The sequence below is a fragment of the Trichosurus vulpecula genome, chromosome 7 (genome assembly GCF_011100635.1).
Source record: "Trichosurus vulpecula isolate mTriVul1 chromosome 7, mTriVul1.pri, whole genome shotgun sequence".
In the NCBI taxonomy this organism is placed as follows: domain Eukaryota; kingdom Metazoa; phylum Chordata; class Mammalia; order Diprotodontia; family Phalangeridae; genus Trichosurus; species Trichosurus vulpecula.
In genome coordinates this window covers 102954266-103026354 of record NC_050579.1, presented here as the reverse complement: position 1 = coordinate 103026354, position 72089 = coordinate 102954266, and the positions used below count along the sequence as shown (strand labels likewise).

The window sequence follows — 72089 nt, the reverse complement described above, 5'->3', positions numbered from 1 at the left end:
CTTGATGTTTTTAATATTTTATCCTTGAGCTGGGGGTTTTGGAACTTGACTGTGATATTCCTATGAGTTTTCCTCATAGGATCTCTTTTAAGTGGTGTTCGATGAATTTTTTCTATTTCTACTTCCCTGCCTTGTTCTAAAGCTTCAGGACAATTTTCTTGAATTATTTCTTGTATTATTGTATCAAGATTTTTTTTGATCATAACTTTCAGTTGCTCCAATTATTTTGTACTTTCTCTTCTTGATCTATTCTTATGTTTTTCTTTCTCTTCTATTTTTTCATTATTCATGTTTTGTTTAATTATTTCTTGATCTCTTATAATTTCATTGGCTTTGCTTTGTCCAATTCTAATTTTCAAGGTGTCATTTTCCTCCTTGAGATTCTGGATCTCCTTTTTTAATTGGTTGACTTTCCTTTCATAACTTTTTTGTTTTTCTTGGATTATTTTTATTTTTTAGTTTTTTAGTTTTTCCTCCATCTCTGTCATTTGATTTTTAAAGTCTTTTTTTTTTTAAAAGATCTTCTATAAATTCTTTTTGGGCAAGTGACCATTTGACGTTGCTTTTGGGGGGTTTCTTTACTTCAATATCCTCCTCTGAAGATGAACACCAGTCATCTCTATTCCCATAATAGGTTTTTATGGTTGGATTCTTTCTCCTTTGCTGTGCATTTTTTGTGGTAATAACTTGATTTTTGTAATCACCTCTAGCCCTACGGTATGGGAAGTGGTGCCTCTTGCCTCAGATCTTCAGTTCTAGCCTGGAACCAAAGCCAAACCTCCAACCTCCTGTAAGTGCCCACAGCCATGGGCTTTCTGCCCCACTCTTTCTGCATTCACCCGGCATGTGCTGGTTCCTTCTCACCCCCACCACTCTTCCCAGCACAGCTGGGTCTGGCGTTCCTCATCAGTAGAGGTTTCTACATTCTTCACAGGCTCAAACGCATGACTCCCCTCACTATCCTAGGGTGCAAAGTTCCAGTGGCTGGGGCTGAGGCAGCCTCTCAAACCAACTAACCCCATGGCTTGCCGCTAGTTGTTTAAGGAGGCTGCCTGCTTGTTGTTAAAATGGAACCTAGCCTGGAGGTGTTTACTCTTTGAGCGACCAAACCTGGTCCTGGGATTTTTCTTCAGATCTTCTCAAACTGTCCCAGGAAGATCTTAAGGTGCTATTTTAACTCTTTTTTGGAGGAAAATCTTGAGAGCTTGGAATTTTCTGACATACTCTGCCATCTTCCCAGAATCCTCTCTGTCCTTTGTTTTTGAAGAGGATCAAGGACATCAGAGAGTGATGACTTGACTTGCAGGTGAACTGGATATAGGTGAGGCAGATTTGCATAAAGTCATCAGCCTCACTGCCTCTTCCAGAGTCATCAAAGTTCAGTGGCAAGACAAAAGTCCGGCTGAATGGTGATGGCCTGGAATGCAGTGGATGGCCTTGGTATCTTTGATGTCTGACCAAGCTCTAAGCACTTCACAGCACATGCTTCAGCTATTCTTTGTGGCCTTTGGAACAAATTGTTCTCATCTTCCCATCCTGCAGGAAGAAGTCTTTACATGCTTGGGGTAGACATCCCCCTGACTCACCAACAGGTCTCATGCCTGTTAGTTATCCCCAATCTGGTATAGCCCATCTGCCAAGAAAGATTACCGTTGTGTGGCTGTTTTGCATTCTACAGCTTCTTGGGGCCACAAGTGAGAGTTGGGTGAATGAGGTAGACACCGAAGGTGGATGAGCATCCCTGAAAAGGGCTTGGCAAGCCCTCACACCAGGGGTGCTAGTCCTCCTGAACAGCCTAATAGGAAAACAAAGGATTTAATTTTGCCCTCTTGGGACCATGGTGACCTGCTTCTATGGAATTATGCTTATCACTATCACATTAATTATCAAAAATCAAAGTGCCAAAGCCCAGAAAGATTTGAATGGGATTGTCAAAGAATTAACTTTCTTCTCAATTAATGAATGAATGAATGAAAGTACCCTGACATTACAGGGTTTTCATTTTTCTAATCAGAAGGAGGCAACTTTGGCCCACCAGGATTTAGTTTTGGAACCTTTATTTCTTCCTAGCAAATAGTCTTTGGGAAGCCTTTTACTAAAAGTTACTCATATTTACTTTTCACTAAAAGTTACTTGGTTAATTAATTTCAACTAAAAGTTAATTTCCTGGGAAGTAAGTTGCAATGCTGACTGGAAATCCTCTATAATATAATCTATTTGATTAAGTAAGTTGGCAAAGGAGACTCTAAAATTTTAATTTAGTTTGTCTTTTCAGAACAGACATTACCATAAGCAGCTGCATCTCCTATAAAGTTTATAGGGCCATGTTCTAATAAGTTTCTAGTATACTTTCTTTTATTACAAGGTGTTTTTTTCTATTTCAGACTTTTAAATGCTACTCAAACATGAAATTGATGCAAAATACCTCATTGATGTACAGGCTAGTCATAAGACTTTATAATAATCAATAGAAAGCTAAGAAACCGTAGACTCTATAATGTGTTTGATTAACTAAAGCAAGGATTTTTTTTACATAGGAAATCTATGATTAGGTTTCAGGAGATGTATGAACTTGGATGGGAAAAAAAATCATTTTTCCATCACTAATCTCTAACTGAAATTTAACATTTGCTTCAATCATGAATGTAGGCAAAAAATATTATTCTGAGAAGAGGTCCATAGGCTTTGACAGAATGCTAAAGGAATCTACAACACACACAAAAGGTTTAAAACATTGGCAGTACAAGAGTGTACCTTTCAAACAAACTTCACTTTTCACCTATATGAGCAAGAATATGTCCTAATATAGTTCTACCACTCTAGCTGAGTGGATAAGGGGATATAACTGTGATTTCATTGGTTTAAGGAACTCCTACAGGGGGAAACTCCCTCAACTAATTCAGTTAGGCATCTCTTCTGCGACTTATACCCTTAGTGATTTGCCTAGAGCACTGAGAAATTATGACTTGCTGAGGGCAATATAGCCAGTTGTTGTCAGATGTGGAACTAACCCACATCTTCCTGGTTTCCAGACTGTCTCTCTAATCATTATACCACAGTGCCTTGCTTTAGGAAGTAATTTTACCACATACAGTGGAATACCATCACTAAACTTATCAGCTTTTCCCCAAAATGCTTCCTTCTTCTTAACTTCCCTGTTAAAGTTGAAGATATCACCATCCTCTTGGTCACCCAGGATCATAATCTAAGTGGCATCTATTCACTCTGTCACTACTCACTTCTCTCCCCCATATCTATTGCCATGATCTGTCAATTTTACCTTCATAACATCTCTTTTATACTCTCCTTGTCTTCTCTGACACTGCCACTAACCTGATGCAGGCCCTTATCCCTGGACTATTGCAAAAGCCTGATGGTTCCTCTCCAGGCCTCAAGTCTCTTCCCACTGCATTCCATCTTCCCATCAACAATTATGTCAATCTTCTTAAAGCACGGGTCTGACCATTTCATCCTTATGGTCAATAAATTCCAATGACTCCCTACCACCCCCAGAATTGAAGGTAACGTGCCCCCTCATGCCTTTCTAATCTTCTCACATTTTACACATTCTCAATCCAGCAATCTCCTTGCTATTCCCAGCACAAGACACTCCATCTGTCTACTTCGAGTATTTTCTCTGACAGGTCCCAATATCTGACAGTCTCTTCTTTCTCATCTCTGCCTCTTGTTTTCTCTGGCTTCTTTCAAATCCCAACTAAAATCTCATCATTTCTAAGAAACCTGTTTTCCCAATCCCTTTTATTTCTGGTGTCTTCCCTTCTTTGACTATTTCCAACATGTCCTTTCTATAGTTTGGTTGGAATAAGTTGTTTGCATTTTGTTTTCTCCATTAGTCTGATCTCCTTGAGAACAGGAACTGTCTTTCACCTTTCTTTTTATCTCTACCTTTAGCACAATGTCTGACACATAGTAGGTGCTTAATAAATGCTTAATGACTGACTGACTGGTGTACTACTTTAAGCAGGAAAATTACTTTACAAATTGTTTAATCTTGTTATATTTTTATATCAAAGCCTCACAGAATAATTTCTAGCAAAGTGTTTTATAAATCTTAAAGCACTATATTGTTTGTGATTGTTATGATTTGATCCTTACAACAAGACAGTGAAGAAGATATTATTAATCACATTTTATGTATAAGAAAACATATTCATTAAGGGTAATTTCCTTAGAGTCACACAGCTACCAGTGCTGGGACTTAAAGAGAAGTCTTTTGACTCTGATAATAAAAACTTGATACACATAGCATTTGAATTTTGCCAAGCACTTGGCATAAGTATCTCATTTGACCTTCTCAATAACCCCATGAGGTTGCTACTATAGGTATTATTATTTTTCATTTTTTAATGAGGAAATAGCAGCTCAAGGAAACTACATGCCTTGCCCTTGGTTACAGAGTTGCTAAGTGTCTGAAGAAGAATAGGAATGCAGATTGGACAATTTCTGACTTCAAGTCCACCATTCTATACTGCCTCTAGCATATTCAAAGGGCATGATGTCATAAATCCTGTAGAGAAACCCTTAGCAAATTTCAATTGGGGTGGGAGAATCTGCATTCCCTTATAAACCAAGGGGTTGATGGTGGATTTTCCTTAATTGTGCATTGTTGGAAATTATATTGTTCTGGAATTAAAACAAACAGACCAAAAAACCCCCCAACCCAACAGGTATTCCTCCCTACTCCACCTGTAAACTTTATGATAAACAAATATTTCAATACACAGAGAACAAGAAACAGGATTGTATGTGAAACAACTGTGAATTGTTAATCCATTTTTTCCCCAGGGGTGGTCTGTGATATGAGAAAGGCTCCAAAACTGGAAGGGACCTCTGAGGCCATCTAGTCTAATACTTTGTTTTCCACATAAGGGGAAGATGACTGACTTGCCAAAGATCACTCAGGCAGTTAGGATTAGAGGAACTATAGGAACCCAAATCCTTTGACTACAGCCAGATAAATATATAAATAGAGAGATAGATAACTAGGCAGAGACAGCATTATATCTATTTTCTACAAAGCTTTGTGTGTGGATGTTATTCAACATATTTTAATGTTATTCAATGTGTTATTCAACATATTTTAATGAACAAGGTCAGGTTCATGTGTTACCTTCCCAGTGATCCTTTCTTCAACCTCTTCTCCAAACCTCTTCTCTTTCTGGCAGCTTTCTCCAATTCTTATATTACATTTTGCCTCATGTACATGTCTTATGCTTGTACTAAACACCTTGAGGTCAGGAGCTGTGCATTTCTTTTATAAAATTTGGGTTCTAATTGACTAGCACAGTCTCTTTAAGAATCTTAGAATCTGTTAGTTAGAATGGACCTTGGAGACCATCTTACACCTGAATAATATCCCCCTCCACAATATACCTAACAAGTGCTTTTCCAGGCTTTGCTTAATATCTTCAGGTGTGTGAGTGTGAGTATGTTTGTGTTAGGGTAGGAAGACTTAATATGTCCATTTCACTTCTGGAAACCATTTTTCTTCACACCAAATCTAAACTTCATTCTGCCTCTTCTACCCATAATTCCAAGTTCTGTCCTCTGAGGCTAAGCTGAGCAAGGTTTATCTGGTATGATGTACTTGTATTTACATGGCAGCTTAATAAACATTTGTGAAACTGAATAATACTTTAAAAACTTTAAAAAGCATGGCAACATTGACACACTATATGCTGACAACCATAGCTATTATTTTTAAAAAGATAAAATGAAATAATTTTTTTAAAAAGGTTGCTTCTTTCCTTTTCAGTATTGAAAGTAAAGTTGCCATAGCACCACTGAAAAATGTTATTCTTTACAATATATTGGGCAAGAAAAATGCACAAGTCTGAACTAGTGTATTGTGTTGTATCCTATTCATTATAGAACATCCTTAAGCCAAGATCATCATAAGGCTGTTAATATCTCTCTTGTCCCTTTCACCTCTACCTCTTGGAACCCCTACCTCTCATCAAATATAAGCTCAAGAGCTATTTCTTTCAAGTAGTTTGTACTAATTTCCCAGTTGTCAGCTCTCCCCTTGCTTGAAAATTATTTTGTATTTATTTTGAATATTTGCTTACCTATGTACATATTGTATCTGCCTGGTTAAATTTCAGCTACTCCATGTCAGGAAATCTCTCACTTTTGTATCTGTGCGCTCAGCACTTCCCACAGTGCCTGGAGTATAAGAGGTGCTTAAGAAATATTTGGTTAATCAATCACTTAAGCAGTTAGCAATTTTCCAATATGGCTGTTTCAGGATTTTCCAAAAGGTGAAGTTTTGTAAGTTTGTGGATTCAGTTAGGAGCCTGAATTGCAGGAATGTATCCAGTCTGCCTTGTGGAGCTTATTTAAGTTTATCCCTTGGTATCAATAATGTTTTTGGTACCGTGAGGGTCAAAGTCAAGTCGATAAGCATTTATTAGGCACCTGCTATAGACCAGGCACTATAATACCAAAGATAATAAGAAAGACAAAAACAGTCTTTGCTCTCAAGGAGTATAAATATTTGATGATAAATAGTTGATGATAGTTGTGTGTGTGTGTGTGTGTGTGTGTGTGTGTGTGTGTGTACGCACAATAGAATATGCAAGTCATTCAAACTGTATAAATTTGCCATTGCATGGAACATGACTTTCTTTGTTTACAAGGTTCACAGAGAAGAGGGTACCTTTTATTTTTCCAAAGATAGGATATAGTGGATAAACTAGAACATAATATGCAAGATGCATGATGTAAGTGATTCCTCGTAAGAGGTGTGATTCCCTAAAATCAAATTCCAGGCAATGAAGCAAAGAAATGATTATTAATGACAGTAATTTCTTGGTTGTTTTTCTTATGAGAAGTACTTTGCAACAGACATTAAATAACTATCATCATGCCTCTGCATTTTAGGCATTTATTAATATTCCTGTTTGAGAGCTAGGGAAACAGACAGACTAAATGACATCCTTAATTAGGTTGATTATGCTTAGTAAGTCATAAGACTTTTAGTTTTCTCTCTGTACTGAAGCAGCCTACAAGCTAATTAATGAAAGCTTTATGTGTCAGGCTCTACAGAAAGATTTCTAGTGGAGGTGGTAGGGTAGGGGGTAGAGTTTAAGGTTGTGTTTCAATTCATCACATGTCGATCTCATTTCTCCAAGTCAGACTGATATGGATGATGCCAAAGCATGCCTAGTGAATTCGTGTCACAATTTACAACAATGTGAATCAGGTTAATTTAATCTATTATCCTTGTGATGTGGGTGCTGTTTGGAACACTATTTGCACGGTCTGATATGGATAACACTGATGTTAGCCTATCAATATTGCAACCAACTCCTTTATAGTCTCATCTAGCAGCCTGTGAACCTAATATTAGGTTTGCATTTCACTTGGAAGTTCTTTCATATGTAAGCAAAAGCATTTCCTCCCCCAATTTTGCAATTGATCTTCTAAGCATTTTTTATATTGCATATGGGTGCTACCTATGTCTCTGTCTTACAGTATCTCTTATAGTTTTCTTGGTTATAATATATATTTTTAAAGCTTAGATTTAGTACATCTAAAGGAGTATAGGAATGAAGAAAATCAAAGGATATTAGCTAAGGTGACTTTTCCCCTTCCTTTATGAAATATTAACTTCCCTTACTCTTTATTTTCATTAGTCCTAAGTCATAATGCTAGAGGAATAACTCTGCTTTTGCTACCACCACTGGGAGCAGGCTAAGATGGTATCAATATCTATACGTACATATATATGTATATACACATTTTCCTCATACATGAATCAATGAATATTTGTTACATTCTTACTATATGCTTAGCATCTTGCCAGAGAATGCATTTAGTGATCATTCAGTACTGTTCTGCAAAAGGTGAATTTAATCAGAGGGAGATGTTACTTGTATCAGGCTGTGAAACATCATTCCAGCCCTAGTTTTTGGCCATGGTGCTTTTTGACTCTGAAAATGTGTCATATTTACTGGAAATATATTTGCACCCTTGCTTTTCTTTTAATACATGCACAAACACAGACATATACATATATTTATTTAATATACTTTTGTCAATTAGTAAGACCCTACCTACTCTGGTTCCCAAACCAGAATGAAATACAAAATCTCTGTTACAAATCTGTGTATGTGCATACATACACATAAATAAACATACATATATACATATGAATTCTGCACTCTGAGTCTTTCACCTCTATCTCAGGACATGGATAGCATATTTTTTCATTAGTTATCTGGAATCTTGGTTATTCATTATGTAGATCATAGTTCTTAAATCTTTCAAAGTTGTTTGCCTTCACCATATTGTCATTGTATCAGTTATTCTCCTGGTTTTGTTCACTTCTTTCTGAATCAATTCATACAAGTCTTCCCAAGTTTCTCTCAAACAATCACCTTCATCACTTCTTACTACACAATAATATTTCATCACATTTATATACCACAACTTGTTCAGCCATTCCACAATTTATAGGTACCACCTCAAGTTCCCATTCTTTGCTACATCAAAAGTTATAAATACTTTTGTGCATCCTTAGTTGGATTTTTTTTTTTGCGTAGGACAATTTTTTCCTCTATATACTCTTCTTCATATTCAATAATAAATAATAAAAATAACAAAACCTAGCAATTTTATTATACATCAGCCGCTATGCTAAGCACTATGTTAAGCACATACATTATCTCATTTGATCCTCACAACAACACTTGGAGATGTATGCTGCTATTATCCGAATTTTATAGTTGAGGAAACTGAGGCAAAAAGAAACTAGGTGATTCACCCAGGGCCACACAGCTACTAAATGTCTAAGGTTGGATTTGAACTCAGGTTTTCCTAGCTCTTTTTGTTTTGGGAAGGTTGGGGGAGGAATGTCATGGCATTCAGGTAGTGCAATGATTCTTTAATTTTTTCCTCAATTTTTATTCTAGGTCAGTAATTTTTGCTGTGAAATAGCTTACGTTTTCTTCTATTTTGCAGTCTTTTGATTTGTGTTTAATATATCTTCTTGTCTCATGAAGTTTATATCATCTATTTTGGTCTATTCTGATGATTTATCAATTGGAAAATGACTTCTATTCTTATAAATTTGACTCAATTCTCTGTATATTTGAGAAATAAGGCCTTTATCAGAGAAACTCTGTGTAAAACTTGATGTAAAAATTGTCCACAGTTATGATTACTGTTTATTTTCCTCCATCCTATTTTTCTGTTTATCTTTTTCTCTCTCCTTTTACCCTGTCTCTCCTCATCTGTCCTCCTCCTTGTCTTATCCTCTCTCCCTTCTACTTTCCTGTAGGGTAAGATAGATTTCTATACCCAACTGAGTATGTATGGTATTTCCTCTTTGAGCCAGTTCCGATGAGAGTAATATTCAAGTGTTGTCCACTACATAGCCCATCGTCTCTTCTGCTATAAAAGCTCTTTCACTCCTTTTTTGATGTAAAATAATTTCCCCCATTCTCTCTTCTCCCTTCTTATAGTGCATCCCTTTTTCTCCCCCCTTGATTTTATTTTTTTAGGTATTATCCCATCATAGCCAACACACACTCATGCCCTCTGTCTATGTATATTACTTCTAATTTCCCTAATAGTGATAAAATTCTTAGGAGTTATAAGTATCATCTTCTTATGTAGGAATCCAAACAGTTTAACTTTATTGAATTCCTTATGATCTCTCTTTCCTGTTTGCCTTTATATACCTTTCTTTAGTCTTGTATTTGTAAGTCAGATTTTCTTTTCAGCTCCTATTTTTTTCATCAGGAATGGTGAAAGTCCTCTATTTCATTAAATGTTTATCTATCCCCACCCTGATGGATTATACACAGTTTTGCTGGGTAGGTTGGTTGTAATCCAAGCTCCTTTGCCTTCTGGAATATCATATTCCAAGCCCTGTGATATTTTAATGTAGAAGCTGCTAAATCTTGTGTTATTCTTATTGTGGCTCCATAATATTTGAATTGTTTCTTTCTGACTATTTGCAATATTTTATCCTTGACCTGGGAGCTCTGAATTTAGCTATAATATTCTGGGGCATTTTCATTTTGAGATTTCTTTCAGAGGGTGATTAGTGGATTCTTTCCATTTTTATTTTACTTTCTGGCTCTAGGACATCAGTTTTCTTGATAATTTCTTGAAATATGATATCTGGGCTCTTTTTTATCCATGGCCTTCAGGTTATCCAATAATTCTACAATTATCTCTCCTGGATTTATTATTTTTTCCAGTTCTTTTTTTTCATGTTTGATAATGTTTGATTTATTTTTTAAATTTATTTATTTAACATATTTAGTTTTCAGCATTGATTTTCACAAGAGTTTGAATTACCAATTTTCTCCCCATTTCCTACCCTGCACTCCAAGATGGCGTATATTCTGGTTGCCCTGTTCCCCAGTCAGCCCTCCCTTCTGTCACCCCACTCCCCTGCCATCCCTTTTCCCTTCCTTTCTTGTAGGGCAAGATAAATTTCTATACCCCATTGCCTGTGTATCTTGTTTTCTAGTTGCATGCAAAAACTTTTTTTTTGTTTTTGAACATCTGTTTTTAAAACTTTGAGTTCCAAATTCTCTCCCCTCTTCCCTTCCCACCCACCCTCCCTAAGAAGTCAAGCAATTCAACATAGGCCACATGTGTATCATTATGTATAACCCTTCCACAATACTCATGTTGTGAAAGACTAACTATATTTTGCCCCTTCCCAACCCATCCCCCTTTATTGAATTTTCTCCCTTGACCCTGTCCCCTTTCCAAAGTGTTTGTTTTCTATTACCTCCACCCCCATCTGCCCTCCCCTCCATCATCCCCCCCCCCTTTTTTATCTTCTTCCCTGTTCTTTCCTGTGGGGTAAGATACCCAATTGAGTATGTATGGTATTCCCTCCTCAGGCCAAATTTGATGAGAGCAAGATTCACTCATTCCCCCCTCACCTGCCCTCTCCCCTCCTCCCACAGAACTGCTTCCTCTTGCCACCTTTATGCAAGATTATGCAAGATAATCCACCCATTCTATCTCTCCCTATCTCCCTCTCTCAATATATTCCTCTCTCATCCCTTAAGTTGATTTTATTTCTTTTAGATATCTTCCCTTCATCTTCAACTCACCCTGTGCTCCCCTCCCCCCTCTCTTTATATGTATATATACACATACATATATATATATATATACGAACATTCGCTTATATATATTATATATACATAAACATATATATATATATATGTATATATATATATATATATGCATATTCCTTTCAGCTACTATGCTATTGAGGTCTCATGAATCATACACATCATCTTTCTATGTAGGAATGTAAACAAAACAGTTCAACTTTAGTAAGTCCCTTATGATTTCTCTTTCTTGTTTACCTTTTCATGCTTCTCTTGATTCTTGTGTTTGAAAGTCAAATTTTCTATTCAGCTCTGGTCTTTTCACTGAGAAAGTCTTGAAAGCCCTCTGTTTTATTGAAAATCCATATTTTGCCTTGGAGCATGCATGATAGTTTTGCTGGGTAGGTGATTCTAGGTTTCAGTCCTAGCTCCATTGACCTCCGGAATATTGTATTCCAAGCCCTTCAGTCTCTTAATGTAGAAGCTGCCAGATCTTGGGTTATTCTGATTATGTTTCCACAATACTGGAATTGTTTCTTTCTGGCTGTTTGCAGTATTTTCTCCTTGATCTGGGGGCTCTGGAATTTGGTGACAACATTCCCAGGAGATTTCTTTTTGGGATCTATTTCAGTAGGTGACCGGTGGATTCTTTCAATTTCTATTTTGCCCTGTGGCTCTAGAATATCAGGGCAGTTCTCCTTGATAATGTCTTGTAAGATGATATCTAGGCTCTTTTTTTGATCATGGCTTTCAGGTAGTCCAATAATTTTTAAATTATCTCTCCTGGATCTACTTTCCAGGTCAGTGGTTTTTCCAAGGAGATATTTCACATTGTCTTCCATTTTTTCATTTCTTTGGTTCTGTTTTATAATATCTTGATTTCTCATCGAGCCACTAGCTTCCACTTGCTCCAATGTAATTTTTAAGGTAGTATTTTCTTCAATGGTCCATTGGCTCCTTTTCCATTTGGCTAATTCTGCCTTTCAAGGCATTCTTCTCCTCATTCGCTTTTTGCAGCTCTTTTGCCGTTTGAGTTAGTCTATTTTTTAAGGTGTTGTTTTCTTCAGTGTATTTTTCAGTATTTTTTTGGGTCTCCTTTAGCAAATCATTGACTTGTTTTTCATGGTTTTCTTGCATCCTTCTCATTTCTCTTCCCAATTTTTCCTCTACTTCTCTAACCTGCTTCTCCAACTCCTTTTTGAGCTCTTCCATGGCCTGGGACCAGTTCATGTTTTTTCTTGGAGGTTTCTGTTGTAGGCTCTTTGACTTTGTTAACTTCTTCTGTCTGTATGTTTTGGTCTTCTTTGTCACCAAAGAAAGAATGAAAAGTCTGAGACTGAATCTGGGTGCATTTTCACTGCCTGGCCATATTCCCAACCAACTAACTTGACCCTTGAGTTTTTCAGTGGGGTATGACTGCTTGTAGACTACAGAGTTCTATGTTCCACGTTTGGTGGGGAGGTGCCAGCTCTGCCACACCAGCACTGCTCCTTCCCCAAGAACCCCCAACCCGGACTGGGCTTAGATCTTCAGCAGCCTGTGCACTCCTTTTCTGATCTGCCACTTAATTCCTCCCACCAGGTGGGCCTGGGGCCAGAAGCAGCAGCAGCTGTAGCTGCCCCACCTCCGCTGCCCCCTGGGGCTGGAAGCGGAACCGGGGACTCCTTCCACTCCTGCAGCTTTTCCCACTAACCTTCTCTCTTGTCTTTGGTGTTTGTGGGTTGAGAAGTCTGGTAACTGCCGCAGCTCACTCATTCAGGGCGCTAGGGCCTGCTTCGCCCGGCTCCTGGTCTGATTGGTCCAAGCTGCTCACACTGGGCTCTGCTCTGCTCCCAGCTCCCAGTTCCATGTGGGATAGACCTCACCCAGAGACCATCCAGGCTGTCCTGGGCTGGAGCCCTGCTTCCCTTTGCTGTTTTGTGGGTTCTGCAGTTCTAGAATTGGTTCAGAGCCATTTTTCATAGGTTTTTGGAGGGACTCGGCAGGGACCTCACTGCTTTCCAGCCGCCATCTTGGCTCCACCCCCCTCTCCTGGATTTATTTTCCAGTTCAGTTGTTCTTTCTAATGAGATATTTCACATTTTCATCTATTTTTTCATTCATTTGACTTTGTTTTATTGTTTCTTGATGCTTCATGGTGTAATTAGCTTCCACTTGTCCAATTCTAATTTTTAAGGCGTTATTTTCTTTAGTGAGCTTTTCCTTTTCAATTTAGCCAATTCTGCTTAAAAGGACTTCTTTTCTTCAGTGAATTTTTGACCTAGTAGCATTTATAAGTAATTCAATAGAGTCCTGTATTCAGTGCCAGCGAAAGGTTCCCTGTGATCTCCTTCTGACCACTTGGGCAATTGTCTTACCTTCTATGGTCTGAGAATTCTACATGCTGCCACCATTGCTGATTCAGTCACCACCAAGATCTGTTGCAGGCATGTTTTGATGTGGCCTGTGCTGACATGGCCTGCACGAGATTACCGTGTTCTACTTTTGCCTCAGTGAGATATACCCTCTAAGTTGTCTTAGGCTGGAAAATTGTTTTGCCCCACCTGTTTGTTGGTTCTGCTGCTCCAGGATTTGCTTTGAGGCATTATTTTGTTTGGAGGGGAATTTGAGAGAGTTCAGGTGATTCCCTGCTTTTACTCTGCCATCCTTGCTGTGTCCCCCACAACTAATTTTTAAAACAAAACAAAACATTTGCTTCTTTTCTTCCAGGAGTTTTAGTTGATTTTATGCCCAAATTGTGTTTTTATCTAAGGCTTTGCTTGTGGATATTTTTGAGTCATTCTCTTCTTCTAGGTTTGTGTCTTGAGTGTCCTTGTCACTTTGATGTCCATATCACCTAGGGCAGCCAAGTGGCATAGTGGATGGAATGTTAGGCCTAGACTTAGAAAGATTCATCTTCCTGAGTTCAAATCTGGCCTGAGACACTTACTATGTGACCCTGGGCAAGTCACTTAACCCTGTTTGCCTCAGTTTCCTCTTCTGTAAAATGAGCTGGAGAAGAACATAACAAGTCACTCTAGTATCTTTGCCAAGAAAACCCCCAATAGGGTCATGAAGTCAGACACAACTAAACAACTAAGCTTTTTATGTTGGGATTGAAAAATTTTGTTGCTCTTTCAGTCTACTTCATGACCCCATACTTAATGTTAGGTGTGGGTTCATAGCACTTCTGGAGGGAAGTCTGGGCTAGTCCAATTGTTGCTTTCTTGGGATATTGAGTGTTGTGTGATTCCAGGATCTCAGGGACAACTTAGGCTAATGACCTATAAGGTATCTGTCATCCAAAAGTGACTTGATCTATGGCAAAGTCTAAATGTTGCCCTCCTTATCTGAACTCTGCAAGTTCCTGATCTGGGTTTGGGTCTGCAAAAGAGTAGATTGTTGCTGGACTCAATTACTCTTAGTTAACTGGAGAACACTGCTGGTTCAGAGTGACAAAACTCTAAGCTTCCCTTTGGTCTGAGATTCTAGCTCTTCTTATTCCTCTGTGGGTCAATGAACTAGGCTAGGAGCAGGAATTGAGACCCCACTCTGCTCTTGGGGGTATCAGCCATACCTCTTCTTGCTTCTGAATTTAATTTTTTCTCACTACACTGTCTGACCCTATGACCTCTCCATGCCTTTGGGCACAGGTTCCATCAATCCCACCCCCCCCCCAGATTTGTGACTTATGACTGGATAGTGGGCAATGAAGCTGCCAGATGGCACCTTTTTATCCTTGTGGGACCCCAGTCTGGGTCTGAGACCTCTTTTTTGCCCTGGTGCTTATCCTCTGTTTTATGCTGAAGTACTCCACAAGAACATTTCTGTCTAGACCCCATTAGTAGTGTCCACAGACAAGTCAGCCAATAAACATTTATTAAACACTTACTATGTACTGGGTACTGGGGATTCAAATGAGAAAAAGAAAGACAGTTCTTGCTCTCTAGGAGCTTATATTCTTATGGTGGAAGACAGCACACAATAGGAAACTGACAAGTGGGGAATAGTAGGGCTAAGGTTGGGGAAGAAGTCTTGGCACGGGGGGATGATGGAGTCTAGGCCAAGGAGTAAAGCTGATGGGAAAGGAAGAGTTAAATTGCCTCAGAGTCCTCTTTAAATAGAAACTTTGGGAAAAATTTATTTGTTCCACCTTCACAATGATGATGCTGATGTATTGCTTACGTACTGGTGATGCAGAGGTACCGATGATGGGTACTAAAGCTGATCAATTCTTGTAGGAAGATGAGTTTCCTGGTGATGAGGATTCCTGGGAACATGATCATGAAGTAGTTCAATCCAAGGAATGCAGCTGATGAGAGATGTATCCACATTGTCCACACACCTCTTTCTCCCTATTCCAACGTGGGCTGGAAAAATAACTCACTGTGATTTTTTCATGAATTTCTTTATCAGAATTGAGTCTGGTATATTATCTAGATTTCTTTGAAGTTTTTTTTTGGGGGGGGAAGAAGAGGAGTTACTTGTACTTTCTGTTATTTTACCATCTTGGCTTCCTGGAGGTTCGTTTTTAAATGAACCCATAACTCCTTCATGCCTGCAGGGTCTCAGTAGAAAATCATTTCTTCTAGTGAATTAAATGATTCCCTGATGCCATTCTCTGGTCCTCACCCAAAGTGAACAATTGTGCCTCATTACCTGCATGACCAAGATAATTTCACTGCAGTGATTAACGTATTTTGTACTAAATACTCCTCTAAGGGTAAAAGATCTGTCCTGGAAACAATCATGGTATAGACATTTGAAATGACTTCCTGGATTAAGTGGGGCAAAACAATCTAAGTTACTATATTTCACTTATGCTTATTCTTATGAAAATTAAATAGGTATGGGATTTGTAAAGTGAGCAAGCTCTATAAAATAAGCATATTGTTAATTTTCATTTTGCACAGATCTAATTTACTCACTGTGGGATACTTGACTGCTGCATGTTGGTGGTCAGTAACATAGATTTGTTTCTTGGGGTATTTAAAGGTTAACAGATTTATAATGGTCACACAGCTAGTATGTCAGTAGAATGATTTGAACCCAGATTTTCCTGATTCCAAGGCTGGCAATCTCCACTATGGGATGCTGTCTCTTTAGTATGGTCACTTTAATTATTAGCAATTAATTTAAGTCCCAAAATTACACTGCATGTTTAATTTGTCTCATCAATTATAGTACTTAATCACATTTTTCAGCTGGTTCTCTTAGACAATTCTTGTCATATGGTGAGAATCAGAATTAGGCATTTAGAAGAAAAGGAGTCACACACCTGCTGTTCTTCAAATAATCCCATGATCACTGCAACTAACTAGGCTGAAGGATAAACAAAGAAGTGAAAATGAGATGTTATAAACTTGTCCTGATGTGAAAACAGCTGGCTCTGTGTATCCTTTGCACAATGAAACTAAATTCTAAACACCTAGAATAAAAAAAATTAGATACTAGTTATGCGTGAAAAGAATATTTATATCACTGATCCACAAGAAGGACCTTCAGTACCAGAGAACATTAATAACTTTTACTTCTTTTTTTTAAACTTAAGGGGAGGATTAATATGATGTATGCCATTTTTTCTGCCTATTTTCCTTCTACATTTCTTATTAGAATCATACCCTCTAGCTCCAGGGTAGGTGGATGGAAATTTATTATCTTTATGTCTCATCAAATTACTTATTTTTGTAGACATTTACCTCCTTCCCTACTTCCACCCCCAACATGTTTTTCACCTAGAATTTCATTCTGAGTTCACTTTACAGGCCAGATATGCCAGATATCTTTCTTTACTTGACAGGGAAGGAAAACTATCATGGGAACAGAAAACTAGTAAAGTACAATTTTAAAAAGTGGCATGTGATATATGTAACATTTTCCAATTTTCTATATTTATTGATGAAACTGATAGAAAACACAAGCTTATAAATCTAACTAGTATTTGAAATAATGACAATTTTCCCTAATATCCCTAACTGTCCATCTCCTGCATCTACTGCATTGGTCTTGCCTCTGTCATGACCTTTGCTTGAAAATGTTTCAAATATTTATGTTGTTTTTAGGGTTATCTGCCTTTTTTCTTGACAGTATTTGATAAAGTGTTCTTTACATTATATAATCTGGGCCATATGTTTGTGAGCTTCACACTCTAATGTGAACTAAGAGTGGGGCCCGGAGGGAATCGAAAAGGCTAAAAGTAAATGCATGACCTCTCAGCTTGATCTGTCTTCTAACTCTCTGCGTGGTCTTATGACGTGATTCATTCTCTGACTACATTCACCACCACTTCCAAAGCCCAGGGACTTCCAAACATATCTTATGCCTCATAATTAGAAAACCACTAATCAAGAGAGTTTGACTAATCTAAAGGATGTTAGTAGAGAAGGACAAAAAGCACTTAAGCATTCAAAGGACGTGTAATGTCTTGTGTCTCAGAATTTTCAGGGACCAAAATATGCGCACAAAATCTCTAATAATCTGAATTGGACTTTGAAAGTTCTGTGATTTTATTGGTGTGTGCACCTTCTATGCAACCTATGATCAGAACCCCTTAGTGATTTAGAAAGAAATCTTCATGTCCTGTTGAGTAAAAAAAGAAAAAAAAATTTTTGACTAGATACTTGGTGAGGAGCCTCTCCAAATTTAACTTGTCTGGTCCTCACACCAGCATAGTGTATACCTAGGCTGACTGAAAGCTTTTCTAATAGTCTATGGAAACCCAGGGTCACCTCCATTTTAGTGTACAGCACTGAAGAAAGACTTTACTGGAATAATAATCCATGATATACCTTCCTCTCCCTCTGCCCCTCCCCCCATTGAATATAATGACTCTATTGACGGTACAAAACATAGGGCTCTCTGTTTCTCCTCCTTCTTCCCCTACTACAGGGTTGCCTTGGATAAGGATTCTGTGTGGTTTGTGAGATCATCCAACGTAGAGAAATAGATTCAGTATGTGGGCTTCCAATAGTGGAAGCCTTCTTTTGGCTAGGGTTGAAGATCCATGGCTTTCTCTTTCCTCGGAGGCCACATATACCATAAATTCTGCTACATAGTGGCTATAATCATACATATTGTCATACCAGGAAATGAGCTTGACAAAATGGTCATTAAGGGCAATGCCAGTGCCAGCATAAAAAGTAGAAGAGTAGCTGTCACTCTTAAAGTCATAGGATATAACCTGGTACTCTGTGAAACCCAGTATGTCTTCTTTTCTTTTCCTGGAGGCAATGGCGGTTCAGTGACTTGTCCAGGGTCACACGGCTGGACAAGTATCTGAGGTTGGATTTGAACTCAGGTCCTCTGGTCTCTAGGGCCAGTCCTTCATTCACTAGCTGCCCCCATATGTCTTTTAAGGGCCCTCCTATTTGCTTCATATCATCATATTTGGTAAGTTTCTCTGGTGTATTGGAAGTAGGATAATAGAAAACCATACTTGTAAGCTTCCCAATCAGCTCAGGAATGACCTTGTCCTCAGTAAGAGCAGTACTAATAGAATCAGGGATGATATTTTGGGTAATACCATCACCCCACAACTTACCAGAGGGGCCAACTACTACTTTCTAGATAGCAGTAATGACATAAACTGTGGTCATGAGTCCTTCCACAGTGCTAAAGTTGGCATGAATAACCTTGCCTAGGAGTGCCAAGCAGTTGGTATTGCAGTAGGTATTATTGACAATTGTGAGGGAGTTATAGTTTTGCTCATGGCTTACTCCCACCATGAACACAAGGGCATTAGCAGAAGGGGCTGAGATAATTACACACTCAGCTCCATCTTTCAAGTGTGTCCCAGCCTTTTCCAAGGTAGTAAAGACATCAGTAGACTCCACTGTATATTTGTTCCCATCATATCCCTATTCAATATTTGTGGAATCACAATTCTAGGAGATAGTATTTGTTTTCCATATGTCAGCTTTCTCTTCTTGGGCTTGAGAGTGCCCTTGAATTTGCCATGGGAGGATTTATATTGAACATGAAAACCATATAAATCATTTAGTTGGAGTCAATGAAAGGGTCATTGATGGGCACTCTTCCTGAGGTAAATAAATCTCTGGTTACCAGATTTCCAATATGGCCCAATTCATTGACTCTGACCTTCACCGTGTTGTCTCATGGATGCAACTATAGCAGCAGATACTGAGATCAGGCTTGGAAGAAAAGCTGAGCTGGCATTGGTATTAATCACAAATATGTTGCTACAAATCAATAAACAATAACAAAAAAGTCTATGTTATTGCATTAACTTCCCACAAGGTAGCATGTGGTAGAAAGAAACCTGTGTTTGCATCCTGGCTCTTTCCTTTGTGATCTATGTGACCTTGGACAAATTGCTCTGCCTCTCCAGTCCTCTGCCTTCTCATCTGCAATACAGTAGTATTGGATTATATGATTTCTGTCTCTTCCAGTTATATGATCTTGTGATCCTTTGAACAAATGAGGTTTCTGAACACCTCTCAGTCCTGGTCTTTCTGTGACATCTTTAGATGATTAGTAAGTTATGGCAAGTTGAAGGATTGAAACTTTATATCTCTTGGTGCCAGGTTCATTTTAGAATTTAATTTGCTCTAGGTTCTCCCTCTTCTAAAATGGAAAACATAGAAGATTTAGTTCCATTGGAAAGAAAGAAGCAATAAACCTCCCCAGGCAAAATCAGAGACAAAACATCCATCTAAATTAAAAGTAGGGTTGGGGAGATGCCCAAGGCTAAACGAGAGTCAGCTCAGAATTTTGGAATATTGACCATTCCTATTTTCCGGCTCTCTAGTTAGAACAATCTCAGAAAGGATGTGATGCCAGTGGAGTCCTATTTTCTATACCTAAATTCCAAAAACATTCCTTTTCTATCATTTTTCTATCTGTTCTAGAGTTTGATTAGCCCTTACTTACCAGACTCTTGAAGAGAAGGAAAAAATGAAAGTTGATTATTTAAATTAGGAAATTGGCAATGGAATATATTGACCATAATTTTATTAAGAAAAGTTTTGTGACATAGTCTATAAGTTAGGTATTTAAGATAGGAAGACATAGCATAGCATTTTAGAAAGAACACTGATTCTAAAATCAGAGGAACTGAGTTCAAAGTCCTGCATCAGAAATTTATCTGTGACTTGGCCAAGTAACTTAAACTTCCTGGGCCCAAGTTTCCTTAGAATAATTAAAATTAATAATAATAAGTAGTATTTATATACTCGAAGTTTATAAAATGCTTTTACAAATGAGAAAGTTGGACTGTATGACCTCTGAATATGATTCTATGACATCTTTTTGAGATACAAGTACAAAAGAGCATGGAGAGGTCACTTTATCCTCTTAAGCCTCAGATTCCATGTGTGTGTATGTGTGTGTGTGTGTGTACATGTTTATTTATGTATATATGTATGTATATAAACATTTTATATATATACACATATATACTCACACAAATATGCAGTATATACATATACATACATATGCATGTACATATTTATATTTATATAGACACACACAAGTAAAAGGAAAGAGTTAGGCTGGATGATCATTAATATACCTTCCAGCTCAAATCCTCTGGTCCTATGACAAACCTGTATCTCTGTGCCCCTTGATATCAAATTGACAGATTGGTCTGTGCTGAGGGGATAATGACACTTTCTGAAGGCTAACAATTAGCCTCCTTTTCAATACTGTTTAATGAGGATTACTTAGGTCATTAAACTAACCAATAAATGAGCCACATTCAAGGGACCATCTTATTGATAATTTTGCTCCACTAATATAAGGGAGTTGAAAGCCTGGAAAAGGTTTTAGGGATTTGTTGTTCACCCACCTATAGTAAAAGCAGTGGGGTGGAGGAAATGACAACCTGGATCTGTGCTTAATTTTTTTTTCCTTTATGTGATTTTTCTGGCTTAGATATCACTCTATTTTGTATCCACTAATGTGTATGGGTAAAGAGTGGAGGATTTGTAATTGAAAAACTGAAAATCCTGAACCCAAGAGCTCTTGGCAGTTCCTTTGGAGAGTACCATGGATGGTGAATTAAATGTAGTTTCACCACTGAAGACTAAAACCAGGAAACAAACATGCTGCGTATCTTAAGCTAGAGTTTTGTTACTGATGGAGAGGCTGGTCTAATAACAAGCAAGTTTAATTAAAAAACACAGAGTATAAAAGATAAAAAGCATTTTAGCCAAGTCTAGAAGGAAAAAGGTATTCCTTGTGGAAAAAATGGGGAAAGATTCTCCTCCTGCCCCTAACGACTTTTGCATGTCCTTGGCTGATTATAAGGGTTGATACTTTTCTGAAAGAACTATGGAAAGCTGGGGGGCTGTAAACTGGAAAAATATGGCAGAGTCCTCTTTTCTTATAAGGAAGAGATAAGCAAGGGTCTAGCTGATGCCAGGAGCTGGAAGGGGAGGGAAGCTCTGCTGCATTTGTCACCTCTATGTGTTTCCCTCTAATCATGTGTTTGGCACCATGTTCTGTATGTGAATGTCTCTCCACATGTGTCTCTGACGTGTCTCTAATCTATTTATTGGAGAATGTTCCCAAGATCTATGGCAGAAATGTTTTATTGCTACTTTTCTTTGTTGTTTAAATAAAATATGATTATAGATTTGAACTAATTGCATCTTCTGGCTGACAAATAAGGGTAAGCTAGGGTTTTAAGCAGGCTGTAGACCCAAAAAGCCTTGAACCTGGGTGTCCTTATCTAGTGTCCCACTCTGTGAGTTGGGGTATGTCACTAGCTGATATAACAGATTGCTCAGACTAAGTGAAACTACTATTGTGTACTTGTGGTATAGTCTTTGTATTCATTAAGAATTACAGGATTATCAATTTATAATTGTATGTGTATGTGTGTACATGTACGACTTTACTGATTATTGATGTTTTCTCTAAAAATTCAAGCAGTTGTTGAGTTTGCTCAAAAAATTTGAACAAATCCTTCATACCCTTGACAATTTTATCTTATAGTGGTATTTAATGGCAAACACATCCTTCCGTGTTTATATGGGGCAAAAAGACAGCTGATGAGATGGGTGTACCTGCATATTTAGAAAATAGGCAATCAGGTACTGATTCTTCCTCCTGGGTCCTGCTTGTAAACAGAGTGATTGAGGTAACTTCAGGTGTTGTTTAAAGAACCCTATCTTTAAAGTAATCTGCATTAACCTATTCCCTACAAAAGAATCAGGAGCAAGAAAGAAGCAGCTGATATCAATATGGAGTGAAATTTTTATTATATCACAATCTGGCAAAAGAAAGTCTTTACATAAAACTCAAGACATTTTGTCTAAGTGCTGCAAATCTAAATCTCAGTAATATGGCCAACCTAGGTAGTTTCTTGGGGATTTGGAACAGTCTGGGTATCCCCTCTAGATCTAAGAGGGTTTTTTCTCTTCTTCTGCCTTGGTTCCTGAAACAGAGTTGGAATTAAGCCAGTTAACAGAACCTTTACCCCCAGCTTCCAGTATATAACTACAAGGAGTCATCTGTGTGATTTCTGGCTGTCTCATCTTGGAAATAAGGGGAACCCACTTTGTATTTGCTCCTTCATCATTAGTCCCTCTTACTGTACTATTGATTATCTTCAGTAACTGGTTTCTCTCATAGAATATCCTCATAGCCCTTGGTGGCCTCACCTTCATGGGGTAACTTGGATAGCTATTCACACAGACTTTGTCCTGTGATTACAGCTGTTATGATCACTTCTAATACTCACTGTGGTCAAAGCACATTTCTCATTCAGTTCATTAAGAAGAGAGCTCATGAATGTTTTATTGCTCCAGACCCGGGAATCAGGCTCTATCTTTATGAATAAAAGAAGTGAATAGTCTTGTTTCCTGCTCCCAACTGCCATCCCTATGGCAGAGGTCTCCATTTCAAAATCAAATAATTTAAAAATGCTGACCTTTGAACTGTTACCACTTATAGTCTATGATCTTGCACATTATAGTCATAAAATCAAAACCTCTTTGAGAAAGGGGATGTATTGAAGTCAGAGATGAAAGTGAGGTACCCTGTCATAACAATGGGGATAATGTCTGAACTCTGAATTGATTCCATACTTTGCTAGCACCAATAACTTCTGTTCTTTTTTGAATAAGTTTATTTACACATCTGTACTAAAAGTCCTCATGTGGTACTTCATAAGATCACAGATCTATAGGTGGAAGTGATCTTAGAGGTCATCTTGTTCAACTCCCTCATTCTATAGTTGAAGGAACTGAGGCCTGGGGAGGCTAATTGGCTTTCCCAAAGTCACTAGAAACTTTCACAGGCAGGATCAGAAACCCAGTTCTTCCTAGCTCTAAACCAAATAAATGCTCTCTCTTCCACACTGTGCTACTTTTCCAGAGCTGGTGCTTTCTCCATTATACCACATGTTGGCAAGGAGGTGATCCTAGGTTTTCAGAATCTATGCTAGTAGAACACTAACTCTTATGTGTCCTGTCTAGATGAATGATGAATGAAATGAACAGAATTAGAAGAAAAATTTCTGCAGTAATAATGACATTGCAAATAAAGATAACTCCAAATGGGGTCACAAAGAGTTGGACATGACTGAAACAATGACAAAAAACAAACAACTTTGAAAGACTTGAGAACTCTGATTAATGCAGTGGCCAAAAGTGATTTCAGAGGACCAGTGATGACAAATATTAATCACCTCCTGACAAAGAGGTAGTGAATTCAAGGAGAAGAATGAGACATGCATTTTTGGACATGGCCAGTGCAGGAATTTGCTTTGGGTGGCTGTAAATTTGTTACAAGGATCTTCCTCCTTCTATTCTTCATCTTCTTCCTCTTCTTCCTTTGGTTCTTCTTCTTCTTCTTCTTCTTCTTCTTCTTCTTCTTCTTCTTCTTCTTCTTCTTCTTCTTCTTCTTCCTCTTCCTCTTCCTCTTCCTCTTCTTCTTCTTTTCATCCTCCTCCTCCAATGGGAATGTTGGGAAGAAGAGAAAATAAGTGCTTATTATTTTTAAATTAAAAAAAATTGACAGTAAGCCTAAATATGTATGTGTATATATATATATATATATAAAATTATAAAAAATTTTCAGTAGATTCCCTGTGACATACCACACTAAGTCAAGTTCATTGAGAAGGTAAATCACTAGGTGATTTTTAAAAACTCTTTGGTCATAGCAACCCATAAATATGACCCAGTAAGTAAAAAAAAGTTACAATTATTTGTCAATAAGGGAATATCCATGCTGATGAAATTATGTATCCTTGAAGTTTTAGTCCAGATTTATGAGAGGAAGTATGGAATAGTGGATAGAGGTACACTCTCAAAGTCAATAAAACCTGTGTTCAAGTCCTGCTTCTGATACATAATAGATTTGTAGACAAGGGGAAGTCATTCAACCTTTCAGCGTTCTTGGAAACTTTATAAGGCTCTGTATTATGGTATCTGGCACTATGGAAATCACAATTCTAGATCCATGAAGTACTAAAATATTATTTAGAATGTGTGATGATAGGTTCTGGCTTAAGTGTTATGGAAATTCCTGTCCTATGGCTCATATTTGTATCTTTCCTAAATAATTAGAAGAAAAGAGAGCCAGAGGCAATGATAACTTCAACAAGATTCAAATTTAAATGTAATTTGAATTAATTAATAAGATTATGATGAAGAATCTGCCTTTGGGTGCACATTCTTTTTTTTTTAAATGCACATCCAGCAATGTTATTTCATGTTAGACTAAACAACACAAAAATGACTGGAAATTAAAATGAGATGTGACAGGTGATTAATTTGCCATTGTAGATTATTGGTTTTTGGAAGCTTGGAATGTAAAACTTCGTAGAATGATTTAATGTAGAAAAATAAATTCTACTCCTAATATTTTATGGAACTATTAAATTCTACAGTTATATGATTTTCATATGAATCTACTAAGTATATGTGAGTTACATATTAGTAGTAAATATGCTTAGATGCAGCAAATTCTGGTAGAAAAAGCAATGAAAAGGAAGTTAGAAACTTTCATTTCTAGTCCTAGCTCCATTATTTATCATAACACCTAACATCTTTGAATCTGTTTCCTGAATTATAAAATACATAATTAATACTGCCCTACCTATGGGTATTGTGAGAATAAAGTACATAAAAGTCAGTTAGTAAAAAAAGTGGTTTGCAAAAGCATAAAAATGGCAGGGATTTTATTAATTTTTATAACAAATAGTCTTTCAATGAAAAATATAGCATATACCAGGAAATACAATTTATAATAGCTTTTTAGATGCAAATAGCAATTTATTTTTGCATTGGCAGTAACTGAATTGACAAGAAATCCTTCATTTAAAAGACCTCCTCTAATGTCATTTAAAAAGGAATCTCATATTTAAATATGTCCATATTTTCAATAAGGCATCACTAGGTGAACTATTTCACATAACCATCCCTTGAGTCTCTATGTGAAGAGAGAAGGTTGCTTGAAGTGTGTTGGATTTTAAATCATTGGATAACCTAGGGGTTATCAGTTATATACACGAAAATCATTACATTGCCTTTGTAGTTTGAGTTATAGCTCAGCAATGGTCTGGGATGCAGCATCATAAGATTTAGAGATAAAGTGACCTTGGACCTCAGCATATCCCTAAGCATTTTGAAAATGAGGAAACTGAGATGGAAAAAATTATAATAACTTGGCCCAGGTCAAACAGATACTAAGCAACTGAGTTAGTATTCAGTCATAAGTCTTCTGACTCTGTTTAACTAAAGTGGTATGTTTTAAACTTCCCTTTCTGAGATTTTCTTGGTGATTCACCTGACCTCCATTTTTACATTCAGTAACAGAAATTATTTCTTAAACCAGTGGTTCTCAATATTTTATAAGTAGCTTACCTCTTTAAGCAAAACTGTGGGGAAACTTTCATAAGAAAATCTTTTAAAATTTTAAGTGTCAATTATAAAGGATATCAAATAACATAAAACTAATTAAAAGCAAGTGCATATACAATTTTAAAAATCTACTTTACAATAGAACCTCAGTTTGTGAATTTAAGTCATTCCAAGATTCTGTTCATCATGTGATTTGTTCATATTGCAAAGCAAATTTTCCCATAGGAAATACTGTAAAGTTGGATGATCGGTACCACATCCCCAAAAATATTCACATAAAAATAATTATTTATAATTTTAAATAAGTTTTTTTGTCCCTAATGCACCTGAAATTCAATAGCAATGATTAGTACACAATATAAACCAAAAATAAAACAATTTTTTTTCCAGGCTGTGACTGAAACACAGATTTATTTGGGATCTTTGTACATTTAAACCAGTGAGAGTCACCTGGCTCCAAGCACACATTTTTCGTCTTTAAAGTGACAAAAGGAAGAAAAAAACCCAAACCCCAAACCCCACATCTGTTCTCTTTACTTGGCCATGACACCTTGGAGCACCAAGCCAGTCTGGATGCCCAGCATGGAGGAGACCCCAATGGGCAAGGGCTGGAGTGGAAGACCAGGTCATGCCAGTGGGCAGGGCAGCAGCAGGGACTAGGGGGCTCCCGCCTTAACTCAGATGGCAGGAAGGAGACTGGGGGGGTGGGGGTGGGGAGTGGCCAGGAGGGCCCAGGCCATGGCCTGTGAGCAAGGAGGAGGAGGCTGGGGCCTGCAAACAGGGGAGGGGGCATCCTCTTCAAAGCAGCAACATGTTCAAGCATGTCCCCTTCCAGCCTGTGGATCTATGCTACTTTGACTAAAAGTAAGACTAATACTACTGCCTTCACTTATTTTTTGTTTTCATGTTTTGACTCACTGATTTTTTTTTCAAGTCCAAACATGATGTTTGTACTGAGAATTTTTGTTAGTCCTGTAAGACAAATTTTGTGAAAATTTTTTCCTCATCCAATGAAGCATACATAAACCAGGTTACTGGGAAACAGGTTCTACTGTATTTTACATCTAGCTATTTACTTAGCAGGATGGGCTTTTTTGTCCTGAGTAACTTTTATAATTGGGAGCAGCACTTAATATAATATCTTAGCTTTTAAAATACTTCACAACAAATTTCTTTATCCCGTTTATTTGGATAAACCAGTATTTGGGTAGACTATTTCAGTTTTCCACATTTTTATTTAACAAATTCAAGAATCTTGTTTTGCAATTTTGATTTACTTATATATGTCTTTGTAATTTTGGAAGCTCTTTGGAGCTATTTTTTTTTAAATGTGTTAAACCTGAAAATTTGGTTGAAGGAAACAACAGAGCTAGGTGATAGAAAAATCCATGTTGTTTATTATTTTCCCTTAAAGCATAGTGAAGCTAGCTTACTTGTACGTACGAGGAGTCAGAGCTTAAAACTCTGGCTGCCTGAACAAAGCAATGAGAAAACTTATATACGTTATTTTAGCAGAGCTATCAAGCCTGTATTACCTCATTTTTTATGACCCCCATGTATGTTTAACCATGATACAAGAAGAGGATTTTCCTTAATGGAATAGAGTTGTAAAAGATGTTGACAAAAGTCAGTTGAAACTACAGCCCAGAGTCTCTGTGTCTCATTACATTCCATAACATAGTATATACCTGTAGAATATTAAGCAAGGTAATCTCTCTTGGGGTTAGGGTAATGTCCTTAATGATCTGGCCTTGTTGACAGAGGTAAGGGTATTGCCTGAGCAAACTTTTAGAGAGAACAAAGAAGCCCAGGTCCTGGATCTTCATCCAGTTACTCATTAATTCAGGCTCTGGGTCTGGTTGAAATTAGAAAATGATATAAAATAGTATAATATTTTTCACAAATGCATAACATAACATATGCTTCAGGATCATTAGAAGAAACTGAAACTGAAGTTAGCTACTGTAATTTGTTTCATTTATCTGTATTTAGAATTTAGTTCTTGAAATAGGTTTCTCAATGTTGGTTTCATTCTCAAACCTTAGTTATCATAGAACTCTTGTGTGGGGTTGAATGCAAAGGACAAGAAAAAGTTCCTTATTAGATGTGTGGAGGCAAGACCAAAGATCAAAAATGGAAAGGGTTGATGCTAAGGAGAAGTAATGATTAGATTACAACATCAGAAAATCTCAGAATTAGGACTTATGTGCCAGGGCCATATTGTGCAATCTGTACAAGACCAATGTTCTCCTCTACAATATCTCCAAAAGGTAGTTGTCCATTTTTTTTTGTTGAAGACTTCCATTGAGGGGAAACTCACTACCTTTCCAAAGCAGCACTTTCTACTTTGGGATAGCTCTAATTTTTAGTATGTTTTTCTTCATATTTTGCTTCAATCTATACCTCAGCAAATTCATTCCATTGTTTCTAGTTCTACTTTCTAGGGCCAATAAAAACAAATCTGTTTATCTTTATATGAAAAGCTTCCAAATCCTTCAAGACAGCTATTATGTCCTACTCTGGGTCTTTTCTTCTCCATACTAAACATATTCACCACCTTCGACTGGTCATGAAATATAAGCTAACAATCTCTTTGTGACCTTAGGTTACGTTAAAATAGGCATAGTATCTTGAGGAAGGCAAATAATAGTCTTGCTGTGTTCTGCCTTGGTCATATTAAAACTGGTGTTTTGTGTTCATATTTAAGAAGGGCATTAATTAATTGGAAATAATCCAGAGAAAAGCAACTAGGATAAAGGAGCATTTTGAGATAATAGCATGTGAGAATCGATTGAAACCACTGGGGATGTTAAACTGGACAAATTAAAAAGTGTGTGTGTGTGTGTTTGTGTGTGTGTGTTTGTGTATGTGTGTGTGTGTGTGTGTGTGTGTGTGTGTGTTGGGAGGGCAATTATAGTTGCATTCAAGTATTTAAGGGGTTCTCATTTATGTGGTTAGAATTGTGCCTTTTGGTCTTGCAAGACCTATATTGGAGCAATGGGCAGAAGTTTGAGAGGAATATTTAGGTTCAGTTTACCTACTGTTAGGAATTAGAGCTACATAAAAGGGAAATGAGCTACCTTAAGAAGTAGTGAATTTGTCCTTTCTAGACATCTTTATTTGGAAGTTGGATGAACAGTGATTAGAGATGCTGGCAGTGTGAGACACTGTCAAATACGGGTTGAATTAGATGGCCTCTGAGGTCACTTTCAACAGGGAAATTCTGTTATTGAGGGTGAGGAACCTTAATATGTGTGTGTATAGGGCTCAGTATGAATAAAAGCACAGAAGTAGAAGTGGAGTTTTGAAGTCCCTCTTAACTTTGAGACTGGGATTGTGTTAGTCTGTGAATTTTGCCAGGCATTGAAGTCAAGCTCACTCTTATGTAATTTTTAGGCACCATTTTATCTTTTACTATATTTAAAATGGGACATTTTCCTTTCTCCAGAGAGAAACAATCAGGATGGTAAGGGCCCTTGAGCCATTTTTTGTTCTATCTATATCTTCCAGACCAATGATCATTCTTTAGAATAGAAATAAAAGAAGCAAAATTAGAATTGAGCAGCTCCACCTCTTAGCTTTTGTTGGTTATGATCACCTTGTCCGCCCTGAGTAACAGGACTGTCTCTTCTTTCATCTTTCACTTGTTCCTTCAATAGCTAAAACACTGAAAATGATTGGTAATGAGGAGTCAGAAGTATCCGATTTTCATTTTGTATCTCTTTACTTACAATAAATCTTCAAAATGGAAAGACTAGAATAAAAACATTATTAGGATATAGAAAAAGAAAACAAGTGATAAGGTAAGAACAAGTTTGTGGCATTATGTCTGGATTGATAACCCAGGACAACTGGTAGATATGGTTATAAGTTCCCTTTAGTGATGTTTTAAAAATCATAGAGGAGCAAAAACTGAAAAAGAAAATGAATAAATATTATTGGAATAAAGGCCAGAGAGAGTTCTCAATTAGGCAAGTCAGGTTGATTTTGGTTCTTGGCAAAATTCTAGGATGTATTATTAAAGGGACATTTTTTGAGCATTCAGAAAAGGAAGTGGTAGTCCACAAAATTTGCCATGTACAAACTGGTCACTCGTTATTAGTCTTAATTTACTTTTTGACAGTGTTATAATGGTATGTTGTGTCAAGGCTGTCAACAGTATATTTAGATTTTAGCAAGGCATTTTTACAATGTCTTGTGTTATTCTTAAGAAGGAGAGAATGGGGCTAGTTGATAGGAGAATAAGATGCTTTCAAAATTAGTTGTATCATTAGACCTAAAGAGTGTTGATTAATGGATCAGCATTGAAGGCAGAGGGGAGTCTAAGCAGTAGCTAGGAATTGTGTAGGCAGCAACATATTTCCAAGCTTTGGTCTCTCCTTCTCTGGCTTCCACTTCACCACCTACCCAATTTGTAGCCATGAGGAAACAGGCTTTTTCTTTTCCAAGGATTTCCTGGCTGGTGACATCACAGATGCTGTCTCTGCAAGCTGGGTGGTACTCAGTGAAAGTCAAATTACTGGTGCAGGAGCAGCACACAAGTGAAGAAGTATTACTGATAAGCAGTACCAAGGCATAATGGATGGTCATATTCCAAAGGAACAAGGGGGGCTTTTTTCTGGTTGGCTAACTTAAATACTATCAGATACATCTCCATTCATGACCTTAATCTTGCCTTTAAAGATAAGCATAAGCAGCTATCTTAGGGTATGAGTGGAGAGGCACACACAGTTTGGGAGATATTGTGGTAATATTGTTCTTGTTGGTGTAGCTAGAATCTCTTGACTTTGCTCTGTTTATCCCTTGGCTTTCGTGAGAATCTACTTGGAAGCTGATGTTGGGATATCTGTCACTAAGAAAGAATTCAAAGGTCTGGGAGACTACCTTGTGAAAATTACCAAATCTAGCCAATCTGATGGTGGATGACTGTAATCCTTGCTACTGAATAGACTGAGGCTAGTGGATATGTTGAGAGTGGGAGCTCTGAACTACAGTAAGGCTAGAGCTGATCAGCTATCCACACTATGTCTAACAGTAATATAACGAATATCTGGGAGGTGGGGGCCATAAGGTTGTGAGAGGAGCAAACCAGCCTAGGTCAGAAATGGAACCCATCAAAGTTTCTACATCAATCAATAATGGAATTAGGCCTATGAGTGGATTGCACTTCCAGACTGGGGGAAATGAGAGCGTCTCAAAAAAAACCAAGAAAAAAAATCATCAGGTCTGATGGAATCCATGGTGAGTGTTAAGGTATCAGGGTCTCAGGGCAAAGCATTATCATCTATGAACAGAATACTTAGAAGTCTGATACAGCAAAAGGCATTCTCTCATATCCTAAGACACTTGTATAGTGCTAAGGTGGATGATTGCACAATCAGCATCCACTGTAGCAGGCATCATATCTTATTGCTTCAATTATAGCAAAGGTGTGAGTGACAATGCGGTCTGGGGGATAAAGGAACACACTAAAACAACTGACTGCTGTGGGTAGTGGGGGAAGATTGCTAAAGTGAAGGTGACAAAGCATTCTCCAAGGGTGCCTGGTTCAGTGTTTTTAGAGGCATAATTGAAGCTTTCATGCTTTTCCTATACAATTCTCCAATATATATATATATATATATATATGTTCTTTGCCCTGTGCTGGGCAATATTTTTTAACAAGGACTTAGAAGAAAGCATAGATGGCATGCTGCTCAAAGGCAATATATTGGATAATAGTCAAATCTGAAACAGATCTCAACAAGTTAGAATGACAGGGTAAGTTTAACAAGATTAAATTAAAAAAAACATGAATGCGAAACCTTCCAATTAGGTTCAAAATGTTAACTGCAGAAGTACAGCATTGGGGGAGCTTATTGTTCACAGTTCTTGTGAAAAGTTCTGTTGGTTTCAGTGGACTTCAAGCAGAATATGAGTCAACAGTGTGACTAGGCATCTAAAAAAGTTAATGCGATCTTAGTATGCATTAAAAGAAGCATGCTGATCAGATCAAGGGAGATAATAGCAATGCTATAGTTTGTCTTGGTTGGGCCACATCTGGATTGTATTGTTTATTTCAGGCACCATATTTTAGGAAAAACAAAAACAACAAAATGAGTGTGTCCCAGGAAAGTGATCATGATAACAAAAGTATTGAAATCTGTCCTTTATCATTACATCTGTCATTATGGATCTGGTGATGGAATTGTGAATATTTAGTTTGGAGAAAAGAAGACTTAGAGGAAACTTGTAAGTCATCTTCAAATATTTAAAGAACTGCCATGTGGAAGAAGAATTATATTTATTCCTCTTTGCTGTAGGAAGGCAGAAATAGGAACTTAATACTAGGAGATAGAATGGGAGGGGGGCAGATGCAAGGAAAATTATCCTAACAATTAGAGTGATCTTGAAGTGGAATTCACTACTTTGTGTAGTAGTGAAGTCTGTCATTGTAGTCTTTAAGTAGTACCTGGATGTTCACTTGCAAGAGATGTCATTTTTTTTTTACATTATGTAATGATGTTTTGTGATTAGAGACATTCTCAAAAATGTTTTTCACAGTAACTCAGAGAGTTATTGTAAGAATTATTAACCCCAGTTGTCAAATGAGGAAACACACAGGATTTAATGACCTGCCTTAGGCTTTATAACAGCAGAGAGCAGTATGTGATCTCAGGTCCTTTAAAGCCAATATTCTTTCCATGAGGTCTAGATAAATTATATCACAAGGCAAACACTGACTAATCATCCACTTTAGACCATCTGATAGTATTATGAACACAAAAGGAAAAAAGAAACATAGTTCCTGCCCTCAAGATGCTCACATTTGATTAGATGTTTTTCTGCATTGGCTGAACGAACATATTGTACTTAGCTGAGACATACAGCAAGTGGTCAAGTTTGCTGTGTGTGCTTCTCTGCTATCCCAAGTTTTCTTCATAGAACCCCAGGCTTCTGCAGGACACAGTATAAGAAAACTGTGTGAAACAATTTGCCACCGGCTGTTGGTTGATTAAACTAGGGCCCCCTTTTTCCCAAAGGGGAAAGGACATGCTGATAGAAACAGCTAATGTAAATTAATGAATCTCTGAGTACACCTCCTGAATCTAAAGTAATTCTGTCACCTCCTGTGTTTAGCTTATCTGACTTACTCAAGATTGGTGCCTTTAGAAAAGGCTCTGCTTCTTTTATCTTCTCAATATAAAATTGCAGTCTTTAAAATCTATAAGCCATCCATCATTTAGACTAGTACTGTCTGCATAGATTTGAACTTCAGGGAGCAGTTACATGTTTAGTCTCATTTTTCTAGGCCAGACAGAGACAGGGAACCATCAAGGGGCAACGAGGTAGATCAAACTATTCAAATGTCTTCTTTTACCCTCACCATATAACAGTGTTCCCATGGTTTATAAGATTATTCAATAAATCTTGTAGTTAGATCAACTTAGTGTGAGGCTTTGTCTATGTTATTTGTAATTTACTGAAACACACGAGCAAACAGGAATAAGAATAAATGGCATAATATTTTCAAAGCAGTTTGAGAAGCCACTTAGAGTAATTTATAGTTTTATTATTTGTGAATCACTTAAAGTAAACAAGAAGCATGAAGAATGACTTATGGGAAATTTTAATCAGCATTCCCCCATTTCTATAATAATAATAAAAAACAATTAAGATGAATCCCACACACCTACTGGAAGATAAGTCTCTTAAAGGTCATTTACTCATGGTTACATCAGATTTGTAATGGTGTATTCCTCAAGTTAATTTACAAGCTAAGTACACTTATGTAATATTAATGTGTTTTCTCAAAGATTCAGGCAGATTGCCTGACACTTAACTTTTAGAGCCACAGTGACTAAGGCTGGCTTCAGAATTTTACTCTAGTTATGATGAGGCATAGATTAGCTGTCTATGGACATGCTGTACAGTGGACTATTTCACCGAAAAGGAACATGTACGAAGAATCCAAAGATCTAGATTCTACATCTAGATTCAGAGCTAGAAGGAACAGCAGAGGTCATTTAGTCCAATTCCCTCATTTTACAGAAGAGGACACTGAGGGGTGGCATGCCTAAAGAATATACAAGTAGTAGTCATCAGAGGCAGGAATCTAAATCATGCTCTTATTTTAGAGACTGTATTCTTCCTACAGTACCATGCTGCCTACTTAGTTCTAGACCTAGATATGCTCCTAAATCTGTAGATAAGAGATTTTTACCTCTCTGGGTCTTATTTTCTCTATTTATAAAGTGAGGAGGTTGGACTAACTGATATATAAGGTTCTTTTCAACTGTTACATTTCAGGCTCCAGTCATTTGAGGATTACTCTTATCTCCCATTGAGGAGTAATGGGGAAGAACTGAGGGGACTCAACCCACTTCCTCATACTTTTACAAGATTGAGTGAAAGATAATCTAGCTCTTCTAATTTTTGCTTTCTTTAGTTTTTACATTGTTGGTATATTTTCCTCAGGTAACTTAAATTGTCTTAGACTCTTAATCTCTTTGGTTACAAGTATAAAATACTACTAAACTAGTGCTGCTTCCTAATTTTAGAAAATTCTTTCCCCAGAAAACTAACCATGTCACTTCACTCCAATGATTTCATTTTACTTTAGGGATCAAATATGAGCTCCCCTCTTTGTGATTTAAAGTCCTTCAAAAACACCCCAACATTCTGTCAACCTCTAGAGTTGGGTCTAACAAAGACAAACAGAATTAGGCTGTGTGCACATTTATTTCTCTCAAAGCCGGCAGACATGCATATGAGTGCATAGGAACTACAGTCATGACTGAATTCACTTTTGGGAGTTGGCTGAATAGTACGTATACCCTTCCAACAGGGGCTGATATCACTGCATCATCATTTCACCCCTGGACAGAGAGAAAATCTCTATGCCAGACCATTCCCACCTATACCAGACTACTCCCAGCCTTAGGCCATCTAGACAAAACAATCTGTCTCTACCCAAGCTTGAGTAGAACATGATGGGTTAACTACTTTAGATTAAATTCCTTGTAAACTTGGGTGGGGTTTGACCAGGGTAAGGACAGTCAATTGGATCTCATTATCAGTAATGTCTTTTTGAAGGAAAACTGAACTTAAAATCACACACACACACACACAGAGAAGGAAAATGCCTTTAATGGGAAGGTTAGTTCCGTAACTTTCCTCTTATTTTGTCCTACCTCCCAGTCAGTGTTACTTCCCTTACAATCTCTCTTCCAAGGTGGTCTTGCAAAAGACAGAATTTTCTATGGGCAAGACATAAACATATATTTAAGGGCATAAACATATATTTAATGCCTACTACGTCCCAGGCACTGTGCTAAGCGCTTTTACAAATATTACCTCTTTTGATCTTAAGATCAACTCTGCAAGGTACATGATATTATTATCCCCATTTTAAAGTTGAGGAAATGGAAGCAAAGAGAAGTTAAATGAATTGCCTATGATCACACATGTAGTCAATATCTGAGGCTGGATTTGAAGTCAGTTGACTTCAGGCCCAGCACTCTATCCACTGTGTCACCAATTGCCCAGGGGAAAGAAAGAAGGGTTTCCTTCGATCGATTAACAAGTGTTTGTTGTTCATGTCTTACTTTTCCTAAACCCATTTTGGGTTTTCTTGGCAAAGATACTGGAGTGGTTTGCCATTTTCTTCTCCAGCTCATTTTCCATATGAGGAAACTGAGGGAAGCAGGGTTAAGTGACTTGCCCAGCTAGACACAGCTGGTAAGTATCTGAGTCCAGATTTAAACTCAGTCTTCCTGACTTCAGGCCTGGAGCTCTATCCATTGAGCCACCTAGTGGGTGACTAAGCCTTATTATCTGCCACACACTACGCTGATGCTGGAGATGTTATAGGTCATAACAGTCAACAAAAATAATAGCCTTTTAGCAGAAGTCATTTGTCTCTATGTGTAGATATAGCAAAAACATATAAATTATTTCCATTTGCAACTCAACCAAAATTTTTCAACATGAATATCCATTCCTTTTCTGTATGCATTCCTGCTTATCATGCTTTACTTTCTTATTTGTGTTTGGATATATTAATTGTGTTTTTGTACAAATATAAGGAAAAGCAGGAAGGTCAGTTTGACTGGACCTTGGCCTACAGGAAGTAATATATAAGAAAGATGCAAAAGTAGGTTTCTGCTGGTTTGTGAAGAGCTTTAAATGATAACCAGAAGAGCTGATATTTTATCCTAAAGCTAACAGGAAACTACCGTAGTTAATTTTGGAGGGGTTGGGTTGTGTTCAGACTTGGAGTTCAGTAAACCACTGTGGCAGCTGTATGCAGGATGAATTGAATTGGGAGAGAGACTTGAGGCAAAGAAAGCAATTAGGAGGTATTTGTAATGAATGGGAGGTGATGACTTGAACTAGAGCAGAGGCTGTATAAGTGGGGAGAAAGAGACTGATACAAAAGATGTAGAAGTAGAAATAACAAGACAGGACAACTGATTGATATGTGGTGTGAGTGAAATTAAGAAGTTGAGGATGAAATCAGGGTTCTGAACCTGGATGCCTGGAAAGGAGTTTGGAAGGGGAAAGTTTGGGAAATGGATAACTTTGAAGGGGAAAATAATGTAATGAAATCTGTCATGCGCATCGCAACTTGTCCATCTGTGTTCATCCTTTGAGCAACTTGGTCTGCCAAAGGAGAAAAACGTGTAGGAATGGAGCTCCTATGAGTCGCTGCCCAGGAGGGCAGGGCCTTCAAAGACCACTTGCCATAGGCTCATGAAGTATTCTGCAGATCAGTGGGTGGGTAGGCTGGGGCAGGGGAGGAGCAGCAAATATTTCCTGTGGTACCTGTGCAGCTTGTTTCTATTGCTTCCTAGGTTGTGAATAGGATATAATTATTTTGAAGAGACTAAAGCAGAAGTGGGGAGAATGGGAATTTACAGAACCATGGGAAGAGGATTTAAATATAACAGGTAAAGGAGTAGGTTTGTTTGTGTTGGGGACAAGCCCCATGAATGACTACCACAGGTGTTGGCTATTACCCATCTTCTCACTCTTAGGCTAACTGGTTACATAGCTCTTGCCCATCATGCCTTGGCTGAACCAATTCATAGCTCTATCAACAGAGTACCAATGTGCTATCACTGAGGGAACTCTATAATAATTGCAATTTCCTTTTTTTTTTTCATCTTTGCCAACCTGATAGGTATGAAATGGAATCTTAGAACTGTTTTAATTCCCTTAATTAGTGTTTATTTGCATTATATATATGACTTGATTGCTTGAATTTCTTCTTTTTTGAATGACATTCATATTTTTTGACCATGTATCTATTGAGAAGTAATTCTTATAATTTGATTCAGTTTCTTATATATATATTTGAATATCAGACCTTTACATTGTATCTGGGAGTTTTCTTTTAGGAGATAATGGATAGATTCTTTCTATTTTTACTTGTTGCACAGCCTTGATAAATTTGGATACTATTAATCTGTGATTTCTTGAAATAGATCTAGGATTTTTTTATTTGAGATTTTCAGGTAGTTTGATGGTTTTGAGATCACCTGTCTTTGATCTTTTTTGTAGGTAAGTTGTTTTTAAAGGAGTCTATTACGTGAGTAAAATTTACATCTCTTATACTAAACTGTTTACTTTGCTTCCAATTCTTTCCTCTAAGAGTTTTTACTTTTTCTCATTACTTCCTCTGTCACTCACATTTTATTTATAGATATAATTTTAAAAGTTCTTCATTTCTTTCTTGAATTCAAACGGAGCTTGGTTCAAATTTGTGATTTACGGATATATGTGGATATAGATCTACAAATATGTACATATATGAAAGTATATGCGTATATCATATTTGTAGATATGTTTTGAAAATTCTTGCTTTATTTCTTCCAGGAAATCAAATAGACCTTGTAGAATATTTGTAATTTTCTTTGAGATTTTTCAAGTAAATAACATAGAATTATTCTCTACTTTGAGGATTGTGTCTTGAGCATTCCTGACTATAGTGTTTAATTTATGTATTGATTTATTTCTTTAGTATTTATTCTTTAGTATTTTCTTCTGTTTATTTATTCCTCCAGCCTTACTTTCTATACTTAGACCTGTACTTGGCTCGAGGGCCCATCTCCTTCGCCTTCCACATTCTTAGATGAGGTGGACAGGTTCTGTTAGTCTTGACTTCATTTTCCTGAGTTCCTTCAGTTGACTTTTCTTTTGTATATCTGCCTTCAGAGTGCTGCAGTTTCAGTGTCTCTGGTCAGAGCTTTGCCATTGTCTATTCATGATCAATGCATTGGATCTTCTGGCCCTCCTGAGGGCTTCCTTGGTCAACATGTTGGATAGTTTGTCTCTCTGAGAACTCCCTTGATCAGGGTACTGGGTAGTTTCTATCCATCTTGGCCTTCCTCTGTAAGATCACTGGGAGGTCTTTGTCCCTCTGGGGGTTCCCTTGACAAGGGTGCTTTGTGGCATATACTCCATAGAATTTACTCCATCTGCTTGATTAGTAATGTTCTGTCTTGCCCCTCCTCACCTCCTTTGTGCTTTCCTAACAAAAGTATCTCCATTTCCCCTGGGATTTCCTGAGTTGGAGTGCTGCCACCTTTTTCCCCTCTGGAGCTTTCCCTGCCCAGGCACAGGGTGGACCTATTTACCTTTGGAGGTTCCCTAATTAGAATTCACTGTGACTCTTCTCCTGTTCCTGGACATAACTATGCCACTTCTATCCTCTTTGTCCTGGAGTTTCTCTTGGTGGAATGCTATCTCTAGCTACTTTTTTTTTCCTGAAGTTGCTCAGGCACTCTGATCTATGTAATCCTGTTTTGTAGTCATTTCCTGTCCCAATGCCCCTTCTGGGGGCTGTTACACCTTTGGGAGGCCAAGTTGCTCATTAGCATCTTTGTAGGGAATTAAAAGCCACCATGCCATATGCTTTTGTGTAGTTTAAAACAGAGGAGGCAAAGAGCTCTTCATTGTCTGTTAAAATTGCACTCAGCAGCTCCCCAAAAGCTGCTAGAGCAATTAGGAATAGATAGCCTAATTAGGCACACAAGCAAACATATTTTCTAAGTGGGGGAAAAATCTTTTTTTTTTGCTTAATATGCTTGAATATGACTTTTAGGACTAAAGAGTGAATTCCTTTAAATCTGCTCTCCCTATATTTCTATCCCACCCCTTCACCTCTCAAGAATAACTTTAGTTTGACCAAACTACTCTTCAAGGCTGCCTAAGGTCTCTTGTTTCCTTATGCTAACCAAACATTAGACAGATATATTTTTATTACCCTATTTTCTTCTTAACCCAGAATCAGAATCATAGAATTTCTGCCCCAAATATGTATCCCCATTTCCATTTCAATGGACCACTTGATATCCAAGAGTTCAGAAAAAAAAATAATTACATTACTAAAATCTACTCAATGATTTTCAGATAAAAGCTTCCTGTAAGGAAATAAAAGTAGCTGGTAAGGAAGATCTATGAGAGTCTCAGAAACTGTCCTCTGAATCAGTAAAGTGTTCCTTGTATACCTGAAAGGGTCACAGCTGGATTTCAGGTTAACTCTACTCTGAGTCTCTTCTATATGGGTTTATCTCAAAACAACCCTGGTGAGGGTTAACTCAATTCATTAAACATTGAGTGTCTACTATGTGCCAGGCACTGTGCTAAGCTGTTGGGATACAAGTAAGAAAAAAGTAAGATAGTCCTTACCCTCCAGAAACTTACAATCTAATAATGGGAGAAGACAAGACACAAAAAGAAGCTAAAAAGAAGATGGCACCAGGGAATCCTTAGTGTGGAGACATGTTAAAAACCAAGCATAGACTCTAATGGAAAATGAGACATTACTTGGAAAGTTCTGAGCCCTGTATAAGGAAAAGCTTTGGGAGGAGTTTATTGCTCTGTCTTCCAGCCCTCCAGTAGGAGGGGAGAGATAACTTAGGGAGTTGAGAAGATATTGTATATCAAAAGCTGGGATGATATCCTTTGTGAGAAGATTTCTGGCAATCAGCTTATCCTGGGGGAAGTTAAAGGGTAAAGGAGGATTAAGGAGGATAAAATCCCAAGGAGTCAAACTAAGCAGAGCTACTGATGGAAAATGGAGAGAGATGCCCCATATCTTTTGGAGGCCTGGCCTTCAACAAGTTTAAAATTGTAATTGACTTCTCACAGCTCTGAGACCTAGCTCAAACCCTACTTGGTGTCCATACCCTTGCCATGCCCCCTCTCCAACCCCCTCAACATCTAGTTCTTTCCAGCAGAAGATTGGAACCAAGAACATATTTTCATGGTTCCTTCTCTCCTTTCCTACATCACCATGTTGGACATGGATCTCTCCTTAACCATGAGGTATGATGAACATGCTGTCACCATCTGAAGAAGATAAGTTAAAATGATTATGGCTAATAGTTTCTGCTACTTCAAGTCCTTTAGCACAAAAGATAAACCTGAGAGCAATTGATGTCCCTCCCAAGTATTGTTCACATAAAAGTAGAGGGAAAGTGGTGAGAGACATGGAAGAAGACTGATGGGTTGGGCATATAGAGGTAGAGTACAGAAAACATCTGTTCTGGGACATTGAGGGTTTGGACAAAGGAATCCTAGTTTCAGGCCATTATCTTTTGACATCATTGGGTTAAGGAAAATTATCCCCATTTTTAATCTGTTCTAATCATCTTCAAAATGAAGATTAGTTTGGCAGTGTTAAAATAATACTATCCATTCACATGAATAGCTTACCATTTAAGTCTAATTATTGTGCTATCCAATAATAATTTTTTACCTCATTAAATGTGTCAGATTATGTCATTTTACTTTCTTGTAATAGTAAATCTTGTATGCACAAGATATACCTAGAAAGTAATGTTAACTCCACACAAATTAGTGGAATTACTTTGTGATTATACTACATATACTCAATCTTAATAGTTTGACAGTCCTCAATTTGGAATCTTTTCTTTCTTTTTTTAAAAGGAATAAGTAAATTAGAGGGAACATTGACTCTCAATCTCTTAGTCCAAGAATTTTTAACCTTTTTAATGTCATGGTCCCTCTGGGAGTCTCATTAAGCTATGAACTCCTTCTAAGAATGTTTTTAAATGTGTGAAGGAATGCTAAATGTCAGAGGTTAGCAAAAATAAAAATGGATCCCCCCCACTCCAAGTTAATGGATCTTCCTGAAATCTTTCCGTGGATCCTAACTTAATTATTCCTCCTGTAGCTGGGCCTCCAAACTGCAGTCTCTCTTTGTACTTTTCTGCCAGACTAATCTTCCCCAAACACCTGTTTCCATCATCTCAGTCCCACACTCCATTTACTTACTCTTAGTATCTCAATTCCAAACTGTTTTGTGAACTATTGATAATGTGAATTCACCTTTCTATTTATCAGACTGTAGTTTTATATTCCTTTACTCTTCAACATATATTTTTTTTTGCTCTCATTAGACTAATGTCTCCAATGTTCTCAATGCCTATTGTACTCTTTCCTATTCTTTTATCTTTGCTCAAGCTGTTCTCCTTGCTTAGGATGATCTCTCTTCTGACTTCTCCTAAAGTAATTCCTATTAATCTTTCAAAATCCTTCTTCAAGTGTGTCTACTCCATGAAACTTTTCTTTTTAAATCCCATTCCAAATTAGACGATCCCATTCTTGAACTCTAATTGTACTTACAGGGAACAATAAAGAGTTAAATATTTCATTGATTTCTAATTTTATGTATTTGTTTCTCTAAATAAACTATAAGTTATGTGAGGACAGGGGCAATGGAATACACATACTCTTATTTAACTGACCTCCACAGCATTTCTTGCTTATCTCAAAGTTGGTGGTAGCATGGCATAGCAGAAAAAACTCCTAGGATTTAGAGTCAAATAGTGGGTCTGCTACTAATGATATTCATAAATTTAACTTTCTTAAATGTAAAATAAGGTTCTGGATTAGATGATGTTTAAGCTTCCTCCCAGCTATAAATTTCTGATCATGTGGTTTCTGATCCATTCTTTTCTCCTCACTCATATGGCCACTATCTTCATTAATCCTTTATTATCTTTCTCTCATATTAGATTAATGGTGTCTGGACTGGTCTATTTACAAACTCTCCCCTCTACAATCCATCTTTTTTTAAAAAATTAAATTTATTTATTATTTATTTTATTCTTCTCTTTTTAAAATTTTGAGTTCCAGATTCTCTCCTTTCTTCTCATTCCTCTCCCACCCATGAAGAATTATAAAATATTCTGCTCTAGCCCTGCCACTGCCTCCCCTCCACAAAAAACCTCTCTGTGTGTCTTTCCATCTCAAGTATGTCTCATTTATAATGTACTGCTGGATGCTGGTTTCTACTGCATTCTGATATCTGCTTCCAATTTTACGGGTTAGCTTATTCTATTCACATTCACAGTTATGATTACTGAGTATTTCCCTCCATTCCATTTTCTTTTGTTTATCCTTCCCTCTCTTTTTATCCTGTCCCTCCCCAAAAGTCTGTTTTGCTTCTGCCTCCAAATTAATCTGCCCTCCCTTTTTATCACCCCTCCCCAATATCGCTTGTCCCATCCCTTCCTATTTTCCTCTTTCTCTATTGGGTAAGATAGATTTCTATACCCAACTGAGTGTGTGTGTGTGTGTGTGTGTGTGTGTGTGTGTGTGTGTGTGTGTTTGCACATATTTTTCTTCTCTCTGAATCACTTCTGATGTGATTGAGCTTCAAGCATTGCCCACTCCTTTCTATTTTCCTCTTCACTAGAAAACTTCTTCATTGTTTGCCTCTTTTATGTGAGAAAATTTACCCTGTTCTACCTCTCCCTTCCCTCTTCTCCTAGTGCATCCATTTTTCTCATCCCTACATTTTTTTTAGAGATCATTCCAACATAATCAACTCACACCCATGCCCTGTCTATGTAGACTCCTAACTGCCCTGATAATTATAGAGTTCTTATATTATCTTTCCATATAGGAATATTAACAGATTAACTATATTGAGTCCCTTATGATTACTCTTTCATGTTTACCTTTTTATCATTCTTTTGAGTCTACTGTTTATCAAATTTTCTATTTAGCTCTGGTCTTTTCATCAGAAAGCCCCAAAAGTTTTGAAGTCCTCTACTTTATTAAGTGTTCTTTTTTATTTGGAAGAATTATGCTCAGTTTTGCTGCGTAGGTGATTCTTAGTTGTAATCCTAGCTCCTTTGCCCTCCAGTATATCTTATTTCAAGCCCTCTGATCCTTTAAGGTGGAAATTGCAAAATCTTGTGTGATCCAGACTGTGGCTCCATGAAAGTTGAACTGTTTCTTTCTGGCTGCTTGCAATATTTTCTTCTTCACCTGGGAGCTCTGGAATTTGGCTATAAGTTTCCTGGTAGTTTTCATTTTGGGATTTCTTTCAGGAGGTGATTAGTGCATGCTTTCAATTTCTATTTTACTGTTTTGATATAAGATATCAGGGCAATTTTCCTTTATAATTTTTTGAAATATGATATCTATGCTTTTTTGATCATAACATTCTAGTAGCTCAATAATTTTAAAATTATCTCTTCTTGACCTGTTTTCCAGGTCAGTTGTTTTTCTAATGAGATATTTTACCTTGTCTTCTATTTTTTTCATTCTTTTAGTTTGGTTATATTGTTTCTTGGAGTATCATGGAATCATTAGTTTACACTTACCCAATTCTACTTTTTAAGGAATTATTTTCTAGGTCTCTATCTCAAAGAAATCATACAAATGAGAAAAGGATCCACACGTATAAAAATAATTATAGCAGTTCTTTTTGTGGTAGCAAAGAATTGGAAATTGAGGGGATGCCCATCAGTTGGGGAGTGGCTGAACAAGTTGTGGTATATGAATGTAATGAAATACTATTGAGCTATAAGAAATGATGAGCAGAAAAACCTGAAAAGACTTTTATGAACTGATGCTGAGTGAAGTGACCAAAACCAGGAGAACACTATATACAGTAACAGCCATGTTGTGCAATGATTAACTTTGATAGACTTATCTCTTCTTAGAAATTCAAGGATCTAAGACATCTCCAAAAGACTCATGATAGAAAATGCTGTCCACATGCAGAAAAACGAACAAACAAACCAACAAACAAAACTATGGGGTGTGAATTCAGATCAAAGCATATTATTTGCTCTCTTTCTCCCTCATTTCTTCTTTCTCATGGTTTCTTCCACTGATTTTAATTCTTCTTTACATATTGCTTACCATCTTGGGGTGGGAGGAGGGGAGACATAGGGAGAAAAATTGGAAGCCATAATCTTATGGAAGTGAATGTTGAAAATGAAAAATAGATAAATAAAAGAAAAAAATATTTTTTTCAGAGAGCTTTTGTGCCTCTTTTTCCATTTTGCCAGTTCTGCTTTTTAAGGAGTTATTTCCTTTGGTGAATTTTTGTACCTCCTATTCCATTTGGCCGATTTTTACTTTTAAAGGAGTTCTTTTCTTTAGTGAATTTTTGGGCCTCTTTTACCGTTAGGTCCATTTTGTTTTTTAAGGTGTTATTTTCATTAGTAGTTTTTTATACCTTTTTTACTAAGCTGTTTAATTCTCTTTTAATAATTTTCTTTTATTCCTCTCATTTCCTTATCTAATTTTTCTTCTCTCACCCTTATCTCTTCCTTTAATTCTCCTGAGAATTCTTGTTGGTCTTGGGTCCAATTAGCATTTTTCTTTTGAGGATTTGGTTGTAGCTGTTTTCACATTGTTGTCTTGTTCTGAGTTTATGTCTTCATCTTCCCTGTCACTGTAGTAGTTATTTATTTTTAATAAAAGTTCAAGTTCTTTATTGTTGTTTGCTCATGTTCTCAGCCTATTTCTTCACTTTTTTATTAAGATTTTTAACTTTTAGTTTATAACACTCAGTTCCACATGATTTTGAGTTCCAGATTTTCTTCCTACCCCTGCCCCCCTCCATCCCCAAGATGGCATGGAATCTGATATATCTTCTACATTTAACTTCACATAGAACTTATTTACACAACAGTCAAGTTGTAAAGAAGTATTATGACCAATGGAATGAATCATGAGAAAGAAGAAACAAAACCAAAACCAAGACCAAAACAAAAACAAAAGAAAAAAATTAAAAAAAAACAAAGGGAAAAAATGGAGCGCAAACTGTGTGCCTCAATCTGCATTCAAACTCCATAGTTCTTTCTCTGGATGTAGATAGCTCTCTCCATCATGAGTCCTTTGCAGTTGTCTTTGAACCTGGTATTACTGAGAAGAGTGAATGAAGTCTATCAGGGTTAGCCATCACAGAATACATATATCTGTGGTTGTATGTAATGTTCTCCTGGTTCTTCTCTGCTCACTCAGCATTATATTATGTAAGTTTTTCCAGGTTCTTATGAAGTCCATATCTTCCCCATTTCTTATAGCACAATACTATTCCATTGCATTCATATACCGCAGCCATTCCCCAATTGATGGGCATCCCCTTGATTTCCAATTCTTTGCTACTACAAAAAGAGCTGCTATAAATGTTTTTGTACATATGGGTCCTTTTCCCACTTGTGTGATCTCTTTGGGATACAACCCTAGAAGTGGTATTGCTGGGTCAAAGGGTATGAACATTTTTATAGCCCTTTCAGAATAGTTCCAGAATGGCTGGATCAGTTCACAACTCTACCAGCAATGTAACACTGTTCCAATTTTCCCACGTCTTCTCCAGCACTTATCATTTTCCTGTTTTGTCATTTTAGCCAATCTGACAGGAGAGATGTGGTACCTAAGAGTTGTTTTGATTTGCATTTCTCTGATCAGTAGTGATTTTGAGCATTTTTTCATATGACTATAGATATCTTTAATTTCTTCCTCTGAAAACTGCCTGTTCATATCCTTTGACCATTTCTCAGTTGGGGAATGAATTGTATTCCTATAAATTTGGCTCAGTTCCCTGTATATTTTAGAGATGAGGCCTTTATTAGAGACACTAGTTGTAAAGATTTTCTCCCAATTTTCTGCTTCCCTCCTAATCTTTGTTGTATTGGCTTTTTTTAATACAAAAACATTTCAATTTAACATAATCAAAATTAGCTATTTTGCATTTTGTAATGTTCTCTCTTGTTGTATCATGAATTCTTTGCTTTCCTATAAATCTAATAGGCAAACTATTCCTTGCTTTCCCAAGTTACTTATAGTATCAGCCTTTATTCCTAAATCATGAACCTATTTTGACTTTATTTTGGTATATGGTGTAACATATTGGTCTATGCCTAGTCTCTGCCCTACCATTTTCCAATTTTCACAGCAGTTTTTGTGAAATAGTGAATTCTTAGCCCAGAAGCTGGATTCTTTGGGTTTATCAAAGATTAGATTCCTATAGTTGTTGACGACTGCATCTTGTATACCTAACCTATTCCACTGATCATGACTGTTTCTTAGCCAATACCAGGTGGTTTTGATGATTCCTGCTTTATAGTACAGTTTAATAACTGGTATGGCTAGGCCACCTTCCCTAGCATTTCTTTTCATTAATTCTCTAGATATTCTAGACCTCTTTTTCTTCCAGATGAATTTTGTTATTATTTTATCCAGCTCTGTAAAATAATTTTTTGGTAGTTTGATTGGTATGGCACTGAATAAATAAATTAATTTAGGTAAAAGCATCATTTTTATTATATTAGCTTGGCCTAACCATGAGCAACTGATATTTTTCCATTTATTTAGATCTGACTTTATTCACATGAAAAGTGTTTCATAATTGTTTTCATACAGGCCCTGGGTTTGTCTTGGCAGATAGACTCCCAAATATTTTATAGTATCTACAGTAACATTAAATGGAATTTCTCTTTCTATCTCTTGTTGTTGGGCTTTGTTAGTAATGAATAAGAATGCCGAGAATTTATGTGGGTTTATTTTATATCCTGCAACTTTGCTAAAGTTGTTTATTATTTCAAGTAGTTTTTTACTTCCTTCTCTAGGATTCTCTAAGTAAATCATCATATCATCTGCAAAAAGTGATATCTTAGGTTTTTTTTTTGCCTATTTTAATTCCTTCAATTTGTTTTTCTTCTCTTATTGCCACAGCTAACATTTCTAGTAACAACTTGAATAGTAGGGGTGATAATGGACAACCTTGTTTCACCCCTGATCTTATTGGGAATGCATATAACTTATCCCCATTACAAATAATTCTTGTTGATGTTTTTAGGTAGATGCTATTTATAATTTTAAGGAAGGCTCCACTTATTCCTATGCTCTTTAGTGTTTTAAATAAGAATGGGTGCTGTATTTTGTCAAAGGCTTTTTCTGCATCTACTGAGATGATCATATGGTTTCTGCTAGTTTTGTTGTTGATATGATCAATTATGCTAATAATTTTCCTAATATTGAACCAGCTTTGCATTCCTGGAATAAATCCTATCTGGTTGTAGTATATTATTCTCGTGATAAGTTGCTGCGATCTTTTTGCTAATGTTTTATTTAAAATTTTTGCATCAATATTCATTAGGGAAATTTGTCTATAATTTTCTTTCTCTGTTTTGACTCTTCCTGTTTTGAGTTTTAGTACCATATTTGTATCATAAAAATAATTTGGTAGGACTCCTTCCTCACCTATTTTCCCAAATAGTCTATAAAGTATAAGAATTAATTATTCTTTGAATTGTTTGATAAAACTTACATGTAAAACCATCTGGCCTGGGAGATTTTTTCCTAGGGATTTCATTGATGGCTTGCTCAATTTCTTTTTCTGAGATGGGTTTATTTAGGAATTTTACTTCCTCTTCTGTTAACCTGGGCAATTTATATTTTTGTAGATATTTATCCACATCCCTAAGGTTGTCAAATTTGTGGGTATACAATTGGGCAAAAAAATTCCTAATTATTGTTTTAATTTCCCCTTCATTGAAGGTGAATTCACCCTTTTCATTTTTAATACTGTTAATTTGATTTTCTTCTTTCTTCTTTTAATCAAATTGACCAAAGTTTTATCAATTTTATTGGTTTTTCATAAAACCAGCTCTTGGTTTTCTTTATTAATTCAATAGTTTTCTTGATTTCAATTTTATTAATCTCACCTTTGATTTTCAGTATTTCTAATTTGGTATTTAATTGGGGATTTTCAATTTGTTCTTTTTCTAGCTTTTTCAGTTGCATGCCCAATTAATTGATCTTGTTTTTCTCTATTTTATTCATGTAAACATTTAGAGATATAAAACTTCTCCTAAGAACTGCTTTGGGTGTACCCAAAAAGTTTTGGTATGTTGTCTCATTATTGTCATTCTCTTGAATGAAGTTATTAATTGTTTCTCTGATTTGTTCTTTGGCCCACTCATTCTTTAGAATTAGATTACTTAGTTTCCAATTAATTTTTAGCTTATTTTTCCATGGTTCTTTATTACAAATAATTTTTATTGCATCATGATCTGAAAAAATGTGCTTTGACTACTTCTGCCTTACTGAACTGGATTGTGAGGTTTTTATGCCCTAATACATGGTCAATTTTTGAGTATGTGCCATGTACCACTGAGTAAAAGTATATTCCTTTTTATTCCCATTCCGTTTTCTCCAGAGGTCTATCATATCTGTCTTTTCTAAAATTCTGTTCACCTCTTTACCATCTTTCTTGAGGTTAGATTTATCAAGTTCAGAGAGGGGGAGGTTGAGGTCTCCCATTATTATAGTTTTACTGTCTATTTCTTCCCTTAACTTCCCCTCTAAGAATTTGCATGCTATACCACTTGGTGCATATATGTTAAATAATGATATTGCTTCATTGTTTATGGTGCCTTTTAACAGGATGTAGTGACCTTCCTTATCTCTTTTAATTAGATCTATCTTTGCTTTTGCTTTGACTGAGATTAGGATTGCTACCCCTGCTTTTTTTACATTAGCTGAAGCACAATATATTCTACTCTAGTCTTTTACCTTTACGCTGTGTGTGTCCCCCTGTTTCAAATGTGTTTCTTGTAAACAGCATATTGTAGGATTATGGTTTTTAATCCATTCTGCTATCCACTTCTGTTTTATGGGAGAGTTCATCCCATTCACATTCACAGTTATGATTACTATCTGTCTTTTTCTCCATCCTGTTTGCCCCCTGTTTATGCTTTTATTTCTCCCTTTCCCCTTCAACTCCTCAACAGAGTTTTGCTTTTGACTGCCACCTTCCTCAGTTTACCCTCTCTCTTGATTCCCCTCCCTTATCTTACTGTTTTCCCCTTGATACTTCTTCCCTCCCTTCTGACCACTACCTCCCCTTTTTTCCCCTTTCCCCTCCTACTGCCTGTAGCACAAGTTAGATTTCTATACTTATCAGGGTATGTTATTCCCTTCTTGAACCAAATCTGATGAGAGTAAAGCTCAAATACTGCTCTTCTCCCTCCCTTCTTTCCCTCTACTACAATATGTTTTTCTACCTCTTCATGTGATGTTATTTACCCTTTTGTATTACCTCCTTACCTCTTCTCCCAGAACCATCCCTTTATATGTCTGAATTATATTTTTTATCATTATATCGGTTATTTTATACTGATATCCACAGTCAATGAATATTCCTTTCAATTGTCAAATTGTCATAATAAGTATATTATTCTCAAGATTGACATATATATACATACATATATATATAAAACAAAATAATCCTATATAAGGATGTAACTAACTGGCCTTATTGATTAACTAGGGTTTTTTTCCCCCATTTACCTTTTTATGTCTTTCTTGAGTTTTGTATTTGGAGATCAAATTTTCCATTGAGCTCTGGCCTTTTCATCAGAAAGGTCTGGAAATTGCTTATGTCATTGAATGCCCATCTCCTTGCCTGGAAAATTATGCTCAGTTTTGCTGGTAGTTGATCCTTGGTTGTATTCCACACTCCTTTGCCTTTCAGAATATCATATTCCAATTTCTCCTGTCATTTACCGTAGAAGCTGAAAGATCCTGTGTGATCCTCACTGTAGTTGCATGATAGCTGAATTGTTTCTTTCTAGCTGCTAGCAATATTTTCTCTTTGACGTGGTAGTTCTGACATTTGGCTATAATATTTCTTGGAGTTTTCAATTTGGGATCTTTTTCAGGGGGTGATCGGTGGATTCTTTCAATGATAATTTTACCCTCTGGTTCTAGGGCCTCCAGGAAATTTTCCTTAAGGATTTCATGGAATATACTGTCCAGGCTCTTTCTTTCATCATAGGTTTCAGGTAGATCAATAATTCTTAGTTTGTCCTGGATCTATTTTCCAGGTCAGTTGTTTTTACAATCAGATATTTCACATTTTCTTCTATTTTTTAATTCTTTAGATTTTATTTGACTGGTTCTTGATGTCTCATACAGTCATTACCTTCTACTTGCCCAATTCTTAATTTTAAAGTTTTGTTTTCTTCCTTTATCTTCTCTATTCCTTTTCCATTTGGTTGATTTTACTTTTCAGTGAGAAATCTTCTCCATTTATGTTCTCATATTCCTTAACCAATTCCCTGATTTTACCTTTTAAAGGTTTGTTTTCCTCATTCAATTTTTTTCCATCTTTTTCTATTTTTCTTCAATCTCCCTAATTTGGTTTTTAAAGTTCTCCTTGAGTTCTTCCAGGAATGCTTTTTGTTCTGGAAATCAGTTCAGTTTCCCTTTTGAGGTTTCAGATGTGGGTGTAGTGTCCATGCTGTCCTCTTCTGAATTGGTATTTTGATCTTCCCTGTCTCCATAATATGAATCAATCATCTTTGAACTTCTTACTGTTCTTTTTCATGGTGCTTTTTTTTTTTCCTGGTTTCTGAAGTGGATCTCTGCTTCTGGGGTTTGGGGGCTCTGTCCTAAGTTTCTTGTGTTGGGATCTAGCTTTATGTACTATGGCCTCTGGTTTTGTGAGGTGTGGAGGAGGGGTGATCTGGCTGCTAGGAGTCTTGTCTTCCCCAGGACTGTTCTACAGCATGGGTGGTCTCAGCTCTTGTTTATGTTAGTGTCTGCCACTTCTCCTGGCTGTGCAAAGCCAGGTCTGGGGTCCTGGCATTGATGTTAATTAGCTCCACACCCTGGGGCTCAGTTACTCTCATTGCTCTGCTGAGGTGAGGGCTGCTGGGACACCTCTCTTCCTGCACTAGTCTCCTTCTGCCAGCACAGGAAGGGCCCTCTTCCCCACTTCTCTCACTACTGAAGCCCCTCTTCTGTCTCCTCTGTTTCTCCTGAGGTATTATTCTCTGGGTTTATTCAAGGGAGGGATAAAAGCCATTTTACCTTCACATCATGGTTTCCGGAAGTTCAAGAAGTTTAGACTCTGGGTTGGAGGCCTCTGGGCTAGTTATTTCCGTGGTCGAAGGCTCTGTGCTCTGACAGACTCACATCCTGAGCTGAGAGTCCTGGGGCTTGATGGGGGCCATAGCTTGTACTTCCACCCTGGGCCTGTTCCTGCTCTGATGTTTTGCTCCCCCAGTACTCTCCCAGACCTGCACACTGGATTGATTCCTCTGCTGTTCCCGGTTGGTTTGGTCTGGTGGGGTTCTGCGTGCCTGGCGCTCCTACCTGTCTCAGTCTACTAGTGGATTCTAACTCTCTCAGATCTGCTCAGATTAATTTTTTTAGACATATTTGACAGAATTTGTGAGAGAGCTCTGGTAGTTCCTTCCTTTCACAGTGCCACCTTGGCTCCCCTATTTCTTCACTTTCAACGTTATGTTAAAGTTGTACTCTGCTCACCTTGCCGGGGGACTGGGGGCAGCAATATGCCAAGCTTTATGCCTTTCCAAGGTATGTGTTATTTTGGGAGAGGTGTGATACCAGCTCTCTTGATCTGTCTTCTCATCTTTACCCAGGAGGGGCCCTTGTTCCTCTGCAGCCACAAGTACAAGGGCTTTTCTTAGCCCTGGAACTGTAACTAAGGCCCCTGTTTCTTTGTGACCAATCACCATTAATTCTCTCTACCCTGGAACTGTGACTCAGAACTCGTTATGGATAATAGAGTTGTCAATCAGCACTAGCTGAACTTAGTGCCAGCAAAGAGTCCCCTGTAATCTTTTTCCAACTAATTGTCTAACCCATTTACCATCTCAGGGCTGAGAGGTGTGGAAGCTACTACTGCATCTGCTGTCTCCAAGGCCCACTGTTCATGCTCCTAATGTACTCTTGGCCTGCTCCCACCCCAGTGTTACAGACATATCCTTCAGACCTCCTAAGTTGTCTTAGGCTGTATAAATGTCTCCATCACACTTTCTTTTGATTCTGCTGATTCAAAATTTGATTTGAGGAATTATTTCAAAGATTTTAAAGGGAAATTGTATTTTTAATTTTATTTTAAAGAAGAATATTGGGAGAGTTCAGCTTGGTCCTGGCCTGTACTCTGCCATCTTGGTTCCACCCCCTTACAATCTATCCTTTACAGCATTTGCAAAAAAACCAAACAAAGCCACACACACCAAAAATACACTCCCTGAGTCATAGATCCAACCATGTCGCACATTTCTTCAGAAATGTTCATTCAATGACTCTCTCATATAGTTAGGACAAAGTACAAACTTCTTAGTCTGGAATTTGAAGCTCTCCAATGTCTGGCTCCAACTTATCTTTCTAGTTCTAGTTCGTCTGACTTGTGTTCAGGACTGTCTAGAGGAGCTGTGCTTAACTCCTCTGGAGATAAGAGGAATGAGTTAGGCCCAACATTGTAAACTTTGAGGTGATTTTCGCCTTTAGATGCTAGTGAATTTCTCAGTTGAATCAAACTTGCCAAGTAGTTTTTCAAGTTGCTTTTATGGTATCAAAAGCTCATTCACTATTGCCTGAATTTTGTATTTGATTTCCTATTTCTTTATCTTTGCATGGACTTTTCCCCATGTAAAGAAAGGGAGGGAATATACTCCTTCTTTATCTCTGCCCTTTTCAATCTTTATATCCATGGAAAGATTACCTCAGGTGCCATTTCTTACACAGTTCTTTCCTAATCCCCACAAATGTTAGTTCTTATCTTCTTTATATTACCGTGTATTAACTTATCTGTTAAGTATTGTGTCCCTCCACTAGAATGTAGACTTTGAGGGCAACAAAGTCCAAGGGGCACAGTTCTCATTGACCTGAATGCCATGAAAATATTTGTGCATTCCATTCAAATGAACTCTTAGAAAATCTACAAATTAACAATCTTTTTGTGAGGGCTGAGACCTGCCATTGATGATACACAAGGAAATATTTGTTCCCAAATAAAGTTATACAATTCAGCAAACAACTAACATTTTGCAAAGTTCTCATAAATCACCAAAAGATTGGTGTTTATTAGGGCCTGTCCCAACAAAAAACAATTTGAAAAGAACAAACTAAAAAAAAACATAAAAAGGAAAGGGAAAATTAAGAAAATAAATTCCCTGCTGATGGAAAATCTAGTCTTAACTCAGACCTGTAGGAGGAGAATCCAGAAAGAGTAGGGCCATATAAACTGAGAAAGGAGAGAAAATTCATGAAGAAAGAGAGGTCAACAGTGTCAGAGTAGTAGATAGATGGGCCAAGAAGGTTGAAATCTGAGGAAAGTCAATCAGATTAGGTGATTAATTAAGAGATCATTGGTCAATGTGGTAAATGATGAGGTTGAGTTTCAGTTATGTGATAAGATTGGAAGCAAGATTATAAAGGATTGAGGAATAAGCTAGAGGAGAAAAGTGGGGGTGGTGACTATAGAAAGCTTTTTCAAGGAGTTTAGTCTAGTAGTACATCAAAGGGCTCATCAAATGACTTCCATCATGATTTTTTATCCCCAGCAATGAGCATATTTCCTTGCATATGGCAAGCTACATTTGGCGAATTGAGTTGAATTGAATATACATATATCTTCTTTATCTCCCCACATTACCAAGCAGAGTTCTGGACATATAGTAGGTACTCATTAAATGTTTGTTGACTGAGAACAGTATAACTCTAATATATTATTTTAAAATTAGAACATCCCTCTTGTTCTTTAAGGAGCTATAAACCATACAAAGAAAGTAAACTTTTGTATGTTTTTTGTTGTTGTTTACTCCCGAGCGATGTGGTATAATTGATGCAGTGAGTTCAGGGGAACACAGTAAGATCCTATTTATTGACCTTACAAAAAAGCTTTTGACACCATAAAAGCAACTTGAAAAACTACTTAGCAAGTTTGATTCAACTGAGAAATTCACTAGCTTCTAAAGGATAAAATCACCTCAAAGTTTATCATGTTAGGCCTAACCCATTCCCCTTATCTCCAGAGGGATTAAGCACAGATTTGCAATAACTGCAAGATATTTTTATGGAGCTCTTGCAGAGTCAAACATAAATGTGGAGCTGATGTCAGAATACCCTTTCATTTAGGAAACTTTTTCAACACTGTAAGTCATAGTATTATCAAAAAATCCTCTAGATAATTATTTTTGATCTCTTGTGGTAACCATGCTTATACAAAAATGCACATGTTCAAATGATTCTCAACCTCTTTATCAGGGCACCTTTGTTAAAGAGTTTTAAAAATTATTTTTTATTTTTTTTTAATGAATAGAAATCTATTCCCCCTTCTCAACCCATTGAGGAATAAAAAGAAAAGCAAATTCCTTGTAATGGGAATGAAGTCAAGCAAAACAAATTCCCTCACTAGCCATATTCAAAAATGTCTTATTCTGCCCCCTTGAATCCATCACTCTCTGTAAGGAGGTGGCTAACATGTTTTATCCTTTATCTTCTGGAATCATAGGTGGTCATTGTGTGAATCAGAGTTCTTATATCTTTCAAAATTCTTTGTTTTTATAATGTTATTGCATATATTTTCTCCTTGTATTTATTTAATTTTTCAGAAGTTGATTTAAGTCTACAAAATCATTCATTTTTATAATGTTATGTTATAATACAAATTATTTTGGTTCTGCTCTTCATGTCTCTCAAATTATCTTTTTCCTCTTGTCTTATAGCACAATAATATTCCATTACATTCTTACAGCACATTTATTTAGCCATCCTGCAATTGATCATTTCCCTACAAGTTTCCATTTTCTTTGCACCACAAATAGAGTTTCAAATATTTTTATATGTATTTATGTTTTCTTCTTTTATTGCTGTCTTTTGGGTATAGGCCTAGCAGTAGTATAAATGGATCAAAGAACAATTTCTCTTTAGTAATTTTTTTTGTGTTCAATTCCAAATTGCTTTCTAGAATGCTTATATCCATACACAGGTCCACCAACAAAACATATATATGCCTATTTTTTCCATAGCCCCTCCAACATTTGTGATTTTCTTTTTGGGGGAGGATATCTTTGTTAAAGAGTGAGGAGCTTGCAAGCATTCAAGTTTTTTTTTCTAGTTAATAGCCCAGAAGTTCTATGCATAAACGAACATTTTCATCATTAACATAGGGCTGAGAATTATTCATTCATCATTGAACAAGCTAAGGGCCTGTTCTATGTAAGAGACTAGGAATATGAAGAAGAAAAATGAAAGAGTTTCTTTTTCAAGGAGTCCGTATTCTACTAAGGCTATATTCTTTTGAAATAGGAACTTTGTTATGTAACTGAGTGACATATTGACTGTTAAGTAATGGTCGATATTTTCTAACCTGTTTTTCAGTCCTAGCACACAATTAGAGTTTTAAATAGATAATGATACATCATGGAGATATGTCATGATCACTGTTAAGCAAAAAATAAAAATGTGTTTTGGGTCAATATGTAGGAGAACAATGGTGACAAAAGAGGCAGGATAAAAAGCAAAGGAAAAAGTGCTGTTTCATTCAATTTAATATATACTTTTTAAAACAACAACAACAGTTTTGCATAGAAGTCTATAGGTTTATATGCAGCTATCTTTTTTTCTTTACATACTAAAAATTTTGATTATAATTACTCTTATTTTAGAAGTTCCCTCTGATGATGCTGCAGATGGAAACATATTAATGCAAAGCAGCAGCAGGCCTTCGGGTTGACTGCATCTTCCAGACCTCTCATGACACAAATGGTAAGTCAGTTGTACACCTTGTAACAAGGAGATTACAGGTGCTCCCTTTGCTGGCACTGGGGGGCAGGACTATACTTAGATTGAGGTCACAGTCCTGGATCTCAGTCCCATGGTGAGGAAGCACACTAGTGACCTGAACTTGTGGCTATAGGGAAGCAGGGACCCTGGTTCTAGTACCAGGTTGAAAAAGAGTGCTTGTGGATGCTCAGAGACCAGAGCTCAGGCTAGGAGAGTAGTAAACACATCTCACCTTAGATCATACCAACTTGGAAGAACTGAAAACTTACAGACTTCCAGAGCTGGTTCTGAACATACCTGTACAAAAAACTTGAAGCTTAATATAGTGCCTCTTTCACCCTATGAGCATAGTCCAACTTTAACAATAAGTTAAAAGACAAAAAATAGGTTGGGAAAATGAGGAAGCAGCAAATGATCTTGACTATAGAAAGTTACTATCATGACAGAGAAGATCAAAACATAAACTCAAAAGAAAACAAATTCAAAACTGCTATAACCAAAGCCTCAAAGGAAAATGTAAATTGGTGGCCCAAAAAAACATTCCTAGAAGAATTCAAAAACAATTTTAAAAATCAAACAAGGGAGATAGAAGAAAAATTAAGAAAAGAAATTAGAGTGATGTGAAGAAAAAAAACATCAAAAAGCATCAATAGCTTGGTAAAGGAGGCACAAAAAATACTGAAGAAAATAACACTTTCAAAAACAGAATAGGCCAAATGGCAAAAGAGGCACAAAAATCAAATGAAGAGAAGAATGCTTTGAAAAGTAAAATGGACCAAATGGAAAAAGAAGCAAAAACTCATGGAAGAAAAGAACTCCTTAAAAAACAGAATTGGTTAAATGGAAAGGGAGGTATGAAAGAAGAAAATAATTCCTTAAAAATTAGAATTAGGCAAGTGAAAGCTAATGACTTTATGAGACATCAAGAAACGATAAAACAAAATTAAAAGAATGAAAAAATAGGTGAAAATGTGAAATATCTCATTGGAAAAACAACTGACTTGGAAAATAGATCCAAGAGAGATCATTGAAGAATTATTGGGTGACCTTAAAGCCATCATCAAATAAAAAGCCTCAACATTATCTTTCAAGAAATTATCAAGGAAAACTGTGCTGATGTTCTAGAACCAGAGGGTAAATTAGAAATTGAAAGAATCTACCAATCACCTCCTGAGAGAGACCTCAAAATGAAAATCCCCAGGAATATTATAGCCAAATTCTAAAGCTCTCAGGTCAAGGATAAAATATTGCAAGCAGCCAGAAAGAAACAATTCAAATATTGTGGAACCACAGTTAGGTCAACATGAGACTTAGCAGTTTCTACATTAAAGGATCTGAGGGCTTATAATATGATATTCTGGAGATTAAAGGAGCTGGGATTACAACCAAAAATCACCTACCCAGTGAAACTGAGTATAATCCTTAAGAAGAAAAATGGAAATTCAATGAAAAAGAAGACTTTCAAGAAGTCCTGATCAAAAGACCATAACTGCTTTTTATGGTGGCCAAGAATTGGAAACTGAAGGGATGCCAGTCAATTGGGGAAAGGCTGAACAAGATATGGTATATGAACATAATGGAATGCTATTGTTTCATAAGAAATGATGAGCAGGTGTGTATCAGCAATGGAACTAGCAGCTGCTGTGGAGGTGTAAGACCAATAGCAAAACCAGTAACACCAGCACACAGGAAGGCTGCTAGCACAAGTTCTTTGATCTGCTTTTCTAAGGAAAGCAAGTTAAAGGAGTTTACGATCTCACTTTAATCAAACATACATATATCATTCACTTAGTTCAGGGGAAAAAGTCAGCACCCTGAAGTTCAGAGCAAATACAAACAGAAACTATGTAAACAGAACAAAATAACACAAATAAACGGACAGCCGTCTAGCTGTCTGACCAAAGATATACATACATAGTTGCCAGAGAGAGAAGCACCAACATCTGGGGTTTCAAAGCCAGGGTGGGGGGCTCCTTAATGGCTACTCAGAATCTCCACAACAACACTCTTCCAGTGAGTGAGCCCTCAAAGCAAAACCTTTCCTCCCTCAGTTCTGAGAGTTCTTGATTCTGAGTTCAATGGCTATCCTCTGGGTATATATACTCTTTTTCAGGGCCCTAGTGGTTCAAACCTCTCAAGGGCTTGTAACAACAGTGTTGCTAGGAGCTACTGTGGCTGTGTAAGACCAAAAAGAACAGCACAGAAGGAAGGGTTGCAAACACAGGTTCTTTGATCTGCTTTTCTAAGGAAAGCAGCATTAAGGGGTTTACAATCTCAGTTTAATTAAACATACATATATCATTCACTTAGTTCTGGGGGAAAAGATCAGTCCCCTGAACTTCAGGGCAAATACAAACAGAAATTACAAGCATCAATAGGCAGACCTTGTCTGATTCAAATCATAATTCATAGTTACCAGAGAAGCACCAATATCTGGGTTACAAAGCCAGGGGAGTGGGTTCAATGGCTTGCCCAGAGTCTTGTCACCCACATTTCAATGAGTGTACTCCCCAAAATGAAACCCACCCTGAGATTTTATATACCCATCTCAGGGCCCTGGGGCACTCAATTACCTCAGTGCTGAAAAGCACTCAAAGAACAGTGAAAAGTCCCACTGAGGGTGTGGGATAGTTAGTTAATCCCTAGTACCACCATATACATCATTTCTAATCAATGACTCCCAATTGTCTTAGTGCTGAGAAACATTCAAACACAAAAAAGATCCCACTTAACCTGCCCACTTCAAACAAAGACCAGACTCATTAAAGGCACTTAAGAGAAGAACAGCAAAAAATCCTGCCCTGATTAACATTACAGGGCTTCACACCTCTTGAGGGTTTCATACCTCTCATGACCTAACTAGCAAAAGGGCATGGGCCTTCCTACAAACAAAGGCAAGACTGAATCAAAGGCACTTTATTGTCTTAGTGCTGAGAAGCAGTCCAAAACAAAAGACAACAAAAAGTCTCACTTTGCTTGCCCTTTCAAGGTGGACTTCAGAAAAACCTGGGAAGACCTGTACAAACTGACTCTGAGTGAAATGAGCAGAACCAAAAAAAATATTGTACACAGTAATAACAACATTGTGCGATGAGTAACTTTGACGGACTTATCTCTTCTTAGCAATGCAAGGATCTAAGATAATTCCAAAAGACTCAAGATAGGTTATGCATATCCAGAGAAAGATCTATGGAGTCTGAATATAGAACAAAGCATACTATTCTTCCTTTTTTTGCTGTTTTTTTTTCTTTCTCATTTTTTCCCTTTGGTTCTAATTATTCTCTACAACATGACTAATGTAGAAATATGTTTAATATGATTGTATATGTATGATATGTATCAGATTGCATGCTTTCTTGGGGAGGAGGTAGAGGAAGCAGGGGAAGAAAATTTAAAACTCAAAATCTTATGGAAGTAAATGTTGAAAACTAAAAATGAATAAATAAATATTTTTTAAAAAAAGAAAAGACCAGAGCTAAATAGAGAATTTGACTTTCAAATACAAGACTCAAGGGAAGCATAAAAAACAAGTTTCTCTAATAAAAGCCTCATTTCTCAAATATATAGAGCACCAAGTCAAATATATAAAGATAAGAGCCATTTCCCCCAAGTTATACCCCAAGGTATATGAAAAAGCAGTTTTCCGACAAAGTAATCAAAGCTATGTATAGCCATATTTAAAAAAATGCTCTAAGGCATTATTGATTAGAGAATACAAATTAAAACAACCCTGAGGTGCCATCCCACAGCTATCAGATTGGCTAATATAAAAGCAAAGGAAAATGACAAATGTTGGAGGGGATGTGGGATAATTGAGACACTAATGCACTTTTTGTGGAGTTGTGAACTAATTCAATCATTATGGAGAACAATTTGAAACAATTTGAAGGGCTATAAAACCATGCATACTCTTTGACCAAGCAAGGTCACTACTAGGCCTGTATCCCAAAGAGATTTTTTAAAAGAAAAAGAACTTATATGTACAAAAATGTTTATAGGAATTCTTTTTTGTGGTAGCAAAGAATTGTAAATTGAAGGGATGCCCATCAATTGGGGAATGGCTGAACAAGTTGCTGTATGTGCTTGTGATGGGACACTGTTCTACTATAAGAAATGACAAGCAAGATGATCTCAGAAAAAAAATAAGGAAAGACATGAACTGATGTAAAGTGAAATGAGAAGAAAAAGAATATTGTATACAGTAAGAGCAATATTATACCATAATTGTACATGATTTAGCTATTCTGAGCAATATAATGATCCAAGACAATTCTGAAGGACTTATGATGAAAAATGTTATCTATCTCAAGAGAAAGAACTGATAATGTCTGAATGCATATTGAAGTATACTTTTTACAAATTTTATTTTCCTGTGTTGCTGTTTTGGTCTGTTTTCTTTCACAGCATGACTAATATGGAAATATGTATTGCATGACTGCACATGTATAACCTTTATCAAATTCTTTGCCTTCTCAATGAGGGGCAAAGAAGAGGAGGGAAAGAATTTGGAATTCAAAATTTTTTAAAAAGAGAATGTTAAAATTTTTTTTACTTATAATTGGGGAAAAATAAAATATTAAATTAAAAAAAAATTAAAAGGAAGTAAGGTAATGGGATTCCTTCTCTCCGATTGTCAGGGGTAAGTAGCAAAAAGAAGTTACCTCAAGGAGACAAGGTCTCTAGCCTGTTAGTCTATTTCTAAAGCTATGATACTGAGAATACTGTGCTTTCTACCAGACAGAGAACACCTAGATACAGCCCTTTTTGCCTTGGAGTAAAAGTGTGTAAAAGCTTACTAGGAGCTATACATCTACAACTGGGAGGGACAATTGGTCCTGCCTGTCTCCTGGAAGCTGTATAGGAGGACTTCAGGAGGATCCACAGTGGGGAGTGGTACCTGATGTCCTATCTGGAACCTGAGAAGAAATTCAAGACGAGGCATGACTGTTAGTAGTTATTCCAAGAGCTAGCTACATATTCTTAGCTGGGAGGAACAGAAGGGAGACATAGCTCCTAGAAACCCTAACTTTTTGGGACTGTGACTAAAGCTCTAAACACATCTTTGGAAAAAAGTTGCTCTTTGAGGACTACCTTTATTTTCCAAGAGCTCCATTATGAGTTTTATTTTGTTTTCTTGTGCTTTCCGAAGATAATTTGCTTCATTTATTTTTGTGAACAATGTGTTTCAAGGGGAGTTGGCAAATTGGCTGGAGTCAGGAAGTAATTTCCTCAGATTTGGGGGTTGGTAGCATTGATCCAAAGGGGGTGATTATTACACAATAGATTCAGAACTGGAAAGAGACTTAAAGGTCACATAATCAGCTCCTTCACTTTATAGATGAGGGAACTAAAGCCCAGAGACACTATTTAAGTGACTTGCCCAAGTCCACACAGCTAGGTGGCAATGTGGATAGAATGCAGGACCTAGAGTTGGAAAGACCTGAGTTCAAATTTGGCCTCTGACACTTGCTAGTTTTATAACCCCTCGCAAGTTGCTTAACCTCTTTTTGTCTCAATTTCCTCAAATGTAAAATGGGGATGTTTATAGCACAACTTCCTGGGATTGCTGTGAGGATCAAATGAGATAACGTTTGTACAAGTACTTAGCACAAGTGCTTGGTACATAATGGTCTCTATAAATGCTTGTTACCTTTCCAAGTTCTCTTCTCCCTAGTAAGTAGCAGAGGCATGGTTTGAAGCCATGTTTTCTGACTCTAAATCCAGCACTCAATCCTGGGAATTCCCCAGATTAAACCTGTGTTCTTCATTCCATGAAAACTTATGACAAATGGGTTATATCATTGAAATATATAAAAAAATTAAAAATAGCCTTTTAGATATTATATGAATCTAAGAGATTAAGACTCGTTTTTTCTTACTTTGCTTAGTGATCTCTCAGAGAGTCTGACATTTGCCCACAGTTGGTACTCAAATATTTATAGAAGGAATAAATTTTTTTTTTGGTAAACTTGATATGTCAAATAGGAAAGCTGAAATATTGGTTAACATTATAAAAATGAATCTGAGAAGAATGGTAGGAAGAATTATCAGATTTAAATTTAGAGTGACATATCTCCAAACCCAGTTCTTCCACTTAATATTTGTGTGACTTTGGGCATGTTACTCAATCACTTTGTGTCTCTCACTTCCTTTCTTAGAAGGAACTAGACGAAGTGATATTTAAGGTCCCCTTTGACTCTAACTTCTATGATCATATAACTCTATTTATAGACTCTAAAGGTCCTTGTCCTAATTCTCTTGAACTGATAAGTCAGGCCCTTTGGAGCAAGGGCCAGCTAGCTACATCTGTCCTATAGAGTTATAGAGATATCCCTGAGAGTTTGGGGTTTTCCTTCTATCTTGAGTTATCATTTCAAACTCCCATTCTGGGGTGCTCCCTATGTTATCATTCATTAGTGATTCATGCCCCAGTATCACTTAATCAATTAACGTCAATTAACTTTTACCAAAGTAAATTTACTGAGAAAATATAGCAAAAGCAAAAGTACCAACACTTCATCTCAATACCACAGAACATATTCTTCCCTATATCACCCTGGAGATAATGGGAGAAAACACTGATCCAAAGCATTTTAAGTAGTTCTTCTGAGGCTTCACTCCTTACCTGCCAACAAATTCTGCAACAATACTGGTCCTTTACTGTTCTCTAGTGGCTTACAAGCTTCTGCCTTTTGGCTTGTCACTGTTGGTTGGTTGTTATCCTTCATTCTCAAACAGGACCAAAATGACATCATGACGTTGGGGTCAAGGTCCACCGTGTCCAACTGTGGCTGGTCAGACCAATATGAGCTCAGAAGGCTCTACCACAGGTCAGGCACAAAGAGTCCATATGAACATTTGGAGTAGAGATATCTCTAAATTTGCATATCTCAGATTTCTTTTGAGCTACTGCAATTCTGCTTTGCTCATGTGTCAACCTCATCATCTGTGTGTACATCCCTGGAAAGTATATTGCCAAGGTAATTAACATATCCACAGCATTCAAAATTTCTTTATTTGCTGTAACCAATGGTTCCATATATGGTGTGGTGCTGGCCAGTGGAGAACCTCTGTTTCCCTGGTTAATTGTTAGGCCAAAATTAGCACAGGCAGCAGAGAATCAATCTATACTTTGTTCCATTTAAACCTTAGAGGCTGCATTGAGTGAACAATGATTCGCCACTATATAGGGAGGGTGGAGGAACAGAATTGAGTTCTTTTGCAAGCCTGTGGGTTGGCCTATGTAGCCTTGGCGGAGTATGCTGGCTGGAGCTGGAAAAAGTGCCATATGAGCATGCTAAAGCTTAGGGATTAGCCTTCTCTTTCTTTAGCTTATTGGATTTTTAACTTCATTAGGATTCTTGGTGTCTTGGGCCATGGAGACCATTGATATGGCTTTGTATCTCATGCAGAATTTCTGTTCTGAAGAGGTTTAAGAGGGGTGAGGATAACAGGAAGTATCTAGTCCTCCATCTTAGTAGTCATGTGACCTGGGAGACAGGGTATCATATTACCAATATTGAAGAACAATGTCAGCATCTCTCTGCTTCTCTGATCTGGCCTTTGTTCTCTATATATTGTTCATTTCTTGGTTTTCAGACCCGTAGCATTGGGGGCAGCATTTTTGACACGATCTGATTGTGACAGCTTCTGCCGCTACCAGACTGACTCTGGAACTTTTTGATACTGGGTCAAAAGCATATGCTTTTGTTCTTCAATCATATTCCTAATGGCTGCTGTAACTCTAGAAACTCTCTGGCTTTTCTTTTTCCTTGTTACCCCTACTGAAAGATTTTTATGTTTGTGGGACCTAAGACTTTTCTTTTCAAAACTGCTCAGTTCCTTTTGACTTTGAGCCTGTGGAATTCTGGGAAAGGGGTACACATAGAGCGTTCAGCTATAGTACAATGCACTGAGAAGAACTCTAAAAGGCAGTGTAACATTTATCCACTTCCTAAGTTAAGTGACCAGAACAATTATTCATGAAAAATGCACATTTGTATTATGTAAAATATGTTGCATTTGAGTTAAAGCTAAATTATGGCAATTATATTTACCACATTTTACCATATATTTACCATAATTACCAATTAATGATATTTATTTATTGTATTTTATATTTAACCCATTTACCTCTTCCCTACCTTAAGTAGGCATTGTGGCTTCAGTGTGATCATCACCTCATACTATGTCTTTTTTGAGACTGTGGACAAAGACTTTGACTACTTTTTCACATGCCATTCTAACACCTTTCTAACTCTATGCTTTCCACTAAGGAGTTTCAGGCTACAAATATTTCCTGGAAGCCCCAATAAATATAAAGAAGACTCTAGAAACTCTGGAAGGGAAAGTCAGAGTAGAAAGGAAGCACAAAAACATGCCCTTTGCTGGCATTTTTGTTATCACAGCAAAACTTGTATCATCTTTACATAAAAGTAAATAGTGGTAAGCTGTAGGAGGGAATGAGATTATCAGTGGAGAAAAGAGAAGAGAGGAGAGGGACAAGGACAGAAATCTGGGAAACACTTTAAGGAGTTCAGAAGATAATCCAGCAAAGGATACAAAAAAGAAAGATTAGAGGTAGCATGAGTACTAGAGGAGTATGATTTCTTAAGAAATGAAAAGAGGAGAGAGTATCTAGAAAAAGGGGTGTGTGGCCAACAGTGTCAAGTGCCTTATAGATGTTAAGGAGGATGAAGAATTAAAGGGGATATTGGATTTGGTGATTATAAAGTCATTGATGATGTTTAATAGAGCAGTTTCAGAAATGTACTGGAGTATGAAGCCAGAATGCATGGAGGCAATAGGCACTATCAGGACCCATGGTTTAATCTTGATTTTTATCCTATTTCATCCCTCCAAAAATATTTATTTATTCTTCTTTGATTGGGAAAATCTGAGCATATTTTTAGAAGGGAAGGAATCAGTGGAAGAGATAGTGGGGAAAAAAAAGGTTCAATTGAAGATGCAAATGGGACATCCTTTCTCATTCTGAAAAATCTATTTATGTTAAAATTAATAAAAGGACAGAAGGGAAAAATCAGATGGGATATGGGTAAGGATGGAAATGAATACTGGGAATTGATATGGAATTTTATATCTGTCTATATCTATATCTATATAACTTATTGCACTAAAGCCCTACTCTGATCTCTCCTCATGGCCTGGCCTAGCTTGGCAGGTTCTTCTAAGATGGGAAAAGAGGAAGGGAAGGGACTAAGCATTTATAAAGCACTTGCTATGTTCCAGGTGCTGTACTAAGCACTTTTTGCAAATGTTATTATCACTATTTTGCAGTTGAGAAAGCTGAGGCAAACAGAGTTTAAGTGAATTTCCCAGGGTCATGCAGCTATTAAGTATATGAAGACAGATTTGAACTCAGGTCTTCCTAACTCCAGGCTCAGGTCTCTAGTCATTATGCCAACAACTATTTTGGAAGACTTTCAATTATAAGTCTAAAAACAGAGTCTGTGTGTTGTCTGAGGACTGACCTAGCTAATTTCAGAAACATTTTTCTATGATGAGGTTGGTCACTGGATAATGATAGCCATCTGTTAAGCCAAGCAGGGTATGACAATCTGTATCAATCCTTAAAGTACACTGAGACACATATAACTCTCTGTCCTCATTTTCAATCTTAATTTTAAAAATAAAATAAATCCCAAGTATATCCTTGTTTTTCCTTCTTCTGAGCATTTTTGGTACTTTCTGTGTTTTTGTTGGGAGGATTATGACAGATGGGGGATAGCCAAGTGCCAGACTTACTATTAGATCAACAGTTATTTGCCAAAGTCAACTCACAATGACATTTTCCTTTGCTACATGTTAATGAATTTGACCTTTTCTTTTTGAAAACTACAGTAACATCAAGAAAGAGTTCTTCTCACTACTTTATATACACTTAAAATATGTAAAGTTCAGATAAAAATAATCTGTTTATACAAGCATCGGATTGCTTTGAGAATGTGCTATAACAATCTTAAATTTCTCTGATATTGTGACTATCATCTGAGTAATACTTGAGACTGACTGAAGCTTTTTGAGGCTTTGGCACAAATAAAAATAATTTATTTTATACCATGTACATACGTACAGAATATACATATATAGCACACACACATATATATATATATATATTTATAGATAAAATATAAAAACTGTCTTATGGAAGAATGGAACATACTGAAAAATGTTAATTATAAACAAGCAATTAAGTCAACATAAATCTGTATCTTTTTAAGTTTGAGAGAGCTATGAAATTATAAAATTGATAAAACTGAATACTCATTTTTTTTACTATAAGAGTTTTTATCTATCACCTGAAAAATATGAAGTTCCTTATTTTTCAAGAAGCCTCCAAAACTTTGCCTGAAAGATTAAAACATTTTTTTAGCAGCCTTACTTATCTATATGTTTTCATGTCTCTAGAAATACTCCTTCATTGACTTTAACAAATCAATTCAACAAATATTTAATAGGTATCTACTGCATACTCTGTACTGAAAACACTATGCTATAGGATTATCAACTTAGAGCTGAAAGTGATATATAAAGACCATCTATAGGTGGAGAATTTATGCCCTTGAGGCCTCATATGGCCTCAAGGCCACAGGTTCCCTATTCCTAGTTTAGACCAACACCTGCAGTTTACAGTAAGAACTGAGATTAAGTGACTTGTTTAAATTTGTACAATTTGCAAATAGTAGAGCTTGGCTTTGAACCCAAGGCCTCTGATTCCAAATCTAGCACATTTTCTGTTGTATAGTACTTTGTCTTGCTAAGCACTTGCAGCAATGTCGATGACTGTAGATATCATCTGGAAAGTTTGTATTGATTTTAAAGATCCAACATGACTCCCTAAAAAAAGTTCCATTTATTTTTAGTACTGCTCTTTTGCGGATTGTGGAATAGTATGAATTCTACACAATCAAAATTACAGGTCATCTGAAAGGCTGAAGAGAAGCTGTCTCTTCAGTCTAAGAATATTGCAACATATTACCAGTGATGAATTGCATATAAGAAATGGTGTGAAGGAGATCATTCAGAAAATGTACTAGCAAAACCAGGTCAGTTGCATAGTGAGAGAGAGAAGGTAGAATTGTACATACAGTTTCTGTGCTACCCTGGTGTCCAAGGAATGTTAAAAGGCCTAGAACAAAGCCTCTAGTACGTTGGGGCAGGAAGACTTGAGTTCAAATTCATGTCAGACACTATCTATGTGAACTAGACAAATCATTAATTGCTATTTGCCTTAGTTTCCTTTTCCCAGGATTGTTGTGAGCATCAAAGGAGATATTATTAGTAAAGCTCTTTTTACAGTTAATGGCACATAATAAGTGCTTAATAAGCACTCCTTCCCCTCTCCTTTCTCTTTCTTTCTCTTCCCCTTTCTCTTTTCTTCCTTTACCTCCTTTTCTCCCTTCCTTCCTTTCATATTCCCTGCTTCTCCTCCTGCCTTTCTTCTATGATTTATGAGAAAACATGGACAAGAACTTCACAGAACAAGAAAGTATAGCCAATTCAGTATTTGCACCATTGGAAGAAATGTCCAGATTGATGAAAAAACAGATCCAAATGAACTTTGTTATTTTTTTCTAACTCAATAAGATAATATAGTTTTAGTAATTTAATTGGGGTGTCATTGCATAAATAGATTAGTTAAGTAAAATTGTCATTTTTTTATTATATTGGCTCTCCTATCCGTGAACAATAAATTTTACTCCAATTATTTAAATCTGACTTTATTTGTATAACAAAGTATATTATGTGTATGTTCATATCATTCCGGCATCTGTTTTGGCAGGTATACTGTTTTGACAATTCGGCTAGCAGCTGTTGTGGGGGTGAAAGACCAACACAAGCCAAACAAGAATGCTGCCAGCACAGGTTCTTTGATCTGCCTTATTAAGGAAAGTAACATTAAGGGGTTAACAATCTTACTTTAATCCAATATATACATTTAAACTCACTTAGTTCAGGGGAAGAAGCCAGGGCACTGAACTTCAGAGCAAATACAAACAAATTACAAACACATTATAAACAGATCAAATACAACTCATAGTTACCAAGAAACCATCAACTTCTGCATGAGCCAAGAGGCTCTTAGAGCAGCTGCCCAAAGTCCCACACCTCCAGGAGTGAAAGCCTCAAGCAAATAGCTCTATTCTCTCTTTTTATACACTCTTTAGTCATCATGAAATGTCATCTGAGCAACCAGAACTCAGGCCCCTACTATTGGTTCTGATCTTAGTAACTCCCCTTAGGACCCTGAGGGCTTCACACCCACATAGGCTTAGCACCTAGTAGATAGGTTTGGGCTTGGGGCTTTGTACCTAGTAAGGTTCAATCAAAGACACTTAATTTATCATTCTAAAACAGTAAGAAAGTCCCACCTTAGTTGCCAATGCATATACTCACAGGTATTTTATGCTGTTTAATTATTTTAAATGGTCTAAAACAGTCTTGGATAATATTGGTGACAATGTAGTTTCTCTATTTTTCTCTTTTGATTAAATCCATTTTAATTTTAACTTTGTCTGAAATCATGATCACCACCCCTGCTTTTTTTACATAATAAGTTATGCTCCAGGTTTTATTTTATCTTTGTGTATATCTCTCATTTTTATTGTGTTTCTTGAAAGCAACGTATTGTTGAATTCAGATTTTTGATGTTATCCATTTCTGTTTTATGTGTAAATTCATTCCATTTACATTCTAAGCTATAATTACTTCTTGTGTATTTCCCTCTTTCCTATTTTTCCTCACTATCCTTCTTACCCTATTTACTCTATCCTTCCTCAGTTCTCTAATTTACTTCTATCTGCTTATCTTGCTCTCCTATTCCTTAACCTAGCCACCTCTCTCAGAGTTCTCCCTTATCCTCTCCCCCCCACCTTATCCCCTTACCTTGATTCTGAATTTAGAAGACTTTTCTTCCCTTCTAGATATATAGGTTGTTCCCTCTTAATTAATTTCCAATGAGAGTAAGGTTCCAGCACTACCTGCCCTCCCTACCCCTTGCTTCTATTGTATCAATTGCTCTTTTCATACCTCATTTGCATGAGATAATTACTCCTTTATATCTCTCCCAGTTTTATTTTTTTTGAATAAGTTTTATTTTTTTAGAATCACCCCAGCATGCACAGCTCAGCCCAGGCCTTCCTTTCAAATTACCTAAATAGTGACAGTCATAAGAGTACTGATAAAATTTTCAGATATAAAGAAGTAAACAATTTGACCTTATTGAGTCCCTTATAATTGGTCTTTAATGTTTATCTTATTTTTCCTCTGGATATTATGTGTACAATTTTCCATTAAGTTCTTTTGTTTTTGTCAAAAATATCAAAAATATCTGAAAGTCTATCAGTTTGCTAAATGTCCTTTTTTCATTCAGTATTATATTTAACTTTGCTGGGTAAGTCACTCTTAGATATAATTCCAGTTCTTTTACTCTGTGAAATATAGTATTCCAAGACCTATAGTTCTTCAACATAGTAGCTGCTAGGTCTTGTGTAATTCTTACTGTATCTCCATAATATTTAAATTATTTTTTTTTGTGGCTTACAATATTTTCTCCTTAACCTGGGAGGTTTGAAATTTGGCAATGGTACTCCTGTAAATTTTCCTCCTAGAATCTCTTTCAGGTAGTGACTGGTAGAATTTTTTTTCTATTTCTGCTTTGCTTTCTTGTTTTAAAACTTCAGGGAAATTTTTTTTCATAATTTCTTGTAATATTTTATCAAGGTTCTTTTTTTGTATCATAATTTTCAGGTAGTCTGACCATTCTTATATCAATAATCAATCTGTTCTTCAGATCACTTGTTTTTCTGATGACATGTTTCACATTCTCTTCAATTTTTTCATTCTTTTGACTTTATTTTTTTATTTCTTGGTATCTTATAATGTCATTAACTTCCCCTTGCTCAATTCTATTTTTCAAGGAATTATCTTTTCCTTAAGTTTTTGATTCTTTATTTGAAATTGGTTGAATATGTTTGTATAATTTTCTTGGATTTATTTTTTTGTAATTCTTCCTTGATCTCTTCTTACTTGACTTTTGAAGTTCTTTTTAAGTTCTTCTAAGAACTTTTTTTGGTCTTGGGACTATTTAACTTTTCTCAATGAAAAAGGAGTGGCTTTTTAAGTTCTACTATCTTTTTCTGAATATGAACACAAATCTTCTCTTTCCCCATAGCAGCCACCCATGGTCGGGTTCTTTCTCCTTTGCTAACTCATTTTATTTTGGTTTTAGCAGCTATCCTGAGGTACTGGTCTACTAGTCTTTCTTAAGGTTATTTTCTGAAGTCTGCCCCAGGGCCCAACCTTGGGCTCTCTTTTCCACTCTTAAGCCACAACTAGGGCTCCCAGCCATGCTGTCCTGCAAATGATCTTGTTCCCTGCAGTCTATCTGGTGGCTGTAAACTACAGCTGTCCTCTGTGCCCTAGAACTGAAACCAGAGTGTCTGTTCTCCTGCAAGTACCCATAGCTAGAAGAGTAGCCACCCCTCTGCTACTGCAGTAGATGGGATTGGCATTCCTTGACAGTGGAAGGTCCCTTAATCTTCTCCTACTCAGCCTTCTGACCCCCATAATATCTGAGAAATGAAAGTTTCTAAGGCTGAGACAGTCTCACAACCAAGCTGCCCCCCAGGGTTTGTTATTTCTTGATTCTGCAGAGTTGGCCTAGAGGTGTTTGCACTTCACTCAGGCCAAACCTCTGCCTTTCTGACCTATTCTGCCATCTTCCCAGAATTCTCTTCCAGAAAAATTATTCTAAAAAGGTAATATACTCTTTATGAACATGGTTTGCATATAGACTGACAACTTCTTCATGAAAACATGAGAAGGCAATAGGGAAGCTTTTACAGACCACATTTTTTACAGTCACAGTTGAGAAAAGAAAATCCAGTAATGATAGTAATAAATTGGATTCAAAATGAGAAATCATAGTATATTCCAATATGCGCAAAACCAAAACAAAATGAAACAAAAACCTTTCCCATAACTGATTTACTTAAAAGCAGATAACTATTGCTAGCAGCAGTTATATAATTTAAAATTTGGACTGAATCCAGCTTTATTGGGACCTTGGAAGTCCCCTTAGAGAATCAAAGGCGATTGAGAGGCCTTGCTAGACCAATTAAAAAGTTTAAATGAAAGCTGTTGATCAATTCCTGGTCTAGCTCAGCTTTTCTGCTTGAGTGCATTGAAAAAAGAGGTTTTTTTTTTATCACTCTAACAGTGACATTGAATGAGATATGAGTCAGGCAGATCAGAACAATGTTTAATTCATATTCAAGAATAAAAACAATTTATTTCCTCTCCACTTCATGTGAATGAGAAAACAATATTGAGAAAGTTCTTTAGACATGTATTCTTCCCAAAGTGCCTGTTTCATTAATTTTACCATGAAATATGCCATCAAGTTGACATCTAAATTATTAGTAGTTTTCTTAGAGTGGGTGGTCATTACATCAGATGGTTTGGTTACATACTGGTCACTTTTCTTACATCCCTTGACCTTTCCCAATTTCTTCAGCATTTGCTAGTTTAAGTCAACAAATGAACATGTGTTTATTTAGTACCTATGTTCAATGCTGGGTGCAGGGAATTTCAAGAAGAAAAAAAGCACAACCTTTTCCCTCAGTATGCTTATACTCCATTGAGGGAGAAAACATAAACATAAAGAAATAGACAAATAAATACAGGGTAATTTTAGAGGGGAAGTAGTAGCAGCTGGATGATCAGGAAAGGCCTCATTTTGGTGTTGACATTGGAGTTAAACTTTGAGGGAAATGGGGATTCTAAGAGGTGGGAATGAGGAGGGAAGAGTATTTCAGACGTTTAGAAATCTGTCAAAAGGCATAGATGATGCAAACTAATCTATCATTTTCCTATTATTTCTTGAACTATTCAACCATTAGTTTGATCTGTATGGGTATGTTTTTATCCTCCTATCCCTAGGGGGATTCCCCCTCCCCCTGCCCTTTTTTTTGTTACAACTCTCTTGAAACTTTCTGGTCCTGGTCAAATTATTTCACCTCTCAACCTCAGTTTCCTCATCTGTATAAGGAGGATGATAATAGTAATTCATAAGGTTGTTGTGAGGGTCAGATGAGATGACAAACTTTAAAATATTATATAAATGCTAGCTATTATTATCACCACTTGGCACATTTCTGTACCACGTAAGCCCTCCTTATAATCTGGAGTATCAGCCAGTAAAATGACTTATTTTGTCTATAATTACAAGCTAAGTTAGAGAAGAGGGTTGGTTGGTCCATAGAGAGAGGAGGCTTCTGAACAC

The 72089-nt window shown here is 36.8% G+C and overlaps 1 pseudogene; it reads right to left on the bottom strand.

Moving 5' to 3' along the window:
* Positions 1–17637: 17637 nt before the first annotated feature.
* On the bottom strand, positions 17638–51726 carry LOC118857596 (annotated as a pseudogene).
* Between the last annotated feature and the right edge of the window lie 20363 nt (positions 51727–72089).